Source organism: Gordionus sp. m RMFG-2023, chromosome 1 (assembly GCF_954871325.1).
Source record: "Gordionus sp. m RMFG-2023 chromosome 1, tfGorSpeb1-WG-v2, whole genome shotgun sequence".
Lineage (NCBI taxonomy): Eukaryota > Metazoa > Nematomorpha > Gordioida > Chordodea > Parachordodidae > Gordionus > Gordionus sp. m RMFG-2023.
The window spans coordinates 4,235,143-4,307,231 of NC_088775.1; the positions used below are offsets into that span (position 1 = coordinate 4,235,143).

The 72,089-nt window shown below is 27.8% G+C and overlaps 3 protein-coding genes across 3 annotated transcripts; 1 reads left to right on the top strand and 2 right to left on the bottom strand.

The window, feature by feature from the left end:
• Positions 1–718: 718 nt before the first annotated feature.
• On the top strand, positions 719–8,348 carry LOC135930326 (heparan-sulfate 6-O-sulfotransferase 3-B-like). Its single transcript, XM_065467139.1, has 5 exons — positions 719–790; positions 4,589–4,604; positions 4,679–5,225; positions 7,753–7,815; positions 8,021–8,348. The coding sequence occupies exons 1-5, from the start codon at positions 719–721 to the stop codon at positions 8,346–8,348; spliced, it is 1,026 nt and encodes a 341-aa protein (XP_065323211.1).
• A 3,746-nt stretch (positions 8,349–12,094) lies between these two features.
• Positions 12,095–19,941, bottom strand: LOC135930412 (glutamyl-tRNA(Gln) amidotransferase subunit A, mitochondrial-like). The gene is made up of 11 exons (XM_065467237.1): positions 19,921–19,941; positions 19,726–19,873; positions 19,488–19,683; positions 19,174–19,440; positions 18,937–19,112; positions 18,117–18,250; positions 15,259–15,401; positions 14,188–14,342; positions 12,810–12,906; positions 12,451–12,704; positions 12,095–12,270 (listed from the first exon to the last, which is right to left on the bottom strand). The coding sequence occupies exons 1-11, from the start codon at positions 19,939–19,941 to the stop codon at positions 12,095–12,097; spliced, it is 1,767 nt and encodes a 588-aa protein (XP_065323309.1).
• A 9,775-nt stretch (positions 19,942–29,716) lies between these two features.
• LOC135931019 (coatomer subunit gamma-2-like) lies at positions 29,717–52,514 on the bottom strand. The gene is made up of 24 exons (XM_065467868.1): positions 52,441–52,514; positions 52,321–52,373; positions 52,199–52,279; positions 52,086–52,157; positions 51,929–52,008; positions 50,443–50,467; positions 50,307–50,357; positions 49,992–50,084; positions 49,783–49,872; positions 49,533–49,649; positions 48,887–48,927; positions 48,189–48,396; positions 47,776–47,987; positions 47,520–47,671; positions 47,058–47,222; positions 46,686–46,910; positions 43,901–44,122; positions 40,807–40,869; positions 40,119–40,258; positions 38,529–38,787; positions 37,007–37,104; positions 30,799–30,937; positions 30,534–30,632; positions 29,717–30,019 (listed from the first exon to the last, which is right to left on the bottom strand). The coding sequence occupies exons 1-24, from the start codon at positions 52,478–52,480 to the stop codon at positions 29,883–29,885; spliced, it is 2,862 nt and encodes a 953-aa protein (XP_065323940.1). The 5' UTR covers positions 52,481–52,514; the 3' UTR covers positions 29,717–29,882.
• Between the last annotated feature and the right edge of the window lie 19,575 nt (positions 52,515–72,089).

Consider the following 72,089-nt stretch of genomic DNA (forward strand, 5'->3'; position numbering starts at 1 on the left):
TTTTATGATAGAAAGATTAGAGGGAAAAAATCATTTAGGCCAACATTTTATATTTTCCATTAAAAATGGTTTATTAATTTTTTTTCGCTAGATTCGGGCAAATCGCGCGATTTCAATTTTTTGATATTTAGGACATAGCCTTACCTTGAATTCATAGTGGCGCGATTGCGATCGCGATTTAACAGCTGATTGATTTTTAAAATCTGTTTATGAGATCAATTATTCTCTATTACAGTGAAACGATACACATGTTTAAATATACTACAAAAGGGGGTAAACAAAATAAGATTTTATTTTTAATAGAATAAAGATTGAAATTAAATATGGACAAGCAATTAATTAAGAAGATTAATAGTTGATTAATCATTATAAAAATATATATAATTTGTGATGAAAACTGAATTTTTTTTTATTTTCTTTGAGAATGCTCAAGTAAGATATTTGATTAAATTTCATTTAAAATTCTAAATCATTTTTTGTAAAAAGTTTTTTTAATATTTGAAAATATTTTAGAAAATCTTAAATGTAATCTATTTTGTATATCCATTTATTTCGATAAAAATATGATAACACTATAAACTTTTATAATAATTTCGATAAAATAATTAATACATAAAAAATATAATTATAATTTATCAAAATATTCCATTTTTCCAAAAATTTGATGTTGGTACCTTTTTAGAAATTAAAAGAGTTAATATTATAATTATTAATACAAATGGATTATAAAGATTACCTAATTAATCAGTTGCCCGCGATAACCCAACTCCAAATAGCTTTGCATGTGATTGTAAAATTTAGTGAAATCATAAGGAATAAATCCGTGTAAGAGTTGAATAATATTCCTAACAATTTCATCTCTTGAATTAGGGCGGGGATTGATTGCTCTAAATTTATTTTTCAAAACTCCAAAAAAAATTTCAATTGGATTTAACTGAGGTGAATAAGGTGGTAGGTATTCAATCCTACCTTTAGACATATTTTGCGATGTCTTTTATTTTCATTTGTTGTTTTTCCGGCATTGATAACATTTTGGTAACTATATCTAATTTTTCTTTATTCCAATATTTGTGTATTCTTTTTGGTCTTTGAATTCTCGACGAAGATTGGGAGTTTTCATTTAAATTGGAAAAATTAGTATTACTATTGGATAATAAAGATTCTATATTAAACATTTTTTTTTATTATTTAAGAAAAATTAAAAATAATTAATATGTAAGTATTTTAATTTTTTATTTTGAATTAAATTTTAACACATTTTTTTTATAATGATTAATCAACTATAAATCTTCTTAATTAATTGCTTGTCCATATTTAATTTCAATCTTTATTCTATTAAAAATAAAATCTTATTTTGTTTACCCCCTTTTATAGTATATTTAAACATGTGTATCGTTTCACTGTAAAATCATTATTTCTTAGATTATTATTAAAATTTGAATTACTGATAAAATTAATATTAACAAATAAAAATTGATCTCATAAACAGATTTTAAAGATCAATCAGCTGTTAAATCGCAATCGCGCCACTATGAATTCAAGGTTACTACGTAGATTGTATATTTTTTCTCTGAATTATAAATTTTTTTTAACAGCTGATTATTTTTTTAAAATTTAAATATTATCTGAGCATTACAAATTCAAATTCTTGACACTTTATTTTTTTTATTTAATTTTTTTCAAAATTTAAATATAAAAAATTTATAATAAAAATATGTGTTTCTATACATTTTATAATAGGAAATGCTTGAATATTATTCTTCTAAAAACAACTTTTAAAAGATATTCAAATTTAATTAATATTTTTCTCTTTTTAAATAAATATGGGTTCAGGGTCCACCAATTTGTAAGAAAATTTATGGGAAAAAAGTCAAATGATCTTACGGGTAATACAATCTTTGATTATCTTGTCTATTTTTTTTTGGAAGGGGGGGGGGGGGAATCTTGGCTATTTTTGGGGGAATAATAGTGTCCTTTTATGGGAAATTTATTAATACGACAAAAACACCTGTTTCATAGAAGAAGAAAAAATACGAACCAGAACTAAGAGGGACGATACCTAAATATGTAGCTATCCTCCAAGATTTAACATATTTTGTTTTTAGGTCTCGCCAAAGACGCTCAATAGACTGGGTATTTTTATGTATGCTTGTATTAGGCCTCATTCGTGGTGGCATCCGATCCGACACGATTTAACAGCTGATCGATTTTTAAAATCGGCTTACGAGAAATCAATCTTTCTTTATTAAAAACCAATATTTATTAGGGTTATTATCATGTACGGAATTTAAGATAAAATTTAATTATTATTTTAAAAAAAAATTGATCTCATAAACAGATCTTAATAATCAATCAGCTGTTAAATCGTGTCGGATATCGGATCCCACTATGAATGCCGCCTTAACCGGGACAATAAAGAATAATATTTCCAATTAAATATTTAAAACATGTATTTTCAATAATAAAAAAAATATTAAATAAAATATATTAAAAAAAATTCATTTAAAAAAATATTAAAATTATTTTTTTTTTACAAAAAAAGAATAAAATATGTGTATAAAAATTAACAACCAATGGTTTTTCGATAATAAAAAATATCATTTTTTTATACAGGGTAAAAGTTCGCACAAATTGAACATTTCAAAGCTGTGCGTTTCAAAACGCAAATAATGCATGCATTCGTTAAATTGAGTACGTTTGCGTTTTGTATTTTAAATTATTGATATGCGTTTTAAAACGCTGCTTTGAAACGTTCAATTTGTACTCACTACAAGTTATTATAATAAAAACAAAAAAATTAAAATTAAAAGAATGAAACAATATTTGTCTTTATTTTTACTAGCGTTGTTAAACGGCTCGTTTTGAGCCGATTTTTAAAAACGGCTAACTCAATATTTCGGCCAGAAAAATATTACCCCTAAGCTTCAAGATTTCGCTAATAGATGTCCAAACTTCCTTCTACAAACAAAATCTTCAGGTTTGCTTAATATTATTCTGGGGATGAAATATTGAGTTTAGCCGTTTTTAAAAAATCGACTCAAAACGAGCCTTTTTAACAACACTAATTTTTACGTATATTACTTAAAAAATAAATGACGCTTCCTTCTTCCTTCCTTCCTTCCTATTAGTATATAACAAAACACTACACAAACAAAACACTACACAAAAAAAAAATACATATGGTATAAATTTTAATGTAATTTTTTTTTGCAATTAAAAATTTTTATATTACTTAAAATTTTTTTTTTGTTTTGCAAAATACAGTTTAATAAAAAAAAATTTCCAAATGTTTAATATACGACAAATTTTATATAGTAGCACAAATAATACAAATCATTTACATCGAATCCTGATCCTGTTTATTCTAACTCAAAAACTAATATATCTGCTACAAATAATTTCCATATTATCAATTCTCCCTCTAATTGAGTGGTGATTCTATTATTGATCCAGTAAATTTAATCTCGGCAATTCCAAGAAGGAATTATAAAAAAAACTGGAATGATGAAAAAAAATAGATATATAAATAAAAAAAATTATTATCTGTACCTGATGAGAGAGCGAACGAAAATAAAAAATATCGCCAAGTATTTAGATATGTCTTTATCGCCTATTTAATAAAATTAAAACACGAAACATTTCCCGAAATCATTGGAGACCCTTAGAAAGATCGTGTGATTGGAAAAGAGTGGCAGGGGAAAAAAAGAGGACAACTTCAATGTAGAAAGAAAAATAATGGGACTTTTAATATCTAACAATACATTAACTAAAGATATTATGGAAAAATTATCCTCCGGGATTTCCTATATAAGAGGGGAACTGTAAGGAATTATATTTAAAAAAAATATGATGATCCAGGAGTAACCTGATAGGGGGAACACACTGGGCAGAGTCAATATACGCCAGCCGAAGAAAAAATATTTTTTACACCCCCCACCCCCTCCATCTACCCCCCAGACTAAGTCGTACCCATCAAGACCAAGAATGAAGACTTTCGATCTTAAGATATTAAAATTATTAAAAACGGCTAAAACTCAATATTTTAACCTGAAAAATATTGCCTAAGCCTAGAGCTTTCGCTGATAGAATGTCCAAACCTTTGTTCCTTTTACAAATAAAATCTTCAGGGGTTGGGTAATGTTATTCTAGATGAAATATTGAGTTTAGGCCGCATTCATAGAGGATCCGATCTGACACGATTTAACAGCTGATCGATTTTTAAAACCTGTTTATGAGATCAATTTTTTTGTAATAATATTAATTTTGTCTTTAATTCTATACATGATAATAACCTAAGAAATATTGATTTTTATAAAGAAAAATTGATTCTCTTAAACCGATTTTAAAAATCGATCAGCTGTTAAATCGTGTCGGATCGGATCCACTATGAATGCGGCCTTAGTCGTTTTTTAAAAATCGGCTCAAAACGAGCCGTTTAACGACACTAATCTCCCTAAAGAAAAAGGGAGACATAATTATCAGTTTTCAAATATTTGGAAAGATAATATTTGTAAAAATTAGAAAAAAAATAAAAAATATTTTATGCTGACTTCAATTATTTTTTATATATACAAAAAATATATAAAAGGTTGATAAAATAGCAAGTTAATTTTGTAATAATATTTATTTATTACAATGATGATTAAAAAAATTTATTATATCTTTATAACTTGTTCAGTATATTTATTATGGATCAACCTTGACAAAGGGGTATATTATAACCAGGTGAATTCAATATCAAAAGATTATAATCTTTCAAAACCGGCTTCGGAATTTGATTTGATTGATGATCCAATAAAACCTGTAGTGTTTAATTTTTCCAGCGACCTACTGGCCTTTATTCACGTGCAGAAGACGGGCGGAACTCCTTTCGAATACGTCTTAACTCACGATGTCATTGGTGCGCCTATATGTCATTGCGAGAGAATTGTGAAACTGGTTCACACATGTATCTGTCCCAGGGATGTAAAATCCCATTCCAATGATTTATCCCAAACCTGGCTTTTTTCGAGATTCAATGATAAATCACATTTATGCGGAATTCATCCTCCCTTCATATGGGTCAGAAAATGTTTGCCCATATGGGTAAAGAACTTAAAATTGCGCAAAAATTATAAGAAGAAATGGAAATCGTACATCAAAAGTAATGCTATCGAAATCAAGGATGGTCGAATTTCTGGCCCTGGGATCGATGATAATACCATGAGGAAAACCAACTTGGAAAGGTTAGTTAATGTACATTAAATTAAATAACGGTATTATATGTCGTAGGAGTTTAACCTATTTTTCCTATATATTCTGGTTTTTTTAGCAAATTTTGAAAAGTGTTTTTTTTTTAAATTTTGAAAGACCTGATTTTGCCGAAATCGTATTTTAAGCATGTAGTATAAATTTACCCAAGTAAATTTTCAGACAATTTCAACAGTAATATATTTGTGTAAATTTATATTAAAAAAAATATATATATATATTATTATTATAAGTAACACAAGAGTTGTTCAAAAGTTGATGCTAAAATGTTTAAAATTCCTAAGGCAGCTTAAGTGCTGAAACACAATTTAACGATTTGCTAGAAACCCGAATCAACACCCACGATATACTAAATATAAATAAATAGTCGCTTTATGAAAGATACTTTTTACGGCCCGGCTCAAAAATTTTAAGCCCGGCTTGAATATTTTTTAAATAAAAAAATTTTTTTAGGCCCAGAATTTTTTAAAATTAATATTCGACCTGGTATATACAAAAAATTTACCTATTCGGTATTTTATCATTATTTTTCGTCGAGTATTATCATTTAATAAGCTAGCATATTAGGCTAATGTTGTTAAAGGGCTCGTTTTGAGCCGATTTTTAAAAACGGCTAACTCAATATTTTCGCCAGAAAAATATTGAGTAAGCCTAGAAATTTCTATACTATATGTCTAGACCTTTGCTCCTTCTATGGACAAAATTTTCAGGCTTGCGCAATAAATTGACACTATAAAAAATTTGTGAAAATAATTCTTTGAGAATATACTATATTAATTGTATTTATAAAATAAAAATAAAACTATTTTAATTAATAAAAAATATAAACCATTGGCGTACGCAGCGAGAGGGGGGGGTAGGGGGACAATCCCCCCCCCCCAAAGCCAAAAAATGCAGATGCCGAATATATTTTTCAAAAATATTTTTGTTTGGAGTGTTGTGCAGATTTAATTTAAAACATTTCCATATTTTTTAATTCGTTTATAAATAAAAATTTTAACTTGTAAAAATTGATAAGAATATATAAATATGTTATTTTAACAACTTTTTACAAGTCAAATAATTTTATTTTCAAATAATTTAATAAATATGGAAATGTTTTGAATTAAATTTACACAGTACTATATTAATTTATATTTGTTAATATTTATTCCTATCTCATATTAAATATATATTTAATTCATTCATTCATTCATACAATATTCCACCAATGAAAACGTTTATTTTATTAAATATGATAAAAATCCTCTACGCCAGTTGAAAACAGGTGTTTAAAACTAGCGTTGTTAAACGACTCGATTTGATTGGATATTTAAAAACGGCTAACTCAATATGTTATCCAGAAATAATGTTTCACAAGGCCTGAAGAGTTTTGATCATAGATGATCCAAAGGTTTAAGACACGTGTCACCGAAATCTCGAGGCAATATTTTTCTGGCTAAAATATTGAGCAAGCCATTTTTAAGAATCGGTTCTAATCGGGCCGTTTAACAACCCTAGGTTTAACCCAGAGAAAGTTGGATTGAGCGCTAAAATATATTATTATTTTTATAAAAATTTTATCTTTATTAACTATGGAGTTTTTTTATTAATTTTTTTTTGAAGTAACATTTACAGCATATTAAAAGTAATTTCATATTAACACACTATATCTATAATCATCATAAAAATATATAATTAAAAGAAGGGGAAATTTACAAAAAAAAAAAGAAGAAAATTATTATTTAGGTATGGTCGGCGGGGCTTAATGATCCATGTTAGGATATGCAGTTGGAACGGCAGATTTCGATTGATATTCTTTGTCGAAGGTAGAAGCCTTTTTTGGGATCACCTGTGATTAAAACCTTTGCCCTCTTGTTTTGAATAATTTTAGGGCTTGGGGTCCAAACGATCCACAGGTGTCTGAGACTACCAGAATGAACAAAACATTATTAAGGTGGGCAATATTTATTGGGTTTTTTTTTTGTATTCTCCTAAAAAATTATTTATTATATATTCAAAAATGCATGCAATATTGCTTCATATTTTTTATTAATCTAAGTTCTATCTGACATTCTCAATTCAATGATCCTTCCTTCCTTCCTTTCGTCCTTCTTTCCAAAGAAAGAGAAAGAAAGAAAGAAAGAAAGAAAGAAAGAAAGAAAGAAAGAAAGAAAGAAAGAAAGAAAGAAAGAAAGAAAGAAAGACATTATAAGGTTCGTACAATCCTGGTTTTGCAGTCCCCATGTTTGCAGAAACGGCAAAACCTTTGCTACCCAAATTTTCTTTTGATATTAAATTATTTTATTTTTATATAAAAAATTTTTTTTTATAGAACATATTTCATAACTCTCGTGAGGGATCCGATAGCTAGAATGTGAGCGAGTTTATACATATCAGGAGAAGCCAAAATTGGCCCAAATCTTACATAGTATGCCATGATGGAATAATCCAACAACCCGATTGTTACTATAAATATACCAAAAATTTGACTCTTATGGATTTTGTTTCCTGCAACAAAAGCTGGTCTAACAATAGAATGACTAGACATTTCGCTGATTTTCCTTCGATAGAATGTAATAAAAGGTAATTAATGGTATATTTTTTTTTTAAAAAAAAATATTTCAAATGCTATAATCAATAAAAGAGATAGAACTTGATCAAATTAACCTTACCAAAGAAAGAAAGAAAGAAAGAAAGAAAGTTATAAAAAAATATTCTATAATAGCTACCAAAATGTACAGAAATGTTATGATTATTTTTATCTACCGATATATTTTTTAAAAAAAAGTCTAACAGCTGATCAAAAGGATGATTTATTGCTCAAGAATGCCAAACATAATTTACTGAATGGGTTTCAGACATTCGGGATTCCTGAATATTTTAACGAATCTAGATTCCTTTCCCATAAAATGTTGGGCCTAAATTTTTCCTGGACTTACGAATTTTCGAACGACACTTCATGGATTGAATCCTACCAAAATGTTTCCGACTTCATCAAAAAGAAAATCTTTTATAATAACCGGCTCGATATAAGTTTATACGCTTTCGCCAGAAATCTATTTCAACTAAGATTAAAGCGTTACAATTACGTATTGTCGGGGGTACCGATAAATTAATACAAAATCCTGATATTGTTTTCATTGAAAATATATTATAATTATATTTTCTAACTAAATAATTGGGAACAAATTGTAAATAAACTAAATAAATTTAATAATCATAATAATAATAAAAATTAAGACTAACTATAAAAAAATAATGTTAGATAATTAACTAATGACTAATAATTTGTATTGGATGATACAGTACTACTATTTTTTTCCTTTTAAATATGCTCATAATCTTATTCACTATGCTATTATTATTATTATTGGATTGGGTGAGTTCCACTCCTCTTAATAATTATATCTGGGTTACAAGGTTTGTTGGTATCCTTGAGGAAAAAAATCGGCATAATTATTATGGAGGATAGGGCCTCTATAGTAATTCACGTTCGCTCATTTTGGGCAGGTCCATGACCAACGTGCTAGATAAGATAAGATAACATTTTTAATAGGAAAATAAAGGTTTTAACGAGATATCGCTATATATTTTTAAAAAAAAATTGTAACATGCTAAGTGTATCGATTAAAGTTGGGCACGTGCTTCGTAAAAATGATTACAAAAAATTTTGATTGTTGGGGAGGGGACAGGGATAAAACGATAGGTATTACGCATTTTTACAATAAATTTTTGAAACATAAATAAAAACAAGAACAAATTATAGATTTATATACAGCCAAATCCCTCATTCACAAAATTTTATCCCATCTATACCCATAGTAATATTACTAAGCAACAGGGTAAAGTGGTTAAAATAAAGTTTGAACATAACTATACTGTTTATTGAACAAAATGTTGCAATTTTGACATCTTTTTGCCACTTTTTAAATATAAACTAATTATAACAATATAGAAACATATAAAGTTTTACCAAAAATAGCTCATTTTGAGCGTCCTCGTTATATCCAAATATGATTTAGAAAGCTATTTATTTATAATATATTGATAATAAAATAGAAGACACAAAATATTATGCTGGAATGAGGGGCATCAACGCACCTCGTATTGTATCGAGGAAGGAGAAAATGTAAATGTAGTTAATTTGGTTGGAAGAATGAAAATGATGAAAGTGCCAAGACTTCTTATAAAGAAAATGAGCTTGCACTTCCAAGAAATAAAATGGATAGGTTAGATTTTTTAGTTATTCATATTGCAAATATTTTTTACAACTGATTTGAATTCAGGTATCACCAAATAGGCCAGCGTCTATTAGTGGTTTATAAGCACGATTCAGGGTCAATTTTAAAATGACCCCATCAAAGTTATAACCAAAATAATATTATGCAAGTCTAGAGATTTTGCTTTATAGATGGCAGAAAGGTTTTGAACATCTATTTGCCATATGACGAAGCTTTCATAATATTTATTTGGATCAAATCTTAATCGGCCGTTTTTTAAAAATCGAATAAAAATACCAAAATCACTCAAATCATAAAGACTGTTACTAATAATGAAAGAAGATTTTATTTTAGTTTTTATAAATAAGTATAGGTTGAATAAAATGATTGGAGCTGATTCAGTTTTTTGCCTTCCTTGTAAGATCTGAGATACTGTAGGATCCCCTGAATCAATTTGTTGCACATCTGGGAAAGGGGTTCTAACTTAAACAATGGTAAATCAATCGATACCAAACCGTTCAGGCTAGTATATAAAAAAAGTGTGTATTCCTATTCCTTATATAAATATTATTTGACAGAAGAGAATATTGAAAAATATTTTCATTGTACGAGATAATGACAAAATTTGCGATATTTTATTGAGAGGGGCTAAATTTCGCCTCACTGTAATTTACTGTCCTGGTGTAGTATAAATGAAAATTTAAATAATGTTACAAATTAGATACCTTTTGAATTTTTATATACATTACATTATAAAAAGATTATTTTAAAAATATATATATATATATATATAAATTTAATAATAGTGATAAGAAATTGTGTGAAAATTTTGAAGATTTTGAAATTGCCATATATTTATGTGACTTAGTTCGTTGAATGTTGGGTATCACATTTTTAGTAAAACGTCATTCGGTCATATTTATTATTAAATTTTAGGGCCGAGTTTGGCCATGGGTAGATCTGCGAAGCTTTACTTCTAACCTTAGCTTTTTAGTTCTGGCTCAGGCAGGCTTACGAAATATTTCTAAATCGGGCCCTCTAAATAATAAATTAAATAATTTCGCATCTTTTATTAAAATAGAGTAATTTAATTATTATGCCTCTCAGTTTAATGGCTGCTCTTAGTTTACCCGAATAAGCCAGCTTCCAATCTGATCCGCATTCTCCATCAAATCTTGTCTTTCTCGCCATTTGTGGGAACTTAATTATACAATTTATTTGTAAAATAGTTCAGAATTTTACATTATTTTTTGTTATTTTATCCTAAAAAAAAAAAGAAAAGGATTTTAAAATATCTAACGAGTAAGATTCAGTTAGCGTTGCCCAAACGTCGATTTAGCCATTTTTAAGAATTAACTCAAAATTTACCTTATTGGTTTTTCCCACAGATATCAAAAAGGTTTGGACTTCTATTGGCGAAATTTCGAGGCATAAGTAATAATATCTTGATTTTGACCCTTTTGAAAAATCGTCTAAATGGAGCTGTTTTACAAACATTACTTTCACCTATAGGCATTGTAAACATTTTAAATGAGAATATTAACTTATGAAAAAAATAAATAATAATAATAAATACACTTAATTATTTGTGAAAGTTAGTTAGTTTTTTTTAAATAGAAAATATTGATGATATATTTATGACATTGATATAAAGATAGATGGTCAATAAAAATCAATATAAATATCGGAACTGTTTTTTTAGTAATATTGGAAAATATAAGATCGGATCGGTGAAAAATTTATGAATCAGCACAGCCATAATTTTAATTCATAATATTGCATATTTAATAAGTTTAAGTAAAAATGCATTAAAATAAATAAAGAGCCAAAACAACCGATAAAATTATTTTTGAACGTTAAATCGGCAAATTAAACAAAATTTATATATAATGAGCAGGCGAGTGAATTGAAAAAACCATTAGCGGGCGGGTGAGTTAAAAAAAATTTCAACAATGAGCGTGTTAAAATCCTTCAAATTCCTACATCATCATTTTTTAAAATCATATTTGGCACTTAAAATGTGTAAGTTTTAAGAATATATTTGACTCTCCTGGCAAAAGACATAAAAAATTTTAAAATAACAATTAAAGTCACTAATGTTTTTTTTTAGGCGGTATGTTATTTTTTCAAATTTAAATCATTTTTTGACCGCGTTTTTTTAAATTTAAAAAACCTGATTTAACCATAAATGTATTACAGCATGTTTAGAATACGTATCTTATGAATTTTAGACAATTTTAGCCTTAAATTTTGCGTCATTTATAATTTATATAAAAACTCTAAGCCAAAAAACCAATATAAATAATATCAAGTTTCTGAAATTCAATAGGGTAGGTCTTCTAAACATGCTGGTGGTACACATTTCCGGTGAGATCTTTTAAATGTTTAAATACGCGCTCAAAAAATGATTTAAAGTTGAAATAATAACACATGTCGCTAACATATACATATATGTTTAAAATATAAAAGCTATAAATTAATCCAATTCTAAGAATGACCCAGTTTCTCATGTGATATTTTTTCAATCTGTGCTATGAAAGTTTTAAACAATTTTCATTTATTTAATTTTTTTTAAATATATTTTTATAATATTCCATGAAGTTTTAAAAGTTTTCACAATATAATTATAATCTATTAACAATTTACAACAAAAATTCGTCAGGCAAAGGTTTAAGGGTAGGGAAAAAACCTATCACATCTTCCAATAAATTGGCCGTGTAGAGTAAAAGAGATTCTGTAAAGTGATTCGACATTAATTGTAATCCTATAGGCATGCCCGTACTAGACAACGCTATAGGTATAGATATGGCGGGGATACCTTATAATATTTATTTAAATATAAATTTTTAGATTAATATTATAACTAACATCATGATAAAGAATAATGATAATGGATTCTTTCATTTATTGAAAGAGAAAAAAAAAATAAGGTGATTAATCGTTAACAATTATGTCGATCATAATAATATGAAACCAAATCAGAAATAAATATAGGTACCGGCTAAATTAGCGTGAACCGTGAATATATCCTGATCCATCACTTGTTCGTGAGTGTATTCGAGATATTCCGAATATTTTGGAGCGGTTGTCAATGTAACAGGTGTCAATATAATATCAACGCAGTTGGGGTTTGGCTCATATGAATAATCCCTATTAGAAGAACGTTCCGAGTAAGAAACAAAAATTTTGGAAAAATCTTGACAAATTAGGCGTCTGACCTTACAAGCCTGTTGGAAGAAGGCTTCTGCGTTTCTGTATAAATTAATATTTTTAGGTAAGATCGTTACTTAATTTATAACATCGTAAGGGGGTAGGGGGGAGGGTTGAAAAATTGTAATATAAATATATTGAAAAAACTTTCCGGTTAGAAAATAGTTTCCAGCCAATATTCTTCCTTTGACAATTTCGTTGAATCCGATTGTTCTAGTGTCTGCCATAGTCGATTCGCGTAAACCTAAAATACATATTTTTTCAAAAAAAAAAAGATAAGGTTAAAATTATGGGACATGGATGTTATCAGATTCTAAAACTTTCCCGAAATAAATATAGAACATTGCCAAATAAAATATAAATTATATTAAATTAAATATAACACTTCTATTAATTATTTAGTTAGAAAATTATGGTGATTATGTTTAAAATAGTTTCAACTGCCTTAATTATAAAATAAAATATGGCCATAAAAAAGACATATGACTCCCACTAAGGAGAACCCACGAAATGTTAAAAAAAATTGGTAATCTGTGTTTGAACTCGAAAATATTTTCTCTTTTACTTCGGGTTCAGTTCGAGACCGAGGTTGTCTGACTTTGCATTTAATCGCCCGATATAACCCCACCCGTTCAATCTACAATAAATGTGAATGCAAAGACCATTTATTTCTACTGCTGGTCTATTAGCTCGTTAAGACAGATGGAGCCAATTAAGTGGGATCGTTTTTATAAGATGAAAGGATATAGTTAGTGATAACCGGATAGCAAACAGGATCGGTGCACAGATATCTAGCATACTCTTTCCTCTTCATTAATGGGAAAACAGGCTCAGTATGCTGGATAAACATTTAGTTAAAATTGATTTCTGTAAAGTTATTATAATACTAAAGTGAGGGCATTCAGCAAGGCCATCCCTTGGGGCATTTTGTTTGCTATGATGTAATTAAAAATTCTGAAAATAAATATCCAGTTTCAGATAACAATGAGTCTCGTTCTAATAATGTAGGATTTCTAATTGGCATGCATTATCAGGAAACGAGGGAACATGGTTTAAAATTTTATTCCGAAATGGTATGGATCGTCTGGTAATTTAATCAGAGCGTTTCAGCTTAGTTCCAGAACTTCTAATTAAAAGTATTTTTAGCGACCCCAGAATGTTCAGACAAATTATGATTTTCAAAGTTAAGCCAGAATAGAACATTTTCCCATTTTAAGGAAACTGGAACGTGCATCCAAAATATGCAATGTTTCAACTCCAATGATCAAAACATTCTTATAAGTCTACAGAGCAGTCTTTGATAATAAATAAGTCTATGTATCCTATAAGGTTCACAAAATGCAGAAAGATGAAAAAAACAAAAAATAATTTGGTTCTAGTCCTAAGAATCTAATCTATTAGGAGAGAAAGAACGATATTTTTAACATTTTTCTAAGTGAATGAATGGCGACAGAGTCCTTGTTTTTGTTTAATAAATATTTTATTCCCTAACCATTTTTTATTTAAAAAAAGGATATAAAATTACCGTATCGTATCCCGTCATACCTAGCCATGTTGCTACAAATATCGGTCGCTGATAAAACGGTATAACATGCCAAGGAAACGTCGAAATGGGGCAATGCTTTGGGTAAAGTTGTAAGGGCAAATTTGACTTTTTTTGGAGGAGTTAAAATTTGTTCACTTTATTTTTTATATTTGCACGTTATGTTAAAAAAATATATAATAAAATGATCAAACTATATATTTACCTACTATCTCATTGTGGTCATACCAAGAGTAAGGCTGCATTCATAGTGGAATCAGATTCGGCAGAATTTAACAGCTGGTCCGCTTATGAGATCTATATATGAGATCAATTTTTATTTAATTAATCTTAATTTTATCTTTCATTCCATTCACGATAATAATGTAAGAATTATTGATTTTAATAAAGAAAGAGGTATCATAAACAGATTTTTTTATAAAAAGGATCAACTGTTAATCATGCGGGATGGGATCCTACCATGAATGCGCAACCTAATACAAAAAAAACATCATTTTTAAATGGCAGCTGTGGGTGAATCAGTAAGTTTTAGAGATTCAGATTGTTACAAGTGAAACGTAGATGGTCGGTGATTCGATTTCGAACGGCATCCATTTTTTTAAATAAACCTAATCGAATTATGTATAGCTAAGAATAGAAAGATATGAGGTAGGAAGTTTAAATATTTTTTTTTAAAAAAAATAAAATTTTAATAAAATCCGAAACGATAAATATTATCATCTTCATACTAGTAGAAATAAAATATTATTGTTTTTTTTAAAAAAAAAATACTTTTAAATTAGCTTAAACTTAAATGAATTCTAACTATATTCAAAATGGCGATTTCATCAATATTACAAACGTTAATTGCGCGGATTAATCTGTTGCACATTTTTAACTATAATAATATTAATAATATTTAATCGTGTCTCTCTCTTAATAAAGTCCCACTCTTCAGAATATAACTTTAAAAATATTTTGGCTAACAAATTTTATACAGTATTTTTTTGAATGGTGTAATATAACTTGTATATTTCAAAGATATCCAAAAAAATAATAAATATATAAGCATACTTTGATTTATCTACTAAACCATTCAAATGTTGTGGCACCAGGTACCTATCACCTATGTGAGAACTATAGTCCGCTAATTTATCCGCTATACGTAAAACTTCCGATCTGATCTCGGGATCGAGAGTAGGATGATTAAGGAATTCCTGATAATTTTTATTTTTATTATTAAATAAATTTTAATTAATTATTCATTATCGCGAGTTATTTATTTATAAAAATTTCAGAAATAAAATGTAATTATGAAGCGGGAAAGTATCATTGAAAGAGTTAATCCTCGAGGAATAAGATTGGGGGGGGGGGGGGAATAACAAGTAGAGGCAATGTGGGAAATTTTATACCACCTAGGTTTTATTTAGCGCTTTGGAACTTAAATTACAAAATTGATATGATTATCGATTCAGATTTCTATACCCTAGATAGTTTATAATATGGTTCTTTTATTACCCAAACACTCGGTCAAAAACATGGTTGTTTGAAAGTATATTTCACCCTCGTGGAGCAAAGAAAGTTGGCATTATCAATTACAAATTATTCACAAAGATTTTTTTATAAAAGTGTTACTTTTATCTCCTTTAAATTAAATAGTTTTAAAAAAATTCAACTTTTCCTATATAAGTAGAAAAGAAAATAAACTATTAAATACCATTCCTCCTTACACAACATTTTTTTTTATCCGGTCCAAAATCAGGTTAGTTAAATGATTTTGCTTTAAAGCGTTTGTAAAATGATAAAAATACCATTTATCGAATACTTTTTTGGTTTCGGTCCCCGCGTAAGCAGGGGAGAGGACAGGGTCACGGCTTTGTGCAGTCAAGGTTATACTGTCTTGGGAACTGACGAATTTTAAAAAAAAATTTTTATAAAAAAATATAAATATTTTAATAATTATCCTAGTAATTTCACAATGAAGCCAATCAAAAATCGGCTTAGTCTTGGCCAATAAAATTCAGCTTAATTCATAATAGAGGTCTGCATTGGGCGGGGCCCATCTAAGTCACCAGTTCCCCAAAAAACATGAATAATTATATATTAAAATAGTAATTTAAAATACTTTGTTTTAAAAAAATAAAATTCCTTATGTTCTGTATGAGAGCTCTTATTTTACTGACTACATTTTTTTTAAAGTTTCAAAGTTCCGCTTTGACATATGTCCAAGGTAAAAGATAGCGATTGGTTATTTTTTTTTCCTTGGCTCAACCGAATTAGAATTTACATTATTTGGGGATTGAAGAGACGTATGTCGAGATCCAAATTAAGGATTTACTTAAAGACCAAAGTATAGAGGTTAAACTATCTGGCCTAATAAAAGCCCTTACGTCAGAACCCAAAGAGAGCCCTTACGTCAGAACCCAAAGAATTTTATTTAAGCTAAATATTCATATTACTCTTTTTTAGAATCCAGTTCATTATTCATGTTGGGGGGGGGGGGGGGAACTTGTAGTCCCAAATTCCGTTTTTATAGGATGAGCTAAAAAAAATTAATTTCGTTATATTACCCGGATAAATATTAGTGTTGCTTAAGAAGCCCGATTCGGGTCGATTTTTTAAAAACGGTCCGATCTGAGTCGGTTTTTAAAAAGGGACCGATTAAGATTTCGGACTAAATAATATTATGTTAGCCTCGAGATTCGGTAAATAGAAGTCCAGTCCTTTCTGCCTTCTATGAGCAAAATCTCCAGGCTTACATAATATTGTATTTTGAACAGCGCATTACCTAAATCATTGTTCTAAGCTGCATATTCACTAATCCCAACAAAAATAATGACCAGTTTCGTTACTTTTATGATTTTTTTTAAAAAAACTAATTAAATAGAGGGGGATTTTTTTATTCATTTGCGGAAGGTGTATATTTTTCATTTTTAAAGATATCTAATACTTTTTTTCAAAGAATTCGATTATCAAATCGAATATTTGACGAATCAAATGGAATAATTGTATTATTCGTTTGAATACGAATAATACAATTATTAGATTGGAAAATACAAATCGAATATGAATGATGCAAATATTAGATTCGATACTTATTTTTGTAAGTATGCTGTGTGCATAGTAAATATATGGACTAGTCCTAGACCACGACAAACTGCTTAGCCCGCATTTAGTTTAGGATAAAATTGAAGGGTTAAAATATACATACTGAAGACAGACATTAATCATTAATTCATTAAAATGCATTTTAAAAAGTGTACATATATTCGAAGTCGGCCATTGAAAGGAATTTAGAAACGAAATGTCAAAAGGCTTTTTAAACTAAATGCTTTTCAATGACGTATACCCAACCCAGGCCAATGATATTGACAAGCACTAACCTCCACTAACGAAGCACTAAAGAATGATATATATTTCATCGTTAGTGTTTTCAATCGACTTTTAAGGGTGAAGTTGGCACAAGTTTTTATTTTTGCTTGTAACTTTTTTTCCTTAAATTCGGCTAATATACGGATTGAAGCACTAACGAGTAACGAAGCACTAACGAGTAACGAAACACTAAAAAATGATATATGATTCATCGTGAGTGCTTCCAATTGTTCGACCAACTTCACGGAGCTTTGACTCACAGCTGACTTCAATGTATGTGCAATGCAAACTTTTAATATATAAATAGTTTATTAAAGGCGAGTAATTAATGTCATTCACTGGGAAGATATGGTTGTGAAAATAATACATCAGGCTTAATAGTTCAACTTTAAACCCAGTTCGTTTGGCCTAAAAATTATTTTACGAATTTCTCCAACCCAGCCTAAAATTATTTTTAGAACGGGCCAGGATCATGCCAAACCGAGATTCGCAGATCACTAAATTAGTATCTTTTAATTTTTTTAAAAAAATATATATTGAAAAATTCTTAATAAAAATACTTGCGGAATCCCGATCCTGACGAGAATTTCATCTTCGCTTTTATTATCGTGATTAGAAGAAAAGAGGCTCATAGAAGGTTTGATAGTTTTAGCGGATGTCGTAAGATCTCCATCGTCTAATCCTGCTATGGCATCTAAAGATATATTATAGAAGTTAGATTATATAAATCCCAAAATATATACAGAGTACATCTAAAGATGAAATAACTATATTTTTTATTACTACGTCCTTTTTGAGAAAAATAAACAATCTACAAAAAATTTCTTTAAATGGTATATTAAGCTTGATTTTTTATTCCCCGTTATTTTACATTCGAAAATTATTTCTTATTTTATATATAAATCAGATGCCCACATGAGCTGGTTTATCAGGGTTGCAATTTAAATCTATCTTTTGAAAACTTGAGTTGGTGGCCTATGTTTTAAATTTTGTATATTTTTTATTAAAAGAAAGTCAAATTTTCCTTAAAAATTTATAAAACAAAAAAAGGAGAGTAACATCTTTAAAAGTAGCATTTAGATAGTGGACAAATAAAAATAGCTAGACTGGGATTGGACCAAAATTTTATATATATTTTAGACTACCAGGGCCAGGTTTAAATTTTAATTTATCAAAGAAAGGATAAAATATTGTGCTACTCAAAATTTAGGTCAAATTAGGGAGTTGGCTAAATTATAAAGAGCCCAAATTAGACAAGTTTTACAGTATAATGAAAATAATTTGCATGATTAAATTTTTTTATATTAGTCAGAATCAGAAGCCCATTATTTCACAAATACAAAAGTATAATTTAGTGATTAAACTACTATGATGACTTACTATATACCAAGGTACAATCTTGTACAGACCTGGAAAAAATGCCTGGAGTGTCTAAATTGTTTGCCAAGGGTATCAAGCCTAATCTTGAAAGGGTGCCATATGTGGGTTTAAACCCTATCACGCCACAATAAGAGGCTGGGTTTCTTATTGAACCTCCAGTATCTGAGCCTATTGAACTTAAAAACGTATTTTTTAAAAAAATATACTTTAGAAGTTAAATTATAAAATTTAATTTACTAAAAGGCTGAGCCTGTCACTACAGATACTGCAGATCCACCTGATGAACCTCCAGATATATGAAAATCATCATTTTCTAACATCTTTTGGTTATCATTTTCTATTAGGTTATTTGGATTTGTATGAAATTTAGCAGTTTTCAGTTGATTAAATGTTATATTATTGTCAAAGATGCTGTTTGAAATATTATTTTTAAGTTGTATATTTTTCTTTTTCATATTCCATGGATTTTTAACAGGTCCATAAAAGCTATTTATGCTGGCATTCCTAAATACATGTGTGTAAACTAAATTGGATATGTTTTTTAAAACTACCCCATTGAAAATTCATCCATGTTTGTTTTCCCCATTAATATTGCTCCAGCATCGCATAATCTTTTATAGATAGTTGCATCATATATTGCTATTAAATTATACAACATTTTTGATGCACATGTAGTTTTAATATCTTTAGTACAAAAATTATCTTTAATAGAAAAAGGAAACCCATTTAAAGGATCATCATGATTTTCTTAATTATATTATAATTTATATTTAATAAGTTATAAAATACTTTTAGAAGATGTTCCTGTATTATTTATAAAATCGTAATTATTACTAGTTATATATGCATTTAATTTATTTGCATAATTTGTTCCATTTAAGCAGAACTTATATATCTCTGAAAAGTTAGTCTGCTTATGTTTCAGTAAATCTAAAACCTAAAAATTTGAATATATATCTTATATATATATTTCTATTCAAAAACTTCCAACAAGGTATAATTCATAAAATTCGCAGACGAAGTTTACGATATTTTGAAATTTAAATATTTAAAAAATTGAAATGGCAATTGTTATACTTTAGTTACTATCAATGACGTATGTCATAGGTGATGCCCATGTTCGTGTAAATAGGGAAGAGTGTTGGACAGTTATTGAATTTCCAAATTTAGACTGGTTCATAGGCGTAGCCAGGATTTTCATAAGGGGGGGGAGGGGGGAAATTAAAAAATTATATACCTTAATATAAAAGCATGGTAATAATTTATTCCAAACAATTATAAGAAATTTATTTATAAAAAGTAAGTAGACATATAGTTGATTTTACTCTATTATATAGAATTAGTTATAAAACACTAGGTAAAATTCCACTTTTACAGACATATTTGACAGTTAAAAAATATATTACAGTTAATAATTTAACAAATTTTACTAATCAATGCTCTTGATATTAAATATAGCAACAATTTGCATTTAATTATTTAACGCCATCTATTTATTTTAGGTAATAATTGTATTTAAATTTAATCTTCATATTATTCATACCACAATGACTTTAAATGATATTTTCTGATGTCCTTATCATTATTTTATAGTTTTCTGTAAAATATATAATTCGCTATATTGGTAAAAATTACTTGATTGTCATTTGATAATTAGATATACTGTAAACCTACGACACATAATATTCCACTGTTTGATTGTGCTTTAATATTTTTTTAATTTATGACTTAATTTTATCAATTTTATCAATAGTTTTATAATTATATTTTACTTTTATTAAGATAAATTTTTCTATTTAAATTATAAAATTAAATTGAATAAAAGAATCTACATGATTTTATAATTAATGGGGATTCAGATATAATTATTGAAATTTTATTTAATTTCACGTATATATTTTATTGGAATAAGAGCATCGCCTCGATAAAATTTTGTTAACTTTCTCTTTGTATTTTTTTTATTATTATAAAATTAAATTGAATCAAATGTTTATATAAAATGAAAAAGTGATTTTTACAATTTCGTTAATATAATAAATATCATCAGTCATTTACATAAAAATTAATACATCTGTTAAAATAAATCACTTTATCAAATAAAATATACATTAAAAAGTGTATACAACATAAATAAATTAAAATTACTCACTTTATAAAAAATTATATTTGATATATTATATTATTTAGTAATTTTATGGATCTATTATTAATAATTATAATACATTTCACTTCTGTCTTAAGACTTATTTTTGACTTATATTCCATTTATTAAAAAACATTTTTGGTTCATTTTACATAATTATAAATTTATTTTTCCAAAAATCTATAAATTATGATGAATAGTTTTATAAAAAAATATCAACTTTTACATTCTTTCTTTTAAATTATTATTTAAGATATATGCATACATATCAGGGAGTGGGGAGAGGACTAAGGGGGATATTTTTTTATTAGATATTTACAAAAGGTTATAAATTTCTGAAGGGGGAAAAAATTTCCCCTTGCCACCCCCCTTCTGGCTACGCCTATGGACTGGTTTATAATAAAAAACTATAAACCGAACAATATTTTGTATGAATGAGCAACCCTGGATTTATACTTTATTATAGTACAAATTAACAGCGCTCTTATATTTTTTAATTTTAATATATCTATTATAATAATCCTCAAAAACCGTCAATCAAATTTAGCCAATAGTGTTCTTTTAAAAAAAATTTATTCAATAAAAATGATTATAGGGTAATCGGTCCAATAGTAATCATGTAACAACCTTAACACTCATTCAATTTTATAACACATTTTACCATCTTCACTTCATAAGGATATTTAAAAGATGTTGTTTAACAACTGATTTGAATAGAGATTTAATTCTGTTTATTCAAATTATATTTTTGAGGCAGAGGCTGGGCGCCCCCCATTTGGGGGTGAATAGAAAATTAATTTTAGGCTGCGTGCCCCCATTTAAGGGTATATTAGAATATTATTGACTAGGTGCCTCCAAATGGAGGTAAATAAAAAATATTAGGCTGCGAGCCCCCAAATGGGGTTAAATAGAAAATATTAGGCTGCTTTCCCCCAAATGAGGGTAAATAAAAAATTTTAGGCTGCTTGCCCTCAAATGGGGGTAAATGAGTTAATTATAGGCTTGGTGTCCCTATTTGGGGATTCCTTTGTATTACCATAAATATTTGGTAAACTTTTCTAAAGTAGAGATTGTCTATATGTTTTTACCTTTTAAGTGATATTAATTCCTTTGTATTTCCATAAATATTGGGTACACTTTTCTTAAGTAGAGATTGTATATTATAAATATAAGAATTAATTTGGATAATATATTGTTTTTACCTTTTAAATGATATTAATTCCTTTGTATTACCATAAATATTTGGTAAACTTATCTAAAGTAGAGATTGTCTGTAATAAATATAAGAAGAGATAATTTATTATATATATATATTTCTAAATTGTTTACCGTTTTATATAATTTATTTGACAAATTGAATCAATTAAAATTTTATATAAATTGGTCAATTTAACGTTTTTTTATGTTTTTTAATTAATGTAAATTTTAAAAATAGCTTTAAATTAAAATAAAATAGGAAACGTTGGATGACGTAGCGTATTTTTGATTCATTCTCATTCACATTCAAAGTTTCTGGTGAAACGAAATAAAATTTGTTATTCTCAATCACAATATAGAATACCAAGATTCAATATTATATTAGAAGTCATTATTATAATGTATCAGTGAAGATGCGTCCATAGAAGCTAGGGAAGCATTGCTTTCCTTGAAATTTTTCTTACAAAATTTTTAAATAAACTTAATATAATCTTTTTACTATGCTAAATAAACTAAACTGACTTTGTTAAAAAAAATTAATATAATTTTTATAACATTAAAAAAATTAATATAATTTTTAACTTAAAAAAATTAATATAATTTTTAACTTAAAAAAATTAATCTAATTTTTAACTTAAAAAAATTAATATAATTTTTAACTTAAAAAAATTAATAAAATTTTTATAACTTAAAAAAATTAATAAAATTTTTATAACTTGAAAAAATTAATAAAATTTTTATAACTTAAAAAAATTAATAAAATTTTTATAACTTGAAAAAATTAATAAAATTTTTATAACTTAAAAAAATTAATATAATTTTTATAACGTTAAAAAGTTAATATTATTTTTAGTATATTAAGAAATACTATTATTTTTACTACGTTAAAAAATATATACATGAGGGAAGCAAATTTAATATTGCCATTTTTTTTTAAATAAATTAAAGAGAAGGAAATTTTTTTATATAATATTTATTTCCTTACTTTTTTTAAATAAAAAATTATTTAATTTTTAAAACCTTAATTAATGTTTAATAATTGTAAATTTATTTTTGAAAAATTATTAACATTATCATTTAGCTCAAGAAATTTTGATGCGAAAAAATTGATTATGGAAAAAGGAAGACCAAAAACCAATTTTACAAAACTTAAAAAAAGAAATCAAAACTTGCATCCGTAATTTTTCCATCTATAAATATGAAAAATATGATTGGCTCACTGGATGTGAAGTTTCTAATTCTTATATTGTTGGTCATGCCTATTATTCCCAAAGGAAAAATATGTTTGGAATGATAAAAGATATTCGGATATGAATAATTTTTCAAAAGCAGTTAAACGGCAAAGAATCAACCGCTTATTTTCAGTCGATGATTCAATTAAAAACATTTGGCCAAGTATTGAAAATATTATAGATTCGATGCGCAAAATATCAATCGAACAGCATAATTCTAAAAGTCAAATCAAATAGAGAAATGTTGAAAATATTGATTAACTCTATATGCTTTCTTATAATTCAGGAGCTCGTATTCCGTGGTGATGATGAATCTTCTAATTCAGTAAATAGAGGAAATTATATTGTATTAATATATTTGCTCGTGGAAGAAAATTTATTATTAAAACATCATTTAGAAATAGTGCAGTTTTTATTGGGCTATCAAGCAATATTCAAAATGATTTGATTACTATTTCATATGTCTTACACCAAAAAATATTAAATTCGTCGAATTATTAAATATTAGTGAATTCCAATAATCAATTTCCCAAAATATTTATTAGATAATTTAAACGACTTATTCTCAATTTTTCGACTTACACAAGCTGGAAACCGAATTAAAGGTAGTGTTTCGGGATGTTGAATTTAGAAAGAAAAGGATTAATGAAATACTTGAATTTTTAATATGCACCGATTTGATGAAAAGTTTTAAAGAGTTTTTTAAATTATGAAAATTCATCTTAACTTTGACTTCAACAACAGCAAGTGCAGAACGGAGTTTTACATCTTTAAAAAAAATCAAATCTTTTTGCAAAAACAGGATGAGCCAAAATCGATTTGATTTCAATTGAAAAAAAATTATTAAAAAATTTAAAATCTATAACTTTTATAATTCAGTACTTGATCATTTTACTCAAAAAAAAAGATGAATACCACTTATTTATAAATGTTTTTATGGTTTGAGTTTGACTAAAATAAAAAAAAATTTTAGATTGCTTCCCTAAGTAAACTTGACGCTTCGTCACTGTAATGTATATTTATTTTTTTAGATCAAACATTAACATCGGTGGCGGGTATGCCATGTAAACACTAATTGAAGTCCTATGAAGAATATTCAAAGTTATGGAATTATTTTCAAGAAGCTTTACACTTATCAGAAGATCCTCAAGATAATATATTTTGTTAATTATGTACTTCCAGCTTATACAATTTATAATTATAACATGAATTTTCTTATCTTATATATATTTGAATCATGGTCAGTACATAGAGAGTTACACCTAAAGAAAGGTTTTGGTACCTGTGCAACCCTAATTATGGACATGTTTTTAGAACTGTAATGATATTCATCTATAAATCCCTTTTAAGGAAGTATCCGTTTTTATATAATATTGTTTTATTTTATTTTATATTTGATATGTTAATTTTAATATTAATTTTATTTCTATGTATATTTTTAATTTAAAAATCAATGACATTAGTATTAAAAAAAAACTATTTTATATTTTTACCTTTTAATATTTTACATTTGTCTGTCAATTTTAAAATTAACTCAGAATATTTAGTAATATCATCAATATTTTATTTTAACCATATATATTGTTTGACATATAGTAGATCCTTATTTTCCAGCACCTTTTAATGTTACGATCTGAGTTATTGTAATATATTTATAGTATGGTTTAAGAGAAAATTGACAGATATCCCAAGAGAAATTGCAGAGATTATTAGCAGTGTAATATTTTGAAGAATAAAATAAAGAATTAAATAATTTTGTAAAAATTGTCCACCTACTAATACTTCAATTACCATTAAATAATTCAATCTATTATAATATAGTGTTGTATATTTTCTCATAACTTCATAATTGTAGAATGTATGTTATTCATAACTTATTATATTATTTTTGATGAAATGTATAACATTTTTGTTTTACTAATATATAATTTGACTATGATTGTAGTTAACCTCCTATTATTTGATAACCTAAAATATCTTTTTATTTTTTCTATTGTAATTTAATCTTAAATTTAATTTTATAATTTGTAACTAAATAATAAATCATTTGGAAAGGGGTGGTTTGTTTAAAATTTAAATTAGGATGAACATATTTTCAGCATGGTACTTTAATGTATATTCATAATTTCATATAATGATAGGTAAACCAGATATTTCCCCTTCATTTGATGATAATTTTGAAAAATTTTCACAATTAATATATACATATATTAGACAGATTTAATTCTTATAAACCTCTTATATTTTTCAAGATCCAAGGAAGAAATTAATTATTCTGAGTTTGGGCTTGGGAAATATTTTAACAATTAATTTGGATTTGGACCTAGCTTGCTAAACATTTTTCAAAAAATTTTTTAATTTTAAATATGGGCTAGAAATTGGCCTGAAAATTTCTTTTGAAGACATGGCCAGGCCTGATCAAAAACCAAAGCCCATGCAACTTTCATATTCTGATTGTATTTTTAAATGCATTGTGACTTTTTATATATTATATTTCAGTTCTCAACTACCAAAATTATTATGGTCTTTGGCAGGTTTGAGAAAATTTTCCCAAGTGCGTGGACCTGGCTTGGGAGTTTTTTTAATATTAGGCATAGCTGTAATATTTAACAAGAATATTTATATGGCCCTCAGGTAAAATCTAATTTAAATATTATTTTTATTCAAAAAAATAGTATTCACACTTAGTCTAAATGGGTTGGCCTTGGTCTGAAGTAGGGGTGAGCTGGGTTAAGATAGAATAAAAAATAGATATGGTTTTTAGAGATTTACCTATCTCCAGGTTTGGAAAAAAATTTTGAAAATTACTATGGGTTGGCCAGACTTGAGAAAAATTTTTATAAAATTATTATGAGTTGAACTGGGCTTGGAAAATATTTTTATAAATTATGTTGGGCTGGGCTTGGGGAAAATTATGAGCTTGGACGTTTGATAATTTTTTTTATTATTAACTATGGGTCAGACATTGGCCTAAAACAAGTTATTTTGCAGGCCTGGGCTCGGCCTGATAAAAAAACCAAGGCCCATGAAAATCTGATTTTTTTGTATTTTTTAAATTCATTATGATTATTTAAATGTTTTATTTCAGTTCTCAACTACCAAAATTATTATGATCTTTCATTCAGCTTGGATGAATTTTTCAAAATTATTATGACTTTGTACTTTACCTGAGAATTTTTTTAATATTAAATATTATGTATAAATGATCACTAAATTCATATTGGTATTATCAAGTAAAAGCTTTAAATTTATTCTTACTCAAACCATAGTATTTAATCTTAGTTTTAATGGATTGAACCTGACCTGAAGAGGGGAGGGAGTAAAAAGAATAAAATTGGATATAATTTTCAAATAACAGGTAACACATTTAGCATAAATATAAGAAGAAAATTCTCATTGCCCGTCATTTTTGACGGGCTATCTCCTAGTTATTTTATATTTGTCATTTTTTAAATTGTTTAAATGTATTTTTTACCTCCTATTTTAAGATATTATTTAATTTTCAGGATTATTTATAACATTTCAAGTTTTGAACTTTTCAGGGAAATTTTGAAATAGGAGGGGAATTTCCCTTTCATGTTTATTGATGGAAAATAATGTATTCTTCTATGAATAGTATCAAATAAGTTAGGATTATTTAGATAAAAACTGGATGGAGTTTACGTTTCAACTGGGAAAATGCGTTATTCTCATAAACACGTGATTTGGGGGATAAACAAACTATTTTACCTTAGGATTTTTATGAGATTACCGTACATACATAGACATATTTTTTTCTCGTAACAGAGATATAGAAAAAAAAACTAAAATCTATATTAAGTCCCAATTTTTATATTATTGTATCTAAAATTTTAAAAAAAAATCGTATCCGATACAAAATTCGCCGCAAAGAATACAACACGTTTTGAATCCGGTTTAATTATCAATGCAGGGTTACACTATACTAGACATTGTCTACTCTACAAGCTCATATTAAGTGATAATGATTTGCTATTTCGAATCGACACTTCAGCCTCGATAACCAGAAAAACTAATATGACATATAATTTAATAGCGAAAACGGAAATGGCCATAAAATGAAAAACATTTGCTTATAATTTTTTTTTCTTTCAATTATTTTTTTATCACTCGACCAACTTTTCAATGTCTTGCGAACAACATTATTATTTTATTTATAAAATCTACATTAATTAGTTTTTACTAAGCTTTTTCTTGATTTATTTTTTTGGCTTTGATTCACGGATTTTGATGTGAGGGAATATTTAATTTATAGGGAGATATACGAATATTGAATAAGGATTTGGTGATGTAATACTATATCTTTAGCCCTCTTATACAATTGATGGGCATCAGTTTTTAAATATTCTTTCATTTATTTTAAAATTTTACTGATTCAAATCTAGATAGTCATCATGTCTCCTCATTTCAGCTGTTTTCAAAATAGTTTCATATAAATTTGGATGTGGAAGAATGATTTTTACTTTACTAAAACGTTTTTACTAATCTAATAAGATTATCATTTTCGATAAATATAAATTATTTTAAACTTCTATTCGATCTCTGAGAATTAGATATTGCAAATATGTATTATCTAACTTTATCGGGTAATATTTTAGTTCATAATTTAGGTAATATCGGTATATTTTAAGTATATCTTACTATATTATTAATCACAGCTGATAGATGGAATATGAAATTAAAAATTGAGAAAAGTTAATTTTTTAAAATTGAAAAAAATCGTATAATGAATAGAGCTCAACATAGCCACAAAACAAGTGGCTTACTTGACAGCATATAGGTATAGTTTTATTGACTCCGGGGTTCTCTGGTTAGAAAATTGTCATTAACGATAAAGGTATAAGTCATATTTATTCTTAAAAATTTTAAACTTGCTAACTAGCTACATGAATAAATTGAAATGCTATTCAGGTCCGCGAACTGTGGAGAGAATCTTAAAATTTTGGAGATTCTATGGCCCGGCCCACATTTTTTTCGATCTCGGCATCTTAAGCAATTTTAGCTTAAAGTTTGAAATGCTCTTTTAAAATAAATTTTCAAACAAAGTTTCATTTTTTGAGAATGCTCGAACATGATTTATGATCAAATTTTACCATAAAATTCCAAATCGTTTTTTTAAAAAAAAAATATTAAATGATTTGAAATTAATTACAAATTTTCATCTTTTCCTAACCTAAAACTTTTGGTCAAAAAATTAATAATTGAAATTTTTTGTTTGACAAACCTCGATTTTGATTCTATTTTATGAATTATTTTTAAGATTATTTCTAGAAATATTTAGCCCGATATAGGTTTTCTAATTTTGTATAAAAATGATTAGGCCCACTCCGAGCAGGCTTCCTAACCTGCAGGTCTAAATTATGTAAGACAATAATTATTTTATTTGGCAAGTAAGCTCACCAACGATCTCATTTAAAGGTGAATCTGAATATAAATTAAACTAGCGTGCGATAAATGAATTATAAGGTCATCATTATTATATGTATATTATGATTAAAATTAAGATTTAACTAATTAACAATTAACTCTTAGTCTTCGAGGAAGCTTCAAAAATATCTTTGTAGCGTTATTGGGATCTTTTAATCTTTTACTGTTATGAACATCCGAAAAAAAAGGAAAAAAAATCCAATCAAAAAGAAATGGGTCTAAACAAAAAAAGAAATAAATAAAATATTAAAAGTTTAAAGCTAAAAGAAAAAGTCATAATCAAATATATTTCCATAGACCCTTCTTTCTTATTCATACACATCTCCTGCTCCATTCTCTCCACCTTCGGAGCAAAAATCAATGTTTTTTTTAAAGAGTTAGGCAAAAGGATTTGTGAAAAAGCCGACCAGCCTAAGGAATCCCTTTCTTACAATAAAGACTTGCTACCGCCATTATTCGATCTAACTATCTAAGTCTTATCTCTTCCATAGAATAATCTACCACATCTATGCTTTCTTTCTTCCCTTCTCTTTCTTAGTTTTCATTTTTTTTTATCCCTTATCCCTTATCCTATTTCGTAATTTCTATTTTTACATTGAAAAAATTAAATATGCTATTATCTTTTGATAACATATTATATCAGTCACTATTCAAATAAAGTAACCAATGACCAAAAATATATAATCATTTATGATTGGAAATCGCATACAAGTTTTTGATATAATTTATTTTATTTTTTTTTAAAAAAAAAATGGTAAACGAATCGTTAAAGAAAATTATGCAAAAATTTATAAAATAGTATAAATAAATTCATAAACATTTTAGGGAAAACAAAATAATTAAGTAATGATAATAATCAAATAAATAATAAAAGTCACATTATTTTAAATTTATAACTTTAATAAATAAATGGGTTTTCTCTCTATTTTCTATCCCATAGCTGTAATTAATACTTCGCTGGCGGAAGGATCGGAACTTCTTACGAGCATGTTGATTGTCACACCAGTCTCCGGCATGGCTACAATTTTTATCCTAGCTAATATATCGTGATTGCCTCTGTATATGCCTATTTTGCAATAAGGAAAAGGAAAGGTTATAAAAGTGATTTCTAAACAACCCTAGTTAATTTACCAAAGTTGTTTTAAAAAAATATCATTCAAATGTACAGATTACATGACATAAAAAGGTATCTAGATAGATACTGTAACTTTAACAATTATATTATGTATCTTAATAGAAAATTTTATAAACATCAGAGACTTGCTCGAGGTACAACACGGCTCGGCCCAGATTCGTGAAAAAAAATTTCGGCCTGGCCTGGATTATTTCTTAAAAGTCATTTAGACCTGAATGTTTACAAAAATCTTACTATTAGGTATTTTAATGAAATTATTTATAACTTTTTTTAAAAGTGCCAAATTTTTATGATAAGTAATAGTATATTATGTTATATATATAATCGCGATTTAAAATATTAGGCCAGGCCCGGGTATTTGAAAAATTTTTTAAAAAAAGGACCCGGACTCCAAAAAAAATTTGCCAAATATAATGATGATTTTTAAATTATTCATATTAACAACCCGATAGGTAGAGAGTGTGAAGATTTTTGGATTCGGATACTTTGTCGGAACTATCGCAAGGTGACATGCCCAAGTACTGAATGAGCTTGATGATAGCATCTTGATGTTTATTTTATTTTTTTAAATTGTAAACATTTTAAAATCCTATATCCCTATCACCAATATTTATATAAAAAAAAGTTTATGATATCTTCAGAGCTAAAACAAAATAATCATAAGTATTGAGATGTACACTGTCTACAGGAGTATTAGTATAAATGAATACCATGTAAGGTTTTAACGTTGGATAGCACGAAACTATCTTCGAGTTCATTTTCCGGTCCCAATTCTTCCCATGACACGGAAAAGTTATGCTTGGTAATAGCCTTCATACTGTCACACACATTAAGTTCTATATCTTCCAACTTTTAATTAAGTAATTTATTTTTTTTTACAAAAAAAAATTTAGAAATAATTTGAAAATAATAAATTGAATCTCTTTCATTGATCTATTGAAACCACTTTAATATTTTATATAATTCAAACATTCGTAGAACCACTAAATTACCGAGTTCAAAAATAGCTAAAACATCTAAAAATATCCTCAAAAAATGGCGGCTGATATGGTTCCCACACGAAATGGCCGAAGTAACCAAATATTTTTATACGTAATTTCTAATTTATAACATCACAAGTAATATAATAAAATTCTAATATAATACGATACTAATATAATATAAAATATAATAATAATTTTGTTTAATCAAGCGTCTTCGAAAATATTTGCAATGTAGTGGTTGGTGGTATTTATTGAGTTTTACTTATTACTCCTACAAATAGTGAAGGTCAACGGTTATGTCCTATCGGTCTTAGACCGTGACCAGACTGATTTCCTGACCGATCTTTTTTTGTGGGCCGTGGTCCGGACTGGTCTTTTTATTTTTACGGTCTAGACCGCGACCCGGACCGGTCTTTCATAATTATTTAAGTTTGCTTTACTATTCAATTAATATAATTTTTTTGTATATTTTATTTTATGATATTTTTCTAGAGGTGTGATTTTAGATTTTGTTAATTTTTATTTTACAATATGAAAACCATAAGTTTGTCCAAGAAACATTTTACTTATAGTCCCAATAAAAAACATAGAGTATGTGTTCACTGCAGTACCAAATTTAATGTATCGTCAGCAACAAGTAACAAAATAATTGTTTATAATTTTTTAAGCAATAAATTAATCAAAATAAGCAGTATTATTTAATATATTTTGGTTATTATCTATATAGTTCTATTTTTTCTTAAGAAACTGTTTGAATAATTCATTGTCAAAATAACTTAACCTTATTCTTAATAAAATAATTAAGTACCTTAAGCAGACATCTGATAAAACATAAAATATATAATTCTAATGAAAATGAAAATATCTCAAAAACACAATCTACTCTTAATTTTAATATGCCCTTCACAAGCACAAATTTTAATATTATTGAATAAATTTTGTTGTTTATATAATACTCTTATATTTAATAAAATGATAAAACAAATCAAATTAGGTTAAAAAAATATGTTCTTATTTAAGAGCACGGTCTGGGTCGATCTTTTTTAAGGACCGGGGTCCGGTCCGGGAGTATCGGTCTAGTTCGGGCCAAAGACCGGGCCGTGATTTTCACTACCTATAAATAATATCTTAATATTATTTTTTTAAAGGTTTCTAATGATTAATAAAGAATATGTTAATAACTTGTCTTACTAAACTTCTTGAATATATTTTTTTAAGTTTCATATTCTAATTACATTTTAATATGCAATTTAGAAAAATATAAAAAAAGTTAATATTTATTATATTATATAAATAAATATAATTTAAAAAAAACAAAAATAATAATGTATAATTTAAAATTTACGTATTAGTGTTATAATTTAATCAGAATAACGCGACAATATATATTAGATGATTGAAAATTAACTAAAAAATGAGATTTTATCTAAAAATGGAAACAAATTTAAAGTTGTTCTATCGTACATGGACATTAAATTGTCTATTTTATGATTTAACCTTTCATAAGTCGGATTTGTTCGCCGAACAATCGATTCATTGTATAAGCTTATTATCGTTCGAATTTTGAACAATATTTTGACAATGACGTACACGTTAAGAAGTGCACAGCTTTGTTATTCGTTTTAGCTCAAGATGGAACCCCTCAAGGTAGTTGTTAGTGCGGAGTCCATTTACATGATATCTGCTGTATATGTTGATTTGTAATTGACAGATAAGAAGGACGTTTTTCAATATACTTTTCGAGAAGAGATTATACTACAATTATTAATCTTTGTTTTAAGATTTGTATCACGTGAGATTATGTATATTATTGTGAATTATATGGAAAATAAAATTACGGAAACGAAATAGTAGTTTAGAATTATATGTTAAACAATATACTTATATATATACATATATTAAGATCTATATGATGAAATATAATCATTTTGAGTTTTAATACCTTGTCCCATATAGTAGGGGTGGGGGGAATAACGCAGTATCACCAAGCCACGTTTGGTTCATATACTCCCTAAAACGAAGTGGGGATGGATTGTTAGTTGCCATTGAGTAGCAAGATAAACTAACTTCGGCCATATGCTCCACCTTGCAAACTGGTAAAGTTGTCATCCGCCTTACAACTAAATGGACGAATCGTTTAGATAGTCTCTGACTAAACCCAAAGCTTGACATTTCCGCCATAAAGCTTGAGAATAATGAAAGAAACATCCTAAATATTTTAAATTAAAATTTAGTACATCTTAAATTAACCTTTGATCACTGTATTTGGGAATACAAATCGAAGAGCAGATATAGCTGCCGCCTCAAAATCTGTTTGGCCAATTGGAGGATTGAAATAAATACCTTCACGGGTACAAAAATTTTTGACTATATGAAATAGTTGAATATATGTCTCCCTTGATTTATCTGGAAGGAGAGCATATAACTGGGATCATAACGTTTTCATACATAACGTGTATGCTATATAAAGCTGACAATATAATCTAGGAACTATGTAGAAAGTTCCATCCATATAAATTGTGGTAGCAGATCCCAACAACTTTAACATATCACTAGTCCCAAAGACCAATATCTTATTATCATCGGTAGGAATATAGAATCTTTGAGATCTTGAAGATGTAGCATATGCTGGCGTTAAAACAATATATTGAATAGAATGAGGCATGGAAGGCCTATATTTCTTAAGAATTCTGTCGATAAGGCCCCTAATTAATATGAAAAGGGGGATTGCCTCAGAATAATTTTCGATATAATTTGTCTCTAAACATCTTATATCAATAGTTTTTTGATATATGTTCATCCTCGTTTGGGTAAGATTTTGGGCAATAGTTCTTTCAAAAACTTCCCGTTTTGAGGAGCTCAAAATACCCGACATCAGGTTGGTGTTCATGTACACCTGATGAAATGTAAATATGGTCATATTTACATTTAGCAGGACAGCCTGGTTTCCTGCAACGGTAATGAACAATATCCCCCCTTTCATAGTGATACCGATTGAGATAATCTTGGTAAAAGAGGAATGGTTTTCCCTTTTTACTATTGAAAAATTGACCTTTAATAATATATATATTATATTATGTTTTTACCATAAATGTTTTGATTTATGTCAAGCATAGAATATGCAGCATCCATTATTTTTAAATCATATATAGCTAATTTCTTTGAAGATCTTTTTGAAAGCGTTTTTGAGGATGTTTTTCGATGTTTTGACAATTTTGAACTCGGTGATTTAATAGTTATACGGCAAATATGAATTTACAAGATTATTCCAGTAAAAATATTCAATTTAAGGTAAATAGACTTTATTATTATCTTGTATATTTTTATTAGAAAACACAAAAACACAATGATGAAATTGCCTATTTGGGGTTATGAATATTTGAACAAGGGAGATGGTCAAAATTTTATATACCTAAAATGCAGAAGTAACAATGGGGGCAGAGCAAAGCTCTCTCTAGCAGATGTTGTTATAACAAAACAACATATTTACACTTGTAAATGCAAGAATATATATTCTCCAATGCAATATTAGAAATAATGGATGCTGCATATGCTATGCTTGACATAAATCAAAACATTTATGGTAAAAACATAATATAATATATTAATATCATTAAAGGTCAATTTGTCAATGGTAAAAAAGGAAAACCATTCCTCTTTTACCAAGATTATCTCTATCGGTTTCACTATGAAAGGAGGGATGTTGTTCATTACCGTTGCAGGAAACCAGGCTGTTCTGCAAAATGTAAATATGACCATATTTACATTTCATCAGGTGTACATGAACACCAACCTGATGTCGGGTATTTTGAGCTTCTCAAAACAAAAGAGGTTCTTGAAAGAACAATTGCCCAAGATCCTACCGAAACAAGGATGAATATTTATCAAAAAACTATCGATATTAGATGTTTAGAGACTACTCACATCAAAAATTATCCAGAGGCAATCCCCCCTTTCATATCAATTAGGGGTCATATTGACAGACTTCTAAAGAAATATAGGCCTTTCATGCCTCATTCTATTCAAGATATTGTTTTAACGCCAGCATATGCTACATCTTCAAGATCTCAAGGATTCCATATTCCTACCGATGATAAGATATTGGTCTTTGGGACTACGGATATGTTAAAATTGTTGGGAGCTGCTACGACAATATATATGGACGGAACTTTCTACATAGTTCCTAGATTATATTGTCAGCTTTATAGCATACACGTTATGTATGAAAACGTTATGATCCCAGTTATATATGCTCTCCTTCCAGATAAATCAAGGGAGACATATATTCAACTATTTCATATAGTCAAAAAATTTTGTACCCGTGAAGGTATTTATTTCAATCCTCCAATTGGCCAAACAGATTTTGAGGCGGCAGCTATATCTGCTCTTCGATTTGTATTCCCAAATACAGTGATCAAAGGTTAATTTATGATTAATAAATTTTAATTAAAAATATTTAGGATGTTTCTTTCATTATTCTCAAGCTTTATGGCGGGAATGTCAAGCTTTGGGTTTAGTTAGAGATTATCTAAACGATTCTTATGTCCATTTAGTTGTTAGGCGGATGACAACTTTACCATTTTGCAAGGAGGAGCATATGGCCGAGGTTCGTTTATCTTGCTACTCAATAGCAACTAAATATCCATCCCTACTTCGTTTTATGGAGTATATGGACCATACGTGGCTTGGTGAAACTGCCTTATTCCCTCAAACTATAAGGACAAGGTACAAAAACTTAAAATATTTGTATTCAATCATTCTAATATTTTTCAATATTTATTTTAGGTACCATGTAGATGGGCCCCGCACAAACAACCACCTCGAGGGGTTCCATCATGCTCTTAAAAGAAAAACAAGAAGTGCACATCCTAATGTGTACGTTTTAATTAAAATATTGATCGAAAATCAGAATTCGAACGATATTAAACTGATACAAATTCATAATGGATCGATTGTTAGGCGGGCAAATCGGACTTACGAAAGATTAAATTATAAAATAGACAATTTAACGTCTATGTACGATAGAGCACCCTTAAATTTGTTACCTTTTTTTTAGATAAAATCTCATTTTCAGTTAATTTTCAATCATCTATTCTGATTAAATTATAGGTAAATATTTAATTGTAGATTATTCTATTGTTATTTTATTTTATATTTATTTATAATATATTAAATATTACTACCTTTTTTTTATATGTTTCTTAAATTTGCATATTAAAATGTAATTAGAATATGAAGCCTTAAAAATATTCTGAAAAGGTTAAACAAACGCTAAAATAATTACTATAAAAAAATTTATTCAAGAAGTTTTCTAGCAAGACAAGTGACTAGCATATCTTTACTTATCATTAGAACCCTTTAAAACTAATAAAATATTAGGAAATCAGATATTTATAGGAGTAATAAATAAAACTCAATAAAGACCACCATCCACTACATTGCAAAATTCTTGACGACGCCTGATTAAACAAAATTTTAATTAAAATTGTATTTTATTATTATATTACTTGTGGCGTTATAAATTACGTAAATATTTGGCTATTTTGATCTTGGCGATTTGATAGTTATACGGCAAATATGGATTTACAAGATTATTCCAGTAAACCAAATATTCAATTAAAGGTAAATAGGCATTATTATTACCTTGTATATTTTTATTAGAAACACACAAAAACACGATGATGTAATTGCCTATTTGGGGTTATGAATATTTGAACAAGGGAAATGGTCAAAATTATATTATTTACCTAAAATGCAGAGGTAACTATGGGGGCAGAGCAAAGCTCTCTCTGGCAAATTTTGTTATTACAAAACAACATATTAACACTTGTAAATGCAAGACATTCTTATTCATATCATTAACAATAAAACAACAAGATACTTGTTCAAATTTATATCTGAATTGATAAATTTATAAAAAATACAAATAATTTACAGTATATTCATCTTCGTAGGCGGTTTCAGATATTTCACCAGTGCTGGCGTCGTACTCCTTCACTTTGAATTTCATGATGTTATTGAAAGTACAGGTCACTATAACGGGAAAAGAAAAAAAAAATAATAAAAATAATCGTAGCGACTACTGGTAAATAATAAAATTTTACCTAAAGATATGATAGGTGCAGCAACATAGAAAATATGATTATTGATGATAATAGTTACAAAAAAAATGTATTTCTTCCTTTCTATCTTTCTCTCTTTCTTTATGTATTCTGAATTAACTTCATAGTACGCGAACTTTAATAAAAACGGTTTCTAAAAATGATGGCGAAATTAAATCAATTTCCCATGATTATCGTATATTATTACCTTAAATAGGAAGTTAAAAAAAATGAAATCATGTTAATATACTTAGTAGATCTCTGCATTGAGAGGGTTTTTAACTCACCCTCCCCCCCCCCCCGCCCATCTAGGTGGTCAAGAGAGTTAAAATTTTTACAGAATGGGCCGATAGGTTAAGAAATATATTTAAACTATGGTAGGCTAGCGGGCGGGTTAGAAAAATATGCTCCCAATTTCAACATTCATTTTTAATACCAAAATACAGATAACTGAGGATATTGTCGCTGGAGGAAATTGATTAGGTAAAAAAAAAATATATCGAAAACATGTTGAATTTGATTGGCATGGATGAAAACCTGATTTTACCCGTTTCCTCAAAAGCAATGAGAATTTAATTAAAGATTATTAAAATGTGCGATGTTTGAAATAGACAGCATCCACGTCAAATTTAAGCAACAACAGATGGGTAGATGTGGCCGTTACAGAGGAGAGCATTACCTAATGACATAACAAATAATTTAAATCTTAGAACGAGTTTTTTATATAATAGCAAGATTTTAGGCTATTAGTTTGGTTTAAGTATACAATTTATAAATTTTTCTTTTTAGCTTTCACCTTTTCTGGAGGTAGGCTCCTTCAATATCTCTCTCCACTTTATGTAATTCATGCTATCTCTTTTATCTAATTTATACTTCTTCATATTGGCTCTAACTTTATGGCCCCATGGATTTTACGTTTACCCATCACTTCCAAACTCTCAACAACCTTATTTTATAAATAGTCCATAGGCCTTCTCATTGTTAGCCCATACCACCTAAGTCTGTTTACCATTATCTTAGTCTTAATGGACACTACCTTTAAACTTCCTAGTAATCTTGTACTTCGTACCTTATCCTCCTCATTCTCATCTCCATAGTTTGTAGATTTCAATTTATAAATAATTAATTCAAATTACTTCTTTTTTAAAAAATTTATTATTAATTGTTTCACTTTTTATTTAAATATCTCACTTGCGTAGAGGATATACTTCATATTCTACTTTGATGGAAAAGACAAGGAAAGGATTTATCAAAGAAAACAATAAAGATAATAAGATTTTTCTACCACTAGGCACCTTTTTTTCCCAGTTGGAGTAATTCTTTAAAACTAAAAGGTATATATAAATACACTTATACCTAAGATCTCTTCTTTGGGCATTCTCACGCAGGAATATGATGTTTCTAATCCTTCGCGTTCTTCAGCTTCGGCGATATCCCCTACGACTTTATGTCCAACCTTCCCGCTGTAAGGAGTTTTGAGGGTATCAGAAAACCCGGCTGGCAAAATTTTTTTGGCGGGTATTCGTTTTATAACTTCGAACTGCTCTTGCCCAGGAACCATTTCTATGGAAGCGGATTCGAGAACTTGGTCCGTTAAGGTGTTGTTTATATCGAACTGCCAAAAAAATAACGTAATGAGGTATAAGTTAACTATAGATTAAATGCAGCCAGGCAACCGGTGACACGAAATATACTAGCACTGACAATCGTAATAAGGGTTAATAATGCAATTTAAAACAGGGACTAAATTGAAAAGTCAGCTGTTCGTCATTTAAATTACGTTTAATAATGTATAATTAATGGGATTATTTTTTTTAATATTAAACTCTCGACTTCATTCCTCATATTCCTTGCTTTATGTGTCAAAATATTTATATAAATATTTTATATTTTTAAATAATCCCTACAAATAAAAACAATGTAACTCCACTAAGGATGTAATATAAAAAAAACAACGCTTGTTTTTTATTGGGTTTAATCGGCACAAGATTAGCAGTATTTTAAAATATTTTAAGTGGTGGATCAATAAAAATCCCGAAAATTTTTGATCGAGTTGTTTTTATACAATTTAATTTCGTCATTTCTTATTAAACAAATATTTGTATGTTTATTTTGTATTTTCTCATTTTTTGGCCGTTTCCCTTCTAATCGTTATGCTCCATTTTACAAGGTCATGGGCATTGCTCCAGGTCTCAAACCTAATTTTCTCATGTCATTCACAGCTATTTAATCCAGCCTGTCTTTGGTCGCCCTCTAAGTCTTGTTTTCCCCACTTCCAACCAACGAACAATCATCCTTTGCTTTCCGTTCATCATGTCCAAACTATCTCAGTCTATTTATTATCGAGATATCACCCATTGATTCTATCCCAATCCTTTTTCTCAGTTCATGGCTTGTTTTTCCTTCTCGTAGAGATATTACACTTATCCATATAATCATTCTCATCTCCGTTGTTTGTGACTTGCCTTCGAGAGTAGTCTTAATTTCCTATGCCTCGCTGTCGTTCATCATACAACTCCTTTCACAGCTTGCATAAACATTTCCCTTCAGAACGTTAAAATTGATGCCAAGCTTATCCTCGCCCCTACTGTCAGGTCCACGCCTCCATCAACACTATAAATATTACCTAGGTAACATAACTTATTTACTTTTTCTAGACTTATTCCATTTCCAATGTGAAAACAAGTCATATTACAACATCTTTCGAAGACTTCCAATATAGACACAAGAATTATAATAAGGCCTAATTTAGAATAATTTTGCTTTATAACAAGTTTTAATGTTATTTCGAAATTCCAAGATGTTTGGGCATAAAAAAAATTAGCTGCCAATCTGGTGCCAATTCTAACATTAACATTCAAAATAAGGTATTTTATATGGGTAAAAATATTGGTACAGCCCTATAATTAAGAGTATAATATATAAGTAAAATATTTTTAAAAAAACCTGAAAAACGACGTAATGGGTAAACATATGTTTGGTACATTTAACTACGTATTCCGTCTCTTCTTCCGTCAAATACACGGGCTGGCAGGATTTGAATAACGGGCCCAGTGTTGAAAATGCTGCTATTTTGGATAGTTGTTCTTGATATGGAAATGTAATTTTAAAATTCTAATTTCTGTTATTCGAGAAAAATATTTAGGGAGGCCAGGAAAAACATTTCCGGGTTAGGTCAGACATATTGTAAAAAAAATATGTTTTTTTCACCCCATAGTTCTGAAAATGCTTTTAAAGGATAATTAGGGAATTTATGACGGTTTTCTTCATAAAAAAAAATTATTGGCCAGACTGGACAACTTGTAAATGATAATAATGGTCCATGATTGGCCAAAATTTTCCAAAAAGTTCTATGGGGCGTTTTGGGCCAGGCCGACTTCTAATGCAAACTAAGACCAAGGTTTGGAGTGAGGGTCTTAGACCATATTTAGCATATCGTATAAATGTCTTTCAATGGCGGATTTCAATGTATGTAAGCTTTTTAATGATCATTTATTCAAAAGGTTTTTTTTGGAGGGATAATGGGGGAGGAAGAGGGGGGGGTGGTAGTTCCACAGTCTAAATTTTAAGCGTGGCCAATCCGAGTTAAAAATAATTAATTTTGAAAACATAATAAAAAGAACATTTTTTTTACCCATATATAAACTTTCTCGTGATACGGCATCCTCTTTCGCGCTTGATCGACCAGTTCCAAAGGCTTAGAAATATTGATAATAATTTTTTTTTTTTTAAAAGTTGCTTTAAAAAATATATTGTGAATTCCATATCAAATCAACAAAAAAAAGGCGATTTTCAACCCGACCCCCTTCAATTTTTCTTTAATTTTGTATACTGGTAGTATATATTATGACTAAGAAAAAAAATGAAATTTTACCTTACAACACTGTTTACCCTCTAAGAAATGGCCGTTTAAAACGGGGAAAAATGGTAATTTTTTGACAAAATGCACCTCATTTACTTTCAAATATCTCGAGAAATAATTATGGTAGAAAAATAATTTAAATTTTATTTTGTAGCTTAATAAAAGTTCTTTAAAATGACATAAAAATAAATATGATGGACATTTTATTAATATCGACAACCGGATGTGTAAAACCGGAAATGCCCATAGAAAAAAAGGTATTTTTTTCAAAATTTTTTTTCTGTAGATAGATATCACACTGCTTTATATTTGTACAAAATCCTAGACTGGGATGAACATGGGTTTATGAGTTATCACTTTTTATATAGCTAAAATTGAACAAATTTAACATTAATATCATCATATTTTAAAATGAATAGTTATGAAAATGTTAATTTAAAAATTATGTCTAAATGATAGGCCCTTACATTTTTTTTTCTTTATAAAAAAAAATTGAGAGGTGGCTGGGATGCTTTGGTTAAATTTTATCTCGAAATTAAAACCCCTTGACAAAATAATTTTAAATATTTTATTTAGCATAAAATAATCTACCAAAATTGAAATTCAACAATAAATTTTCCCCCATATATTCAAAATTAAAATAAAGGCTTAATATATTATTTGACGAGAATTCTATAAATTATAAAACATTCAAAAAATGGATAGCAGTTGATCAACTAACCTCGAAACACTGACAAAATTCGCTGACGAATTTGTAGATTATATAATTGAATAATTAAACAATTTAATTCCTCATTTGTTTATAGCTTCACGATAATTATTAATTCGAAACTATTTGAAATTCAATTTAAATTTTGGCGAATTCTTAGTTATTGCAGACTTTTCAGAAAACTATGCATTTGTAGTGCAGAACCATGCACAAGGATTTAATCAGACAAATAATCAAGCTACTATCAACTCTTTTATAATTTATTATCGTGAGAACTAATAAAACATGTAAATTTATTGGTTATATCAGATTGTTTAAAGCACAACGCATGTGCATTTTATTTATTTTAAAAATTGATCGTATTCTTGAAGGAAAGATTTAATAGAGTGGCTAAAATTTATTATTTTTCTGATGGAGCAGTAACCAATATAAAAATAAAAGGTTTCATTTATCTCTACAATCACGAAAATGATTTTGAGATAAAGGCTGAGTGACATTTTTTGAAACCGCACAAGGTAAAAGTCCATGCTACATTTTGGGGGCCGTTACTAAACGGTTAGCAGCTCGAGCAAGCTTGCAACGTCCATATGAACATCACATATTGACAACAGTAGATTTATTTAACTATGCAAGAAATAATATCTATGGGGTAAATTATATATTTGTGAGCAATAATGAATATACGAACATAGAAAGTCATCTTGAAATCAGATTTTTGAAAGCAAAGAGAATTTCAACACAAAGTTCGAAGCTTTTTTTCCTCTAGACGAAAACAAAAGTTATAATTTATTAAAATTCCATGTATTATTATAATATATGATATATTTTAATTATAAATTTTTGATTGTATTATATGTAATGCAATTTGAGGCAAATAAAGTTATAAATATGTTTAGAATTATTTGGTCAAGTAACTTCGAATTTAACCAAAGTGTTAAACAAAGCTCATTATTCTAGCCACTTCTCAAAAATTTTGATAAAGATAAAAAAAAGTAAGGGCCCGTCATTTATACATAATTTTTAAATTAACATTATTTCATAACTATTCATTAAATTAAAATATGATGATATTAATGTTAAATTTGTTCAATTTTAGCCATATAAAGAGTAATAACTCCTAAACCCATGTTCATCCCAGTCTAAGATTTTGTACAAATATAAAGCAGTGTTAATATGACCATTTACGGTTTTACACATCCGGTTTTCGATAATAATAAAATGTCCAACATATTTATTTTTATGTCATTTTAAAGATCTTTTATTAAGCTACAAAATAAAATTTAAATTATTTTTCTAACATAATTATTTCTCGGGATATTTAAAAATAAATGAGGTGCATTTTGTCAAAAATGTACCATTTTTCCGCGCTTTAAATGGCCATATCTTAGCGGGTAAACAGTGTTGGAAGGTAAAATTTCATTGTTTCTTTATATAGTATATACTACCAGTATACAAAATTTAAGAAAAATTAAAGGGGGTCGGGTTGAAACCTTGGTTGATTTGATATGGACACCATATATATAATGTGTTAACGCATAACTAATTGGCTATATTTTATTGCAAAAAACCATGATTTAATCTACAACGTAAATTGGGCTAAGGTGAGTCTATTTACTTAAAGCTGTGTCCTAAATCTAAAAAAATATAAATAAATTTATCAATTTTGAAGATTAAAATAACATAAGCTATATTTTTAACGTAAAAATAAAAGTGTTCTAAAAATCATTTTTAGTCATTTAAAAAAAAATAATAAAATAATAATAAATTAATAAATTTAAAAAAATAATTTTTTAAAAATTTATTTATAATGGTAACTTTTATGGAAAAACTATTTTATTCTCGTTTTTTTTTTGTTTTATTTTGCAAAAAAAATAATGGAAGATTTCGGACACGTTTCATAATTTTATTAAATTGTTTAAAATTTTTAAATTTTAAGATTTTATTTCCAAAACATTTAGGACACAAGCCTAATGAGAATGTTAGGATTAAATTAATTTCCCCCTTACAAATTGTCAGATTTCGCCTAATAAATTAAAATCGCAGCAAAGCATTTTCAATTTTAAAAACATGAGCGAAAAGAGTATATATTTTTTTTAGCAAGGCGTCTTACTTATAGAACCGAAATTTATTCATTGTTAAAATAATATAAACCAAAACCTTCTCCGCTCTGAGCCATATCTTCTCCAAAAGTTCCTTCAGTTTCGGCGCCTCTAGACCTTTTGAACTTGACCATCTCATCATCGCCCATACTAGCCGCCGGAATTATCTCCTCGGCTTCGATAGGAACGCTGTCAAAGTCGAAGGGTTCGATCTTTGAATGGTCATCGGATAAATAGTGTAACAAACTTTTCTCTAAACACGCGGCCGAAATGTGGGTTTCTAATGAATAGGAAAGGGAGGGGGAGGTGTTTATAAGTTGTTTAATTTTCCATTTCATTTATCTATATATATATAGTGAATTCCATATCAAATCAACCAAAAAAAGTCGATTCTCAACCTGACCCCCTTCAATTTTTCTTAAATTTTGCATAATGGTAGTAAATACTATAACTAAGAAAAAAATGGAAATTTTACCTACCAACAAGGTTTACTCGCTAAGATATGGGCGTTTGAAGCGCGGAAAAATGGTACATTTTGACAAAATGTGCCTCATTTATTTTCAAATATCTCGAGAAATAATTAAGTTAGAAAAATAATTTAAATTTTATTATGTAGCTTAATAATAGTTCTTTAATATGACATAAAAATAAATATGATATAAATTTGATGAATGTCCAAAACCGGATGTATAAAACCGGAAATGTTTTTCTGTAGATAGATATAACACTGCTTTATATTTGTGCCAAATCCTAGCCTGGGATGAAAAAGGGTCTAGGAGTTATGACTCTTTATATGGCTTAAATTGATAAAAAATATCTTCATTTAATGAATACTTATGAAATAATGTTTTTTTTTAAATTATGTCTAAATGATAGGCCCTAACTTTTTTTTATTTTTAATTGTTAACATATTGTGACTAAAAATTACTTGACAAAATAATTCTAAACCAATTTATAACTTTATTTTTCTGAAATGCATAATTACATATAATATAATAATTCATAATTATGTTTACAATATATCATATATTAAATTATCTAAAGAATTGGAATAAATTTTGACTTTAATTTTATTTTCGTCAAGGGGAATATAAGCATGGTATTTTTGTGTTCTCGGAATTCTTTTTGCTCTCAAAAATCTGCTTTCTAGATAATTTTCTATATTATTGTATTCATTATTGCTTACAAAAATGTAATTTACTCCATGTATATTATTTGTGGCAAAGTCGAATAAATCCATTGGTGTCAAAATATGGTTTTGATATGGCCGTTGCAAACTAGCTCGAGCTGCTAGCCGTTTTTTAATAACTCTTAAACTGTCGCACGGACTTTTTCCATGAGCTGTAGCAAAAAAATGCCACTCGGCCTTTATACCAAAATCACATTCATGATTATAGAGATTTATGAAATTTTTTTTATTTTTATATTGGGTTACGGCCCCATCCGAAAAATAATAAATTTTGGTCAATGTATCAAATCTTTCTTTTAAAAATAAGATCATTTTAGTTTGAAATAAATAAAAGGCACAGGCATTGTGCTTAAACATTCTGATATCACCACTAAACTTATATGTTTTATAGTGTTGTCCTGACTATAATAAATGATAAAAGAGTGAATAGTGGACTGATTATTTGTCCAATGAAATCCCTGTGCATGGTGTTGCACTTTTTCCCAATAATATAATATGATTTTATTATTTTTTTAGTTTATAATAATTTAGTTTCTTTTTCCCAATAATATATTAATTTTATTATTTTTTCCGTTTAAGAATACTACTTTCGATTCGGAAAATTCATTTTTCTTTAATATAAATGAAAATTGTGATTATGATTTTAAGATGAAGTTGAAGTTATAGAGCTTACACATTAGGCGTTACGAAAACTACAATATGAATATGAATTTATCAATTAAATATGATGATATTTATTGAATTTTAATTATGATAGATTGTTTTATGCTAATAAATAAAAAAAAGTAAGGGCATATCATTTAGACATAATTTTTAAATAAACATTATTTCATAATTCATTAAATGAAGATATTTTTGATCAATTTAAGCCATATAAAGAATCATAACTCCTAGACCCTAGTTCATCCTAGGTTAGGATTTGGCACAAATATAAAGCAGTGTTATATCTATCTACAGAAAAAAAATTTCGAAAAAAAATACCTTTTTTTCTATGGCCATTTCCGGTTTTATACATCCGGTTTTGGACATTCATCATATTTATATCATATTTATTTTTATGTCATATTAAAGAACTATTTTTAAGCTACATAATAAAATTTAAATTATTTTTCTAACTTAATAATTTCTCGAGATATTTGAAAATAAATGAGGCACTTTTTGTCAAAAATGTACCATTTTTCCGCACTTTAAACGCCCATATCTTAGCGGGTAAGCCTTTTGGGGAGGTAAAATTTCATTTTTTTCTTAGTTATAGTATATACTACCAGTATGCAAAATTTAAAAAAAATTGAAAGGGGTCGGGTTGAAACCTTGGTTGATTTGATGTGGAATTCACCATATATATATATATATATATATATATTATATTAAATTGGATGCTAAACACTTAGTCAACCCTAATAACGCTTCACATCATCGCTTTCACTTTCCAAATCTAGTTTTCTTTAATTTATTTTTACCCATATTTAAGCTTCTTTATTTCATACCATCTTTTCCATTTTCACCAAAATAATCATTACCAATTTTTAGTTATGAAAAATAATGTAGGAATGTTTATAAATTTGAACAATATTCGACGACCCTAGGAGATAACTTAATCCTAATTAATTTTCAAAATGATAAAATCAACAAGAAGAATAATATGCCATCATACCATTATCGATGTAAGAATGTATCCTTTTCACGCGATTGCTATTCTCTACCCCTTGGACATTGTCCTCACCTCCGCCATCCAAGGTATCCAGTAGCCTTAAATAGTAGGTAGCCCTATCCCTGACCTCGTCGTCCTGGTCCATCAGGCACCTCTCGAGTAACACTTTGACACTGCCCCTTAGATCTTCACAGTAGAGGGCGAACTTGGCCAAGGCACTTACGGCGGCTTCAAATTTTTCAATCATACAGTTATGGAATTAGATATGATAAAGAAGAAGAAAAATCAAGACAGATAGAGTTCCATCCAAACAAATAAGAATACAAAATATTGACTCTTTCCTTGCCCTTTTATCTGAATTTTAAATTTTCTCACCGGCTCTAACAGCGGGAGCCTCCAATATAACTCTATTGTAAATGTATCGGATGTATTTGGTTGGTTGGGGCGTTTTGCATCCTTCTTTCCCAAGTAAGTGCAGGATTTTAACGGCTAGAACCGAATGCTCACAATCCTCTATGAATTCGCACAGATGGGCTAGACCTAATTTAAGGAATAATATTAAATGTGTAATAAATAAGGTGTACATTTTTCGTTTAAAAATATCTTTAAAAGGTCGTTTTACAAAATTAAATTAGTAATACTTATGTTGCACACATATCTAATTATTTGCTATAAGGCTCTAAAAACTCCTTTTTTAAAAATAATGAAATATTAGACAATACAATCTTGCCCTAGAGGAGTTAGGTGATATAATTATACTCATATTGTATGTTGACCAACTGTCTATCAAAAAAAAAATTTTGCCAGTAAAATTTTTAGAAGCGAAAATGGCTTAACCTGTTTCTTTGGCCTCTGGTATTTCTTGAATGATCGCGATGATAGTATTAACTATCGCCCTTTTATATTCGTAACCACCTTCGTCCCTTAGCATTGAGCTTAGGAAGTTCATCATGATTGAATGCTTACGGGGAAATTTCAAGCACAAGGACCTTTTCAAAGAAAAAATATATAATTCTTTCTTTTATTTTTTCTTTCCTTCCTTCTTTCTAGGAAATATATAATAAAAGGTCTTTTTTAAAATCATAATTGTTACCGTATAGCCTCGACTATGGTTATTTTAAATGGGTCGCTAATCTCACTGATGTAAGTGGAGATCTGTTTCATGAGCCTGTCTATACATGATTCGCTGCCTATCTTGAGCAGAGTGGTTATGGCCAAGGTAGAAACGGTGCGATTAGAATCCGTTATCATAGATTCTAATTCCGCATTGCAGGAAGATAGGAGGGATGGTTTTTTCATGGCTACCTTGGATAAAAAGAAATAAATAATTTAAGCATCTTACGTGTAATGTAATAACTTTTATTCATTCATCTACCACTCCTTACCTGATATAATCATTTGACGCCATATTCTGCATATTTATAACTAATTCAATGGCGCCCATTTTTAGATTCCTCCATACTTAAACCTTCTCATATTCTTTATCAAGCATTGAATCTGTCTTACTGCGTTAAGCGCCTTGACGGCTGCGAATCTGGTGGCCGCGTTTCCGGATCCGCAAAAAAGCTGTAGCACAGCCACCGCTGGGGCGCTCCTGTCTTTACGCGAAGGGACAGAGATGAGGGCGGAGGCGGCTTCGAACACGACGGCCTCGCTTTTGTGACGCAAGCAGCTCTCGAGAAAGTCGAAATAGGGGCCGGACGAGTTCGCGTTACTGTCGGGATGGTGTTTAAAATTATGGATTGCATTATATATATTTTTCTCAAAATAAAATCTTAAACCTGGAACCGAAAGAACCGGCCTCAGTGCTTGAAACGCTCAATTTGTGCGCAATATAAAATGGATGTTAAACGACTTCATTTAGCCGATTTTTTTAAAAAAAAAGTTAAATCAAGATTTTAGCCGAAATATTTTAAACTAAGCCTCGAAATTTCGCCAATAGGCCCAACAATGTTAATTAAATAAATTAGTTATAACACTTTATCAGACACACTTCCGCTTCCTAAAAATTTTTAATTTAAATTTGATACAGTTCCAAGGATTTCGTTTTTTTTAAAAAAAAAGAAGAGTTTGAGCTACTCTCATACATAAAAACCAATAAATAGGAGATAAAATTTCGGGGTAAGTTGGTTCACACTCGGAGAAATAGAAATTAGTTATAATATCAATAAATTTTCACGATTATATAATTAAATTTTTTTTACTTGTATTCATCCTCGGCGATCAATTGGCAGGTTATCCTAATCTATAGAGTTCAAAATTTAAATAAAATTTAAATATCCATTTTAGGGACATGCAGACAGGGATCCAAACCGCAAAGAATATCGGTACCTCTTTGGTTCAGTTAATAATAACGGTTAATACAGTTTTAACGATTCGGTTTTATTCCCTACACGTACACCTCAATCAAAACACGGTTTGAGCACAAGGTTTTAAAAAATAATAATTAAAAATATATCAAAAATAAAAATCCGGTCCAGACAAAAAAATACCAGGTTGAGCCAGGTTTGAAAATAAATTTAAAAAATTCAAAACCAGGCCAAGCCAAGTAATCGATGCTTTTGCAGGTCCCTGATTTAAATAAAATATAGTATGTTCTAAAAATTAAGATTATATTTAGACTTTTTTCTCTGAGAAAGAAAGAAAGAGAAGAAAGAAAGAAAGAAAGAAAGAAAGAAAGAAAGAAAGAAAGAAAGAAAGAAAGAAAGAAAGAAAGAAAGAAAGAAAGAAAGAAAGAAAGAAAGAAAGAAAGAAAGAAAGAAAGAAAGAAAGAAAGAAAGAAAGAAAGAAAGAAAGAAAAAGGAAAGAGTTGCCAGTAATACAAATAAAAAATATGTAGTTAAGGCTTACAAGCAAAATGTACGCATATGGGGATCTCAAGCTACCTTTGCAAAACTTTGAAAAGAGTTTGGATATAGCAAGTCTATCGGATTTCTTAACTTGATATAAGAGTCCTAAAGCTAGATACTAAAAAAAATTAATTAAGGTGAGTTAAATTATATTGGTATAAATATAACAAATTATTTTATGATTTTAATCTTGACATGAAATTAGCAATTAAAAATTCAAAATGTGCATTTTTCCTAAAAAAAAAACTTACTTGAACCATAACATTGTCAGAATTGATTGCTTCCTGAATCTCGTTAACCCATCTTTTAACAATTTCAAGGCCTTGATGTTTGCATAGATGCTATAAATAGATATTTATATGTATATTTTGTCCATCTTTATTGGGGTTTTTTTCTTTTTCTATCTTTCTATCTACCTTTCCTTCTCAGCACACATTTATTAAATCATTTATGAGCTAACCATTGATGAAGTAAGTGCAGCACTTGCAACACTGTGATTTTTGTCAACTATTGCCTGTTTCATGTAGCGTTCAATGGCTTGCATCATAGTATGCTGAAGAAGAAAAAAATTAAATTTATTATCATAAGTGTAAAGAAACTAATAAATATTTTAAAATAATGATTAAATTAACAACAAGAAAAATAATAAATAATATTTTTAACTAGACTAGATCATTCTTGGTTATCAAAAATTAATACATGATATACTGATAATCATTTTAGGGAAAATAGATTGAAAATTTTTATTTAATGGGGTTATAAAATATAAAATTACGTCAGTAATTGAGCATAATGTCCTGATAGCTGGTCCTCTATATAAATCTTCCTGTAATAATTTTAATGTGCATAGAACAAGTTAATACATAAAATTTAATACAATTAAGTTATTTGATATAATAATTTATTGTTACCCTTCCAGTCATGTCTTTAGTCAAGCTATTAATTTAAGGGGAGGGGGGAAGAGGGGGGGGGGGTTAAAAGATATTAAATAAACATTTAAAAAAATTTAATATGTTTTTTAAAATTCAATTTTTTATTAAAATTCACAAATACGATAAAATATTATTATTTAAAAATTAACATTATAATATAGAGAATATAATAAAATATGTCATATATCAGTTTAAGTTAAAAAAAAGAAGATTGACACAATATATATTTTTATAAAAAGAAAAAAAAATAACAATATTCAATGGCAAGGTCGGGCCATGATGTTTTAAATATTTGATAATTAGATCTAATTATAGATAAGGCAATTTTCTGCTTGAGTTTATAAAATGGAGAAATGTATGATTTTTTTATTGATTTGGATATTGTTTTGAATAGGTCTAAAGCCGCTTGTCCAAAAGTGCAGGTTGATGTAGCTACTATAGGAACAAAGTGGTTATCACACATTAGGTGTGAGTATTTTATATTTTTTAGAGATTCGGCTCTGTTAAGGGAATCATGGGAATTATTAGATTGAGCCATGGGATCAATTCAGGTAAAATCCCCATTAAAGGCTTTCCCGTAAAAAAAGATACTACGGTTTTGCCGTCAGGGCGTTTTTTATCCAAAAAGGATGTAGGTTCTAAAATACAGGTAAAATTGGCTTTATTGAAAAAAGAAGCTATTATTGCATTTATTTTATCATGTCGGTTGACTTTTGATATAAATTTACAGTGGAGGACGAGCGTGTATGCCGATTGATTGCATTTAATGCAAATATAATGGTTTAGGATATGCCCAAGCGTAAATTGATTGCATAATGAAAAGTGTCGTTATCTATTAGCTGGTTATTTAAAATACTGGGATATGAATCTAACCATACATGGCCAGAGTTGTTGAAATTAAGAGATCTTAGTAGGGATTTATATTGGTGATCATTGCTCAATTGAGGTAAGCTAAGGAACGAGATACCAATCCTTGATCCCAATCTTTTTGTCGTTGAATCTGGTGGGGCTGTGTTTGGTACATTAATATTCCAACAACATAAGGCTTCATCTAATAAATTATCTTTATTGATGGTAATTTTTTGCGAGGTAATATATTTTTACTGATAAGGTTGATGAGATAAAGGAAACAAGGGCTATACTTAATGCCGATCTTCTTTTGGACAAGCAGCTTTAGATCTATTCAAGACAATATCCAAATCAATAAAAAAAATACCTTTCTCCTTTTTACAAACTCAAGCAGAAAATTGTCGTATCATAATTAGATCTAATTATCAATATTTAAAACATCATGGCCCAACCTTGCCATTTGATATTATTTTTTTTAAATGTTTTTTTTTCTTTTTAAAAAAATATACATTTGTATCAATCTTCTTTTTTTTGTTATCAAAAAAAATTAATCATAATAATCATTTATATTTTAATTTATTATTTATAATAAACTTTCCTAATCAAATAATTATACCTGCTAGTAACTATAATCACATCTTGTGCTAGTGGGGCCAAATCTTTAATAACTAAATATACCATTCTTCTTAATAGTGGCTACATATTTTATAGATTAAATTATTTAAATATTTGTACTACAATGATTAATTTAAAATATCAAATAAAAAAATTACTTCTTTTGATTGAAATAGTTTTGTTGTTGCAAAAAAACATTCAGTTGCTTCACGAATACCAATTGGCTCACTCTTAAAGCATTAGTTATAAATGAAAATTAATAACTTAATACTTGATTGACTATATATAAGATTTTTGTCAATACTAATGCACATTTTTTAGCATTAACTGGCGTTTCATTAAACATTCTTGCCTTTTGTTTTAATTGTACACAATATATCATATATTATTTACTTCTTGTAAAACCATAGTTTTATCCAGATTGTGGAACATATTAAATCCATGGCCTTCATTAAGAAAAGAAGTTAAATTTAATAAATATGATGAATATTATATATATATATAGATAATTACCCAGTTCTTCATCTTTTTTATCACGTTTTAAATAGTACATGTTTTATCAGATGGTGACGTTAAGCTCTAATTTTGGCTATTGATAATGCACGTCGACGGATAATTGGCCCTAAAACCAATAATATTATTGATATCATTGACTAAACCATGACCATTTTTTATAATATATGTGTTAAATAGGCAAACATTTAATAAGCTTATTATATAAATATTGAGTAGTGATAGTTACAATTTGGGTTAAATTCTTTTTAAAGGAATGATGTAGCTTCTAATCTGCTAGAGAATGTATAATGCAATAATAGTATTAATCAGATAGTGATAAGTTAATTTATTCTATATATATATATACACTTATTTAAAAATATATAAAAAATTTTAATAGTTTGTTAAACTATTTTTAATATGTAAATCAATAACTAGCTTCATTAGAAGTATTATATACCATTATTATAATATCATATCTTATAGGCCATAGCATAGAAATTTCTAACTTAAATTGAAAAAAAGGGCACGAAAAATTGCCCCCATCTGAAATCAAATTCACTTAATAACTCTCAGACCACTAACCTACCATTTATCATTAAAAATAACGAGTTTTGTATTTATTACTAATTTATCATTTGATAAATAATTTTTATTTAGTTTATAAAATATAAAAAAAGTTTTTCTTTTGCAGTTACAAATTAGAAACAACATTGCTCAAAAATATGCATATTCTTATACAGGTCATGTTGTGATTAATTCAATAATTAGCCCATATCTTACGAATACTCGAATACAATCTTCAGATAATGAATAGGCAAGTTTTTAATTATGGAGAGACTTTACATGTTTCTTTTTCATTTTAAAAAACTTTAATTCAATTCCAGTTGGTATATTACAAGGACAAAAATAAATAAATACTTTAAACATGTTTTCATCACAAAAATATTTCTATCCCCTTGACTAACTTTAAATAGAACTCACTTTCTTTAAACTTAAACATCCTCACCTCATGACCTTCTCATCGGGTGGCCACTCCTCCCAAATCGACTTCTTCCTATCCAATATCCACAGCTGGTTTGCAGATGTAAAGGCCATCCTAAATATAAATGTATCAGATCACAAATTAATTAAAGCACATATAAAAATACGAAGTGAAGAATGGAGAAACAATAACACCAGGTGCATCTATAGCACAACACGCGCAGCGCCAGAACAAACTCCCAAATGGCACTTCACCAACATAAACATAACAGCCTACAATGATACAATCTGCTCAGACATAGCTAGAATTATCCAGTCCTTATCTACCAAATCATTAGAAATGTTGGACAGATTTCAAAAGTGCAATTTTCCAAGCCTAATACTAAATCATAGCCAAATACCAAAAAGAGAATGGCTCTCAGTAGGAACAAAAAACTTAATCTTATCAATAAAAAACGATAGCAGCCGCAATTTAGTACTATGGAGAAGTATTCAGAGATTACTACGCAGTGATCGAAGGATTTTCTTAGCAAAGAGAGCAGAAGACATAGAAATGGATATAAGAAATAACAAACTCACGACGCTTACAAAAAGCTCAAACACTTCTGCAAACCAGCATGCTTCAAGAAATTACCTATACTATCTCTACAAGATAACAAATACACAGACCCTGAAGAGCTAATGGCCATCTGGACAGACTTCTATATGTCAGCCTTCGAGTCCAGGATCCCTTCCAAGATAGCGAGCCTCCAACAGACAGGCTTGCCATTACCCCATTCCGATTTCTCCCTCATAGAAATCAACAGAGCCATAAGCAAGCTAAAAAAACAATAGGACTCCAGGCTCTGATGGGATCAGAAATGAACATATGAAAGCTGCTCCAGAAATCACTTCTAAATATCTATTAGCCATATTCACAAAAATATGACATTCAGGCAAAACCCCAGATGATTGGAATAAATCCACAATCTGCAACCTCCCCAAGATACTCCATTCTTCATCGTTCGCAGATTACAGAGCCAATGCTCTCATTTCCGCAGTCTCAAAGGTGTTCATGGTGCTCCTGAAGAACAGAATCCTCGCTTCTACCAAAAACCTCCCGTCAAGTAATATTTGCGCCTGCAGGCCAAATTAGAACATTAACGAACCCATCCTAGCTCTCAAAATCCACCTCCAGAAATGCTTCAGATACAAACTTCCCTTCATATTTACTTTCATTGACTATAGCAAAGCCTTTGACACCGTTAAACACGATGCCCTTTGGGAGGCTCTAGTAGAATGTAATGTTGATCAAAACATAATCAAAATCTTGAAATATCATTACAATAATTCTTGGGCTAGGTTACAGCTAGGCCGTACTTTCTCTCCTTACTTCAGGATCAGAAGAGGCGTGAAACAAGGGTGCGTTCTAACACCTATTCCCTTCAACGTAATGATACACAAAATCATAAAAGAAACCACGAGCACCATGAACCTAGTCGATCTTTCATCAAACAATACAATATCAATCATCTAATAATCATCTAGTACGCAGACGACCTGGTTTTAATTACCAAGTCAAGAGATGAGACAATAGACTTACTAATAAGTCTCTGCTTCCACAGTAACAAAGTCGGCCTAACCATCAACTTCAATAAAACTTTTATCATGCCATCCCCAGATGCGTCAATAGATAACTTAACATTTGAGGGGAATGAAATCAAAATAGTCAATAACTTCAAATATCTTGGCGTGCTTATTGATAATAAAGGAAACATCAGTGGCGAAATCGAAGCCCGACTAAAAAATGCCAAAATAACCTTCATGAAATATCACAAACTATGGACAGCCAGAAAGATCTCAGTCAAAACGAGACTCCGAATATTTAACGCTACAGTCATTCCAGTCCACCTCTACTGCAGCGACACTTGGGAAATAACCAGACAAAGAAAATACAGGTTTTCGTAAACCGCTGTCTGCGCCAGCTCAACGGTATTTTCTATCCAAGATTAATTTCAAATGCCAGCCTATGGCGAATCCCAAAAAACGTCCCGATCGAGACTACTCTCAAAAAAAAGACACATCCAACTCTTTGGTCATACCATCAGAAACTTTAGACAAAACATAGTTCATGAAGTTATAATCTGGCTCCAGTCTCATGAACGTAAAACCTACAGTAAATGCAAGTCATATTGGCTGTACAGAACGATAAAAGAAGTCAAAAGCCTAAATCTGACGATGGAACAATTCATACATCTAAACAATAATAAAAGCTCAATAAAAAAGCTTCTAAAAATCAAATCGAGCTACCTATACCCTCCAAATCTCTCAGCCCCTCTCCCTTTAGCATAAGCAGCACCTTCCTCCAGCCATGGTAAACATACATTTATTTATTTATAAAACTCCTCATGTACCTAACCTTGATATAACTATCCAAAATATACTTAACTTATACAATCACTTCTCTAATCTAATAATCTTAAGTAGTAAGGCAGGTTTATTAACAAAATATATCATATTTATATTAAATAAACAAATTCAATATAGACCATAAACTTAAAATTAACCAATACCCCTCCCTATAATATACATTTTACTTAATCGGGTACGGGCTTTTCTCTCTCTTCTTATCTCCCGTAGGCGTTTAAGCAAGTGGTTTCGCCTCTTGCGCGCACATGTAACTGCAGCCTGCCCAAAAATTGTGGATGGGTTCATCTCATAGGCTACCCCCAAATTTCTTAACCCAATTAGATGGGACGAGATAGTCCAAGCGTAGCTCTGCTGTTTCATATAGCGATAAAGGGCGATTGCGCTTATTATGACGTATGACGGAACTTTAAGTTTTTGTAAAAAGATAGTTTAAAATCAAACCCATTTAAAAATTTAACGAACAAACTAGTCACTAACTATTTTAAAATTAAATTATAATTTTTTTTTATACTAGCTGCAACTACGATTTTTGTAGAATGACCATTTTATATAATTATTTTTTAAATCATCATAATATAATAAAGGTGTTTTTTGAAAAAAAATTATTATCAAATTTATATTATTTAATTTCTTTAAATCAAATAATCATATTACATAATAATATTTGAATATGATGTAATATTGCTCTGCTATTGCTAGATTGCACTGACAAATAAAAATTAATATATATTTTTTAATGAAATAACTTCCATGTAATTTAAGTTTTAATTGCTTGATATTTGTTAATTTATTATTATATATTGTTAGATATGTATTAATTTGAATAGGGAAATTTGGATAGTCAGATTTTTGTTAACATTGTATTTGTGAAAATACATTGGAATATAATTTGCATTGTAAATTTAAATTTTTTGAACCCATTATCATATATCTGTCTTTATTATATAAATTTTAACATTCTGGGGTCATATAAATTTTGATCATTAACTGTTTTATCTTAATATAATAAATATTAGAAATATTTAATAAAGATTTTACCCTTTTTACAATTTGTATCAAATTAATATTGAATCCTATTCTAATTTGACTTCACATTTTAGTGCACACATAGAAATATGTCAAATATTTTGAGTATGCTATAAATCAACTATTAAATCCTAAGTAAAATTATTTTATATTTCTCATAGTCATGAAAAATAGAAGTAAATTTCATAACTCATATGCTCCAAGAGTTCATTTTTAATATTAAAATTAACTAAAATTTTAACCACTAATTGGTTTGTAATAAAAAATGATATTTATATTTAAATATCGATTCAGAATATATTTATTAGAAATAATGGCTTAAATTTTAATTTTAAAAAAATATTGGTTTCTTTTGAAATTTACACTTAGAACAACTAATTTATTCAACAAACTTGCAAAATACTGTTAGTTCCCGAGCCAAACCGCTCGAAAGCCCCCCCCCCCCATTTTATGTTTACATAAAAATCATAGCTGTTCTCTGGTTTACTTTCAAACAAACAATCTGTTATACTTACTAATCTTAAATTTGCCAATCTCGAAAATGTTTAATGAGTCAATGCGATCCCCAGTCAACTGGCTTTCCCCTCATTCCTTAACAGGTGAAAATTTTAATTGTACTTCAAACTGCTTGTAATATCGTTTTATCTTTCATTTGTAGAGCTATATGGCATGTGGGGTAAAATTACAGAAGTCTATAATTATTTCATCTTTCAATGTTGCAGCGCTACTTTTAAAAGAGAGCATGCATTGCTGCAACTATTTTCCAAAAAAAAGTGTTCTAAAAAATAGCTCGCTATAGTTATTATATTTTAAATGTATAGTAGCCATTTTAGTAGCAACTTTAAACCTTATTTCTAATTTTTTTTTCCCTTTGCAGTTCCAATTATATTTTTTTAATAATAATAAATGAACTTTTAATTCACATTTGGAATATAATAAAATAACATATTTATTATAAATAATTAATACATTTTGTATTTGTTTTATAAGGGAAGACGCCTCTCAAAGTTTTCATCTAATATAGGTAATCTCTTTTTACAGATAACATCATTTGCTAGACTATATAATCTCTTAACAGGAGAGTGGGATATGGGTATTATTATGAAAAGTGGTTATAAAAAAGGAAAATCTTCAAATATTATGAGATCGGATGTGGATGTTCTCAAAAATTAGTTATATAATCAATATTATTTATATCATCCTCATGGGAAATATCATCAAAAAAGATACACCGGTGTTCTAGCTTTGTTATGTTTTAAAGAAGATAAAATGTATAGTTCCTGAACTAATCAACTGATTCGTTTATACATATTTATCGTGTTCATCTCTAGTTTCAACCATTCCAATTTTCTTATTTAAAAATTTCCTTGACTTGATTTCAATCTTTTCATCTTTTTTTCCTTTATCATCTCTCTTAAAATAAAATATCTAAATTAAATATATATATATTAGTTATCTGCATCGGGCCTAATTTTACAAACCCGGCCCTGCCCTAAATTCTTTTCAAAAAAATTTTGCCGGCCCGGCCCGAACCCGAAATTTATTTTAAAAAAATTTACCGGCCGGGCCCGGATTTATTTAAAGATAGAAATTTTTATAATTACTAAAAATAAAAGACATATGTTATATGGCGTTTAGTTTAAATAAATTAAATCAAAAATTTTTATTTCACATAAAAAAACTCAATATAAAATTGATAAATTTATAGATATATTTTAAAAAATTTCCAAGGTCCGGCCCTTTAAATAGAATTAGGCCCGAGCTACGGGCCGGGCCGGACTCGAGCCGGGTACGGACCGGGCCTAACTTTGCAGATCTCTAATATATATATTATATATTTATAACTATGAATAAGGGGTCATCTTCCAAAGTTTAAATAAATGCTTGAACAGAAGTGAAAGGGTTTGAATATATACACGATATTTATTCCAATAATAAATAAAATGATTTTTTAAAAAAAAATTAGTTTATATTCAATTCATCATTTTTATATATATTAATTACATTTTTCGAAATAAATTAATTAGTTGCTTTTTTAAACAAAAAAAAATGTCGCTACGCTACTTGAAAAATTTTGTTTGAAAGTTACTCTAACAGCATTATCATCTGTAATGTTTTATTAAAAAGCCCAATTTGGATCGATTTTTAAAATCGACACGATTAGGATTTTAGCTAAAATAATAGCGTGTAAGCCTCAAGAATTTGGCAAGTAGAAGCCCAAACCTTTCTGCTATCTATGAGCGAGATCAGCAGGCCTGCGCAATATTATTTTGGTTATAATCTTAATAGGGCCGTTTTTAAAAATCAGCCCGAATCGGGCTTTTTAACAACACTAGTTTGATCAAAATATGTATCACTACGCATACGCTATCTACTATATGTTAATTTAGTAGTGAGATATCCCCGCATTAGACAGATATTAATTAAAAGTTAGCCCTTTTGCAAACTCTTATACCAGGTGAAGAGTTAGATCTATTCATCAGATCATATTCTAATGAAAACTGCAATCGGTGATAACCTTAAATGAAACAAAATTCTTTTTCTTAAACACAGAAACCCCTGTCCCTGGGGTCACCCCCCTCCTCGGCAACTTCCGGCAAGGGGACCTTTCCTTTTTAATAAAAAAAATTAATACTCGGGAACAAGTTATCAGCTATCTCACGTTTCACAATGAACAAATCGCATCGCATAACCATTAAATCGCAGTATTTTAAAAACTGAGGTGTGATAATTTGAGGCTTAAAAAAAGTTTAGCGTTTTTTATGAATTGGCACGAAAACTAGTAAAAAGAGATCTATTTATTACCCAGCTTATAGATAATATTACCCTGCATTTACAGTTAGCGTGAATTCGCGAGAATATACATAAACTTCCCCGCGAATTCGTGGTAACTACGAAAGATCACAAAGCTGAAGACTTAGAAGATCAAAAAATAATTTTTTTAATTTGTGATTTCAATCATGAAATTTTTAAATTTTAGGTGAAATTTTTAAATTTTAGGTGAAATTTTTAAATTTTAGGTAAAATTTTATCTAAAAACTTTTTTTTTGAGAATTCTCAAAAAGGTCTATTCTTTCAAAAAAAAAAGTCAATCTTCAGAGATTAAAAATCTTTGAAAAATTTTTTTTTTTATTTTCAAGAGCATTTCAAACCATTTGATTTATAAAGAAAAAAATATATATATATTTAATAATTTTTTTTTTATTTTCAAGAGCATTTCAAACTCTCATTTGATTTATAAAGAAAAAAATATATATATATTTAATAATTTTTTTTTAACTGAATCTCTCTAATTCTTTTAAAAATTAAAATTCTCAAAGTTAATTTTTTTTTTTTTAAATAATTTATTTTTAAACAAAAAATATATGAAAAATGTAGAAAAATCAAAATAAAATAAAATATTATTGTTTAAAAAAGAAGTTATTATTTTAGAAAAAATGTCTTATCATTTTAACTGTTTTTTATTATATATTTTTTTCCCTTTTTGCAAGTGAGAAATTTTGACTCCAACAAGATCCGACCTGAAATGAAAATTAATTGCAATAACTCGACTCAATTTTATCTCCAGGCCGGGTCGGTTAGTTTGGTTTTCGAGTTGGATGAGATTTTACAGACCTCTAGTGTCTAGAGACCTCTAATAAAATTGATTTTTAGAAATGAAAAGTATTAATCTGTCATTTAAATCTTTAAAAATATACGATTTTAAAATTTTTTTATTAAAAAAAAACCATACTTAACTCACTTTACACCTAAACTTATTGAATGTTTATTAGTATAAATATCACCCCTAAATTAATATTACATTTTTCTTGAAATAGCTTTGAACATTTAAAAAATGTATATATATATATATCAGATAAATCAAAAATATATATATTATATTTTTTTTTAAATCCGGGCCGGGCCTTAAAATATAAAACCCGGGCCGGACCGGGCCGTAAAAAATTTTTGAAAAAAATCCGGCCTCAGCAGGTCTCTGATATATATCAACAGGATGGAATTGGATAGATTTTTTTTTTACTATCTTAGCAAAAAATAATTTTTTATTTCTAGTTTTTTACGAGATAAAAATTATTTTATTGTATTTTTTTTTAAATAATTTTTTGATTTATTAAAATCACTCGCACTCTTAAATTTTATCAAAATTTGTATAAAATATTTTTTTAAAAAAAGATTTACTGATTGATAGATATATGTATATTTATAATAAAGATGCTTCTTGGACTAGTGTTGTTAAAAAAAATACCAGTTACAGAGTTTCTACTACTTTTCCTTCAAAAGAATAGTCAATTGCCTGCATTTTAAAATACATCCAATCGGACTGATTTAGATTTTAGACCAAAATAATATTGAGTAAGCCTAGTGTACTTTAGTCAACTATAAAACAGCGTAGCCATTTTTTTTATCCAGAAATATTCTAATCAATCTTCAAGTTGAGACTCAACTTAGAACCTTAATTCGAATTTTTTTAGGCTAAAATCCTTACTCTAAGCTACAATAGAGATGGTTAAAGTTAGGTAATTTAACAATACTAAGTAAGCCCCTCCATATATGAGCAAAATCTCCAAGGCTTACATAGATATTATTTTTGAAGCCCAAAATCTTAATCTGGCCATTTTTTTTTAACTTATCTACCCGAATCGAGCTTTTTACCAACACTAGCTTGGACAAACAAAACACCTATTCTATTGCTAGCAATTATCTAAAATCAATAAAACGATTTTAAGAATGAGTATCTATTTTAAAAAAAACAATAAGGTCTAAATGTTAACGGAAATCGATATTGAAAATTTATTTAAAAAAACCGCTATAATTTAAATGTGGTCAATTAATGTATAATATATGATAATATTATATCTAGAGAGTTAAGAAGGAGTAACGGGGCTAATCGGTCCAAGGGGCTGGTCAGTACATTTTATTTCCATTTTTGAACCAGTTTATAATTATTATTTTTTTAGTAAATTTAAACAAGTATAAAATATCTTTAAGAGGGTTTATCAAATTCGGGGTTTTATGCTTCGTAGATTAGAGGGGGTTTTTTATAGCAAATCATGTTTAAATTATCTATATTACCTGTTTTTAAAAAAAAAAATTTGAAAGATCGGATTATTAAATATAAATCAATAGTAGTTTTAGGGTAAAATTGTCTGACATTTATAGGGTAAGGTTAGGATTAATTGCATGTTGGATTAGGATTCCCATTAGCTAGTTCCGCTATAAAATGATTTAAGTTTCGAATAATTTGCTTAAAAAGACCCCAAGATTCGCGATATTTTCTAATAATCGATATAAAATAATAAGTATATCATATTGATTATTTTTTTGAAAATAAGTTAAATTTAATTTAAAGAAGTTTTAACAGCAAATTTAAGTATAAATTATACATTTATTTTCGGGGCCTTGAAAATGAGAAGACGGGAAAGATATTTTTAAATTCCTCCAGGGTACAGGAGGTAAACCAAAAAAAAATGTAATGTTTCAACACAAAGTATATACCTGCTAATTAAGTGTTGCTATTTTTTAAAAATCTCCAAAATTAAGGTTGGTTCATTATTGTGAATGTGGGATGATTGAGCTTTTTTAACTTGTAAATATTGACCCCAAAATAATTATCGATATCTATAAACTTTATTATTATCGAATTCCAATAAACCGATATTATCGAAAGTATTTTTATAAAATTGTATTGATTAATCAATATCTTTTTTTTAAGACAAGATAATGATTTTTTTTTGTTTTTCCAATAAACATCGATTTTCATTAAAAAATTTATTTTTTATTGTTTTATAGATTTATAGATTTTTTTTTGATAGCCAATTGTATTGATTATAAATTTATCTAAATTCGATAAATTGATTTCCTATACTTTTTTTAATAAAAATTCGTATTTTAAAAAGTCTAGACAAAAAAAACGTTACTTTTCTTCATTACAAATTATTTAGGGAAAATTTAAAAGGATGATAAGGTGTCTGCGTCTTAAGTGCGTATGTCGTATGGCGTTTTCAAAATTCCAAGCGGGAATTTGTAATCTCCTTTTAAAATAATTTGCCTGAGTTCTAAATTTGTTCCTTATGATTTTGGACCATTTTGACGCGAATTTTTGTGTAGGTGTTATATATATATTTTTTTTAAATTTATATGAAAAACCTAGATAAAAAAATATGTTATAATTAAATTAAAAGGTTTATAGTTCAAAAGTTCAAGGGTAAAATTTTATGAAAAATTCATCGGGGTGTTATATATTTTAGACTAGTATTGTTAAAAAACTGGGTCGATAGCCAAAATTATATATATTATGTAAGTCTCTAAACTTTTCTAACCATATATGAACAAAATCTTTGGGTTTACCTAATATTATGGCTAGAATCTTTAATTGTGCCATTTTAAAAAATCGACCCAAATTCTACACTATATATAATATACCTGAGGAGTTATTATTTTATAGATAGAAATTTTATTTACTAGTGTGAGCTGCAAGCTATTACCCTCTGCTATAACGGTCAATTTTATAGTGATGCACAAATAAGAAGCTTGGCAGAAAAAAAATAGTAAACTATTCCTGCTTTTATCCCTACTTCTCGCAGAGCTTCCCGCCCGCGCCAAATATTAGCTAGGACGATTTTATGGTGAGTTCGAGTAGAGCAATTTTAAGGAAAAAAAAACTACCCTCATAATAATAATTAATGCTGGTCTAATTATATTTATAGTAAAACTTCTTTAATGCGGGCACCGTTGATGCCAAGATCCCCTACCCTTCCAATTTAACAAATAAAGAAAGAAAGAAAGAAAGAAAGAAAGAAAGAAAGAAAGAAAGAAAGAAAGAAAGAAAGAAAGAAAGAAAGAAAGAAAGAAAGAAAGAAAGAAAGAAAGAAAGAAAGAAAGAAAGAAAGAAAGAAAGAAAGAAAGAAAGAAAGAAAGAAAGAATTGCCCATAATCAAAGGCATCATTTTAATATATAGTTATTGGAAATTTAATTAGGATTAAAAATTTTAGGTAAAATTAGGGAGTTACTCGAATTATCAATATTTCAAAAATTAGACAAGTTTGACTGAAATATAATATCGATTCTTGGAGGCAAATCGCCTATTAAATTAGAATTTAAATGAAAGATGGACCCCAACTTTAACCGGAAATAAAAATATATTCGAACTTCTAACCCAATGGTTTTTTTTTACTATTAAATTATCATAATGCTTTAAGTTAATGAGAGCCTAAATTAGTTAATTTTTATATCTATTTAACTTTTATAAAAAGACTTATAATTTATATTTTTTTAAGTACTGGCAGGGCTCAAACCTAAATATAAATTAAAAGATTCGGTCAGGTTCTAGCTTAGTAAAAGGGCTTTAATCTCTGTGTTGCCAAATATATTTTGGTGATGAGTGTGAATTTTTAATTATGCCGTGTTTATTCATTTACTATTTAAGAATTCTAGGAATCATTTTATTTTATATGAAAATATGATCACTATAAATAGGCTATGCTCGTAGGATGGGGCAAAAGGTTAGAACATCTATTAAATAAATCTCTAGGGTTTGGACGATATTTTTTTCCGGCTAAAATAATTGAGTTAGGCGTTTTTAAAAATGGGCTTAAATCGAACCGTAAAACAACACTACTCTCAATCGTGGCCTCAGAATTGTAGTTATCTAACTTCTCCACGTTATATATATTCTTCATCAAATATATATAATGGATAGTAAATTTATTAGTTGCGGTATCTGTATTTTAGCAAGATACATTTTTATTTAAAATAATTTATTGTTTTTGCACATATTTATTTATTCGAATGTACAATAATTAATATATATATTTATTGTTTTTTATATGTTTACGAATTTAAGTTATTATAAAAAAGAACATCGTATTATTTATAACTGTCTGTACGATTATAAAAAGAATATGTGAAGACGAATATATTTTGATTTTTTTTTACTATATGTAAATTATTATAGGGATATTAAAAATGAATAAAACTTTTAAACTTTACCTGTATTTAGATACATTTGAAAAGTTTTTTATTTTCAAGAAGGGGGGGGGTACGAGGTTTTAAAGTGTGAAACCTCGGAACCAATGAGTGAGATATAGAATAACTATAAGTAGAAAAATTTTAACCGAATTTATAATCCAAACTTTTGTTGGACTTCCATTTCATTGTAAAAAATAATTTTTGAAATGTCTATTTTAAATTTTAATAAATTGAAATAATTAACTTTTTAAATATTTAAATAAGAGTGAAAATTTTTAATTTTTAATAGATTTTTGCATAATAAATTTTATAGTATTTATGCAGGCTCTCCTTTTTTTTTAGAATATAAAAGATTAATATTATTTTTTTCAGAATTGTTATTAGATACTTTTCAAATGGATCAAGATACAGTTTCATCGACTAAAAACTTATATAGAACTGAGACTTTCATGAGCCTTAATTTTTTTTAATCAGGCTCGACTTAGGACAGCAAAAAAAATATATTATAGACCCAGGCCCGACCCAACCCATATTTAATATTTTAAAAAAAATTCCAAGCTCATAATGTTTCAAAAAAAATTTCTAAGACCGTATTCAAAATTTTTTAAAATTAATTGTATTTAATAAAATTCTAGTGTATATAGGCCATTGTATGCATTACACATGCTAGAAAATATATTTGGCTCATACCCGGTTCATGGGGCAGGATGGGCCTATGGGCTGTGGGGCATCTTAATCAATGAAAGTCTCTAATCTATATACAGATAACATTTAAATTAAACTTATGTAAGGTGTGCATAATGCTTAATGTAGGATATTATATTATTGTTCAAATTTTACAGATTTTTGAGGCCGAAAGAAATAAATTCTATATTTTTATAATTTGAGTATTTGCTTAGTGCGTTACTAATAAAAAACAAATGGCGGTGTCTTGGTTCGATTTATTTTTTGATAGTTATTTCCGTTTAGGTCTAAACAGCTTTTGAACTAGGACACTCTATTTTGGTTTGTTGCAAGAGATTGGTGGCATTGTTTTTTTTCCTTTTATTATTATTATTTATTTTTTCTTCTCATACTTTTTAGACTGTTTAATCAAAGCTATTATCGCCTGCTAAACAGCTGGTTGTTGGGAAATAAGAACCAGGGCCCTAGGCTCTTATAAAATTTTATTAACAGCAAACATTCTTTTAGAATTTTTTTTATTTGATGATTATCAAGCTATCTTCAAAGAAAGAAAATTGATATAACTTTTACAGTAAAGTGGAGTGAGGGGGGGGGGGGAGTATTTTCCCCTTATAGGGTTCTGGATTCTCTATAAATAAAGTCATCATTATTGTGCAATATTTTTATTCAAATAAATTTTGGCATTCATTTAAAGGAATTGCTAAATATATTTGATGAGTGGCTAAAATTTACAAGTCATCAATTGGGACAATAATTAATTTCTTTTGAAAATAAAATATAAAATTGGAAGTTTAGGATAAAAATGAATTTGTAATTAACACACATAGCTTAAGACCTGTTATATACAATCTCTTTATATACTCTAGTTTAGTTAGGTAAAAGATAAATGCCGGCTCATCTCTATGTACAGACGCGTCCCTGAGAAAATGTTTTAACATTATAAAGCGTTTAAATTTATATTAATTTTTTTTTCAAATTTGGTATTCTTAAAATTTATTGCAATTCTAAGCTTAAAGATAAAATTTCGAGCAAATAACTCGTAACAAACTTAAAAAAATATTTAGAAACGCATATTACAAATGTTCTTTCCTACTAGTACCAATTCAATTATATCGCATCCATGCAGTCCTACCATTTTTTTAAAGCTTAGAGCATTACTAAATAATTCGGAAATATTGGGTTTTCTCCTGTCTTGTTGCTAAGCCTAAAAATAATAGCAAAGCTTTGCTGTAGTCTAATTATAATTTTTTTTTCAATTTTCTATTTAAATTTCAATTACATTAGTCCAAATTTTTAAAATTTGGATTACTAAGAAAGAAAGAAATACAATTTTTTATGAATTCTTTTTAAATATTATTATAATAATTATGATGCTTCATGTTTCGTATATTAAATTTTATTTACTAGTATGTCAATATATTATTTTAATTACTTTTTCTTTTCCCGTTATAGTGACTTGTACTATAACATCATGAAATTCAAAGAGAAGGAGTATGACGCCACCACTGGTAAATCATATGAACCCTCACGAGGATGAATATATTGTAAATAATTTCTTTTATGTACGTATCTTAGATATAAATTTGAACAAACATCATGATTCTTATTTTGTAATGATATGAACAAGCATGTTTATTTAATATAAAATATATGAAGTAATTTAGATCAATGAAATAAATTCAATTTATTATCTTTAAATTGTTTAAAATTAGAAAAAAATCTTAAAATTAAAAGTTGATATAGTATAATATGTTTAAAAGTATGAAGACTATTATCAAGCATAACTTTTCCATATCATTGAAAGAATTGGGTCGGAAAATGAATAGGAAGATAGTTTTGCATGTACTAACAACGTTAAAAAGTTGCGTCACTAGGGGGCTGGGCGTGCAGGGTCTCGAGCCCCCTAAAAAATTTTATTAGCCCTCTGCAAAAATATTTTTTTTAATAGCTCCTTAATATCCCCTTGAACTAAAAATAAATTTTTTTGATTGCCCCCTGAATGATTTCATTTATAATTCCATTAAGTAATATATAGATTTAAATTTATTATTTATAAATTAATTAGACTATTTAAATTTTTATTAAATGAATACTATTTTAATTATTAGATTAGATTAATACATAAAAATTATTTTTTTACTATGTCAGCTTGCGATCAAATTCTGTATTAAAAATATAATATCAATAACTCAGTAAATATTAATTTAGCTTTAACATTTGAAGTTTAATTGACTTTTATTATTTAAATTATTATATAACCCTAATTAAATAAATATAATCATATATTATTTGAAAATTAGCAAATTTAATATTGTAATTAGCCGAGTTCAAAATGAATAATCAACTGTATATTTATTTTTAAATTTTATTATTATACCTATTCCTAAAAATTCAAGGTCCAAATAAGTATAAGAGATTTCTTTATAAAAAGTAAGTTGACATATTATAACAGTTGTTTATAAAATATTAGATAAAAGCCATTTTTATAGACGTATTTGACAGTTATAATATATTACAATTAATATTTTTATAAATTTTACTAATAAATTCTTTTGATAATAAATATAAAAAATTTGCATTCAATTCTTTAATGCCATCTATTTATTAAATAATATTATTAAAAATTAAACATCTTATTATTCTTCTCCCACAATGGATGTAATAAATTCGATATCTTTTCTTCTCTTTTTTTTAAAGTGTTTTTAGGAAAGCTATTTTTTTCTTCTTTGAAAAAGAGTTTTGAGTTAAAATTTTAATACGTATATTTTTAATATTATTACAAACTACTATTATTTTAAGATATAATATACCAACTAGAGGTGGTGCGACAATAATATATAAAATCTTAATTACTTTCATCATATCACTCTGGTTCTTATTTTATAGTTACAAAATGTTTCATTTCTATTATAGCATCCTTGCCATGTAAATCTCAAGGCTTCAATATATTTGCATAATTTCTTTTAATCATTTTTAGTGTTTTTGTTTTTTTAATATAAAAAATTCTGATAGTAATATGAGTTAACATCGTGGATGTCATGGCTATGACTGCAAATTAACCAGCATCTATTATTTGTGTGCTAATGTAATTTAAGATTATTAATACAACGGCTGAGAGCATATGATTGCATATTTTAGAAAGCAGTAATTGTCAACTGTGTAGTCGTTTATATATAATAAAAAATGGAAGATAATCTTTTTAGAAATTTAATATCTCACAATAATCTTCTCGATTACTTATCTAGCTTCCATCATATCGTCTAAGAGGAAACTCTAACCAGCATATAGTTTTATGATTCGGATTGGTCATTTATACTCTCTTCTTCAAAAATTGTTTATTTGGTTTAGGCTTATAAATTTTTCCTTATTAGTACATTTTATAAAACATTGTCGAAAATGGTAACAGAAAGTTATATTAGTTTGATAACCTTTTGTCAATGTAAGTTGCTAAGAATTATATTATTGCATTATGTGGTTTTTAAAAACCAATGACAATGAAGCATATGTATGAATTAATTAAATTTTTTTATCACTTGTAATTTTTTAAACGCAAAATTTCTTTATATCAACAATCGAAAATATTACAGTAATAAACAAATTTTGTATTAAAAAATATTATTTTTAGAAATGTCATGTATTGTTTTAATCATTTATATGCCAGTCTATTTTGTAAACATACAAAATATGAAATTCAGAATACTTGTTCAGAGTTAACAAATTTTAAAAAAGTATAGTATATCAATATAAAACCCAGCCGAAGGCTAGACAACGGGCCGAAGGCCCGCAAAATGAGGGGCATTGGGGTAGGGGCGAAGCCCCCATAAATTTTGTTGAGCTCCCTGAGATTGTAAAGACTAGCGACGCCCCTACGTTGAAACCGTAAATATTATTCATTTATACACAGCGTCTACATGAGCGGGAGGGGTAGGAACAGTTTGCATCTTATTTTTTTGAGGGGGTAGGGGGTAGGCTGCTTTAATGGGTGTATGATAAATTTTTTGGGGGGTTATCTATTAAATTTTGAGATCAAATAGGACAAAATTTATTGCTGTAAAATTAATACTTTTATTATAATACAATTCATCGACCAAATCTATATATTGCAAACAATCATACACATTGTTTTCCAAATGAAAATTTCTGCTATCCTTTGTAATGTAATTTAAAAGGTTTAGATATTTCAGCAAGCTCATAATGTCATAATAATTAATTCATTGTAAATAATATAGATTTTAATTGAATTTTTTATCTAAAAATAAATTCTTTATATTCACAAAATATCGATAGTTGGTAGTAGAGATAGATTAATTTAAGTTATCCTTTATTAGTTCTCTGAAAAGAGTATCAATAATTTAAAAAGATGAAAATAATAATAGAGAGACACCGCCGCTGAGGGTGGCGAGAATTTTTAGGGGGGTAGTCAAAGGTTTTTGAAGGGGGTTTGCATCCGGTAAAAATCCTGTCATGTAGACGCTGTATATACATAACCCCTCTTTTTCCCTTACCTTTCTATATACGTAAATGTTAATCTTCATTTTATTAAAACACTCCTATTGACAATGATTATATTATTGTCATTGCTTGGTTCAAAAGCAATCATAAACCGTTTTACATAAATATCGATGATAGTAATATAGGATTTAAAAATATTTACAATATTTTTTAAAATAAACATTAATATGCTATGATCAAGCTCATTCAGTTCCTGGGTATGTCACCTTGAGATAGTTTTGAAAAGTATCTGAATCCAGAAAGCTTCACACTCTCTACTTATCGGGTTGCTAAAAAAATATTTTGTAAAAAAAAGCATAGAATTTAATATTAATTTAAAGATAGATATAATTTGACAAATATTTTGGATATTTATCAGAGACCTGTGTCTTATATTTTTTAAATATATCTGATTCTTATAATGTGATATTATAATCAATATATTTTATAATGAACGCGACTAAACGTTAATAATTATTATTTTATTTTATAATATCTATATGAATAATATTCAATATATATATTTAATGGAAAATCCAGACTAACTCGAGAGCTATATTCACATGCAACATTGAGTGGAGCCATTTCCAAAAAAAAAGATTATGTTAATATAATTTAAATAAATATGTGAAAACTTTGCAGAATAATAGTTTAGCATAGAAAAAACATTGTCAAAATTTTAATAGATTTTTTTTAGTAATTATAATATAATTGTGGTGTTGCTATTCCGTGCCCCATTCAATGACATTAATACTATAGACTGCCGATTAATGTATTTGAGTGGCAATAATTGAATTGAGTAGCGGCCATTTTGTGTTTGGAGCTTTTAGATAAGAAACGTATGATAATTTCATAAATTTCAGATTTATTTTTATTATACATTATATTTATAATCATATTTTTTTACTTGATGAATAAAAAAAACATTTTTAGAGCAGTAATTTATAGTTATTTAAATATTTTCTAGTCTTTATTAATATTTACAAAGAAAGTAAAGGTGATGTTTAATACATAATGAATATTAGTAGACTAAGCAAGTTAGAATATATACCTTTTGATGAGAATATAATTAAATATTCCTGCACTTTATTAACATTTGCAGTTTATTACTTAATGAATATCTTTAATATTTTATATAGACTAATCAATATAAAAGAAAATCTCTATACTAATAAGAATATAGTTTAAAATTTTGTCATTTCCAGAGAAGTAAGGATTTATTGTTTTCTTTAATACTTCATGAATATCTTTAAGATATTTAGACTTATCAAGTTAGACTGAATATTTTTTATAAGAATTAATTTAATATTTTATATTTATATATTTAATAACAAAAATCAAAGTGAGGAAAGATATATTATGATCTAAAATTTATTATAAAATTTAATATATTTTTTATATTTTAAGAAAATGGTAATATATTGTAGTGCGTATGGCTGTAACCAAAAATAATGTTCAGGAAGCAAAATTTCCTTTCATAAGTATGATATCTCAAATTAAATATTCAGAATTAAATCTAAAGATGCAGCTTATATTAATAGCCTATTTTTTCTTGTAAAAATTATTATGTCAGATTTGCCATGAAAATATTTAACATGTGATTTGGAATTTTAGAAATTACTCCAAAAACAAAATTGAATATATATGATTTTATTGATAAATATTTTGAATTATATAAAAAAAAATTTTGATATAATTTCTTTTGTATTTATTTTTTTAGCAAATAAAAAGAGGTTTTTTTTATAATTTATAAGTCTTTTTATATTTTATTTTATTTTTGCTTTGAATTATGTTATTCCTTAATAATTATAACTATCCATTTCTAAATATATTTATTTAAATTTAATTCACTAAAGTACAAAAATCAATAATGAATATGTATATTGAGAAAAATAAAATTATCTTATAAATTTTTACAATAATAAATACAAATAAATATATATGTTATATTTACATCTAATAAAATAAATGTAATATTATAACCAAAATTATATGGTATAAAGTGTAGTTTTTTCTTACAAATAATCACCATAATTTTTCCTTGACCTATAAATATTTAAGTTAAATAACATATTTTTATAATACTTGATTTATGCCCTTGAAA

Coding starts and splice junctions, on each gene's coding strand:
- LOC135930326 (XM_065467139.1), top strand. CDS start 719: ATGGATTATAAAGATTACCTAATTAATCAGTTGCCCGCGATAACCCAA. Junction 5,226..7,752: donor AGGAAAACCAACTTGGAAAG/GTTAGTTAATGT, acceptor CTGCAACAAAAG/CTGGTCTAACAATAGAATGA. Junction 7,816..8,020: donor TCGATAGAATGTAATAAAAG/GTAATTAATGGT, acceptor TTTAAAAAAAAG/TCTAACAGCTGATCAAAAGG.
- LOC135930412 (XM_065467237.1), bottom strand. CDS start 19,941: ATGAATTATACCTTGTTGGAA. Junction 19,684..19,725: donor TACAGGAACATCTTCTAAAA/GTATTTTATAAC, acceptor AATATAATTAAG/AAAATCATGATGATCCTTTA. Junction 14,343..15,258: donor GGTTTAGTAGATAAATCAAA/GTATGCTTATAT, acceptor TAAAAAATAAAG/TGAACAAATTTTAACTCCTC.
- LOC135931019 (XM_065467868.1), bottom strand. CDS start 52,480: ATGTACTATTTAAAACGTGATAAAAAAGATGAAGAACTGG. Junction 52,009..52,085: donor AACTATTTCAATCAAAAGAA/GTAATTTTTTTA, acceptor TAAAATATGTAG/CCACTATTAAGAAGAATGGT. Junction 50,358..50,442: donor CTAAAGACATGACTGGAAGG/GTAACAATAAAT, acceptor AAATTATTACAG/GAAGATTTATATAGAGGACC.